The sequence below is a fragment of the Andrena cerasifolii genome, chromosome 12, assembly GCF_050908995.1.
Source record: "Andrena cerasifolii isolate SP2316 chromosome 12, iyAndCera1_principal, whole genome shotgun sequence".
Taxonomy (NCBI): Eukaryota; Metazoa; Arthropoda; class Insecta; order Hymenoptera; family Andrenidae; genus Andrena; species Andrena cerasifolii.
The window spans coordinates 10,753,351-10,805,513 of record NC_135129.1 but is presented as its reverse complement, the minus strand read 5'-3'; the positions used below and the strand labels follow the sequence as shown (position 1 = coordinate 10,805,513).

Below are 52,163 nucleotides of genomic sequence, written 5' to 3'. Positions count from 1 at the left end.
GTAATCTACATACATATAACAGTGGCGCGCTCAGGATTTAATCGTGCGGGAGAGTCGAGTTGAAGGGATAACAATAATCACAGCCGTCGAGTGTAATAAAAATGCACCTGTCCTACACCTAAACAACATCCTTTCGAAATATGCAGCTACTGTATCAGGGCCCCAGAGAAAGTACCGAGAGAGTGAGAGTTGCCGTCCAAGTAGTTTGTTGCAAGAATTAGAAATAACACGAGCAACTGGACCACGAGCCATTATCTTCCTCGCACCACGAGCGCATACCTCCGCGAGCACATCGGTGTACTTAAACGCCAGATCTATCGCACAGTCGGCCGTACGGCGGTGTATTTATTAGATTAATAGAACGTGTCGGTTGGAGGGACAAACTGGGTCTCGAGGTCTCGGTTTCGCACATAATCGACCGATGCATGCTGGGAGCCCCGACGTCACCGGAGAACGCGATTGCACCGGGTGAAAGTCTCCCAGCCCGCGGAAAACGCGCGTGTTGCGCGAGACCCGTCGCCCAGACCGTAGGGGGAGAGCTCGAAAAATCGGGCACACCTGTCCCGCGCCACCTAGACGGCTGGATCAGCGACGGGGAATGCGTTTTCTTATCCCCCTTTCCCTTCGCCCGTCTAGAAACGTCGGAGGTTTGAAACGGTGCCTCCAACGCACGCGCTCCGACCCGTTCGGCATCATTCAATCCGCCATTCAAATCGAAATTCTCGAGGCGAGGCGGTTAACGGACACCTATCCAGGCTGCTGGCGTTCAGTTTCCACATTTAAGCAATCAGCTGGCTAATGTGGAGCGTGTCGATGGAAACTCGACGGCGCTATAATGATTTCGAAACGTCGCCGTCAGGCTCGGTACAGGTTCTCGTTTCTTAATCGCTGTGATCTAGTTCGATTCTTTGGGGCAGCGCGGAGTTTTAGTACGCGGCTACTCGGGGTGTTGCGTGACCTTAAAGCAAAGGAGAAATGAGGGGAACATATGATTCTCCTTTTTTTTATAATTTTTTAAGATTAGAGAATGGACGCAGAGAGATTTGGTAGAAACAGAACAATGTTTGATTATAGGATGATAGAAATACACGGTTCGATGATATCGATGGTATGATTTGCATGGATGATTCAGTAATACTACTTAGGTAGGTACTTAGTTCGGCTGATTTTAGGTTTTACTTTTATAAAGCCTGGCAAGTTCTAACGTACCAGAAGAACTCACCGCTACCGGCTACGACCGAAGCGCGAGGGCTGCGCCTCTCGATCGCGCACCCGCGGTTAATTAGTCTCGTTTGAAATTTCCTTTCGACAGTAATAATTACCTACGGGTTCTGCTCGTCTTAGGATCCGCATAATTCGTTTGCCGCGAGGCGGATATTTATGCAAGCTGCAACCGAAGCTTGCGCCGGGCGACTACTGCAAACGTGACGTTCGAGTCCGTGGAATTGCCAAAAAAATCGGCGTTCCTTGCACATTTCGCGTTTTGTTACCGGGCGCAGCGAGAGGCCTGGTAAGGTAAGACAACGGACGAGCGGCGTGCACGCACGTGCGACGGCCGAGTGCGATTTGCAATCGGGCTGAGAGTTTAGTAGGTGACTCTGTTTGCCTGCAATTACTTGCCTGCTGGCTTGGTCCGATCTGTTTAAAAGTCCTCTGCACTGGCATGGGCTAATTAGAGCCGCTCTATTCAGCGGGACGCCGGCGCCGGCGCCGTTTACTCGCCGCCGTCCCCGTGGACGTTTCGATCCTTGCGTCGATCCGCAGTCCGCTCACCGGCGGCCCCTTAATTAAAACCCCGGGTTACGTCACGCTCGCGCCCCGTCGCCCGCGAAAACCAGGCGGGCGATGTCTTCCTGGAAGCGAAATAAGGGGCATGAAAGATGGAGGAGAGCAAGGTGCGTCGATGGAGATTCGACGGCGACGAGGAAGCAGCGCGGAGGAAAATTCGTGGGAAACGATGAATTGTTCATGCAGGTCGCAGAGTTCGTAACGGCGGAGCAAAACGACGCGGCCGAGCGAGATGCGATTTAAAAAAAAGTGGAACGTGCGCGCGGATTAGATCGATCGAGCGCGCCGCGACGCGACGCTTTCTCCTTCGTTCCTGGATCGCGACCGACAATTCACTTCCTCTAGAAAGCTCGGTCCTCCTTGCTGCCGCAACGCTTTTTCCCTCCCCCGCCCCCGCGGCCGCGTGGTCGAACATCGCTCGCACCTCGTAGACGTCGAAGACGTGGCCCGGCCGTTACTTTCTCTTTCACTTCGGGATCGTGCACGGCGATGGATCGCCTTCCAAGTCGACGCTTTTACGCGCCACCCTCTAACTACACAGTTCCTCTGGCACGGAGAAGGGGACTGCCAGAGTTGGGCATCAGCTAAATAAAAATCGAGGAATGAAGTTAACTTTATTCGGCGCGTGACGAATAATTTCTTTTAACTCTTACTCGCTATTTGAATATGTTATTTAATTAAATGTACGCATGGAGATTCAAGGGTTGATAAAATAGGAGGCTTCGGAATTTAATTGCGAAGGCTTTCTCGGAGAATTTTCCAAACTTTTAAATCCAGTGGGGGATGCGAAGAGATCGAATATCCCATATTATTTATTCGTTTATAAACGGAAGAGTCCCATTAGTGTACGAAGAATTGAGTACCTAACAGTGGCAAAAGAAGTCGCTAATCTGTCTACCTATGATATAAAAACGGAAAACGGACGTTTACCTAGGCTTACCCACGAAAGTTTGATATCTGAAACGAGGGGAACGCTGGTCTTGGGATTTTTATCCGAGAAATCATTGGCCGGCTGTTGAGGGGAACCCCACTGTGACGGCTGGAAAAGTAAGCCATTTTTAAGAATTTTTTTCAGGAATAATATACAGTTTTCATAGAAAATTTTTATTACCTACCTTTAGTACGGTGTCTTAAGAGACTAAAAAAAAAATAGGAAAACATCCATAAATTTTAATATATTAATTAATCTCATATAAACTCATATAGTTTATAACAAAAAAATTAAATTTGATTTCGGACCTGCTGTTCCGTAGTTACACCTTCGATCAGCTCGCGTGGGGGTGTCTAGAAGATTAATGAATATATTAAAATTTATGGATATTTTTCTATGTTTTTTGTTTGTATCATCTCTTAAGACAGCGTACCAAAGGTACATGATACAATTTTTTTATGAAAACTGTAAATTATTCCTGAAAAAATTCTTAAAAATGGCTCACTTTTCCGGCCGTCACAGTGGTGTTCCCCCTTAAGGCCTGGGTTAACACACGGAGCGCTCGCCGCTAGACTCGACAAATTCCGTGGTTTTACATGCAACCCTGAACCAGTCAGGCATTTCTCGTGTGGCTACTCGGTCTACCGAATCGTCGATACGCATCGTACCTGTATGCTATTCCCGCAGAGGACAGGCGTGTGTAGGTGCAGAAGGAACGGGGGAGCAGCGAGCGCACGTTCACGGGCAGCACCTATGGCGCTCCAAGCACGTGGTTCAGGCGCACACGTGCTGCCTGTGGGCTCAACTTCGCGCTGATTCTAATTTAATGTACCGCCGTGAACAGGCGAGCCAGTCATCCCATGTGTCATCTTTCACCTGCCTCGTCCGCGAATTCGCGCAACGAAACTGCACGCGAGTCGGCGCGTTGCGCGTTTCAAGGGCCCCCGCTCTGTTTCGAGGCGGAAGCGATCCTATCGCCTCGGAGCGCGTCACCGCGATCGATCGGCCGATCGATCCACGGTTCGTCTTGTGGAATCTAGAATTCCAGATCCTTCCCCTTTGGGTTATTCACGAGGCTCACTGATTTCCTGGCTTCCGGGGTACTCGCGGCCTTTTCAACTTTTCAATGCGGCAGAGAACTTTGTGATTAATACAAACTGCAATTCAGTAGCGCATTTCAGGATTTACCTAGTCATGGGGAGAGCCGTGTTGCAGGAACAAAAATATTTTAATGCAAATGTAGTAAAATCCACTTTTCATATCTTGGAATAACAATGTGGTGCCTAAAAGTTTACCGAGGGGTGCTACTTGTTCGAATAGTTTAGAAACCGTTTGGAATGGAAAGGATCAAGTCCAAGCGAATTAATATTGTTGGATTAATTCAAGAATATCCAGAGCCGATTGTGCGTTATCGGGGATGAATATTCCTTGTCTCGTCCGCAAAAAGCACACCGTTACAGGTGCACCCTAAATTCTTCAGCAACTGTTAAGATCATTCGACACTTGATCGCCCCGAGTCTGTGCCTATCCAGCGCAGACTCCACAGACAATATTTCCGTGACCACTTGCGCGCTCGATGACTATGTCGCGCGTTCGCCAAAGTCGCATTTCAGCGTCCACGTACAGGGATTTCTAGGCCACCGGCGTAAGTTCGACGCGACGCGTTGTTTACGTTCGGATTTACCGAGGGGGCGCGTCAGAGCGCTCCAATTTTTCACGGGTTACGGTTTTTCAGTCGGCTCTCGGATTCGACGTAGGAGAAGAGAAAAAAGGCATTACTGATACAGACGCAGCCCCGAATGATAAGAATCACGGTGGCCTAAGAATAGCGGTACTTTCTTTTTCCTCCGCCGGCGTGGCCCGTGCGTACGCGCGGGATTTTGTTTTGACACCTCGGATCGGCCGGGGTTCGCGTCGTCTCGCCAAGGCTGCCTGGAGAAAAACACTCGGGGAGCCGACGACGGAAAGAAAACAGGAAAGTTCGCCAATATCCGAGTCCTTCCTTGAGGCGCGAAATAGCCTGGAATCCATTTGACTTTCAACCGCTCCGATTGGCCTCGAAGCAGAACGAAATTGTGAGTGATGTAATACGAACGCGGCGGCGATGAAAACACGAGACCTCCGACTATTCGCTGGGGTCAGTTTTCTAAGAGCGACTCTCCCCTTTGCGACTCCCAGGGAGATGTGTCTAGGATCGAGCCTTGCCAAATTTCAGGGAAGTATTTGAAGGCGCAGCCCTCAAAGGGTCTAGCCGGTTACTCGAGTTTAGAGAAAACGGCTGCAGCGCCAATTTTAGGATTTATGTGCACCGATATACCGATGCTCTTTGCCTAAAAAAACACTCAGAGAAATTTCAACCCTAAACTACTTAAGATACTTTTTACCTCTGCTACATATATTTTTTTTTTTAAATTGCAGGTCGATCATTAAGGGTGGCAAAATAAAGGAATTCATTTTTTTATACGTAGTCGGTACACATAAATACTAAAATTAGTGCTGGGGCCGTTTTCCCTATGCTTACCCGGCCAGGCTCTTTTCAGATACTACCTGATTTGCTACTTTAATAACAGGAGAGAAATGATTATTATTTCCCTGATTTTTAAGCTGCAGAGTGCAGAGAATGATACGGTTCCTGGAGTCGGAGCAAGCAGAGCAAGGAATCTACTACTTGTTGTTAGGCAGGGAGGGCTCGAAACACGCCCAGCGACTACTTAGTCTTTGAATCCGACGAAATAAGGGTTCGCTCGCAAAAAGCAGTCGGCCTTACTCGGCGCACAGGTGTACCTACCTCGAAACCTCCTCGAATTGTAGCTAATGTCGATATGAATATGGAATGTCCAAGGCCGCGGTCCCGAAGGCAGGCTCGAGGAGAAGAGCCCGGCGGGGCTCTCCCGCGGCTCGCAGCGATCATCGAAACTGGTTTCCCAAATTCAATCAGACCGTTGCTTGATCCAAGCTCGGCCCTTGGTCCAAGCCCGTCCAGTTTCATCTAGCGATCCAACGTCTGGTAAGAATAACTCCCGATTCGGGCGATTCAAGCTTGACACAAGTGCGAGCACAAACATTCGGGGAGCTCGGGGAATCGGTCGCCCTTTGGAGTGGAAATTGAAAAGGGAGGAAAGGGAGGGATTAATCGAGCCTATCGAGTGGAAATTGAAAAGGGAGGAAAGGGAGGGATTAATCGAGCCTATCGAGTGGAAATTGAAAAGGGAGGAAAGGGAGGGATTAAGTTGCTCCTGAAATTGGGTAGCAGAACGTTTCGTAGCGTAGAAATATTTGGCAGGTACCTACTGCAGAGAGAAGACACAGGGGGTAACGAAAGTTTGCGCCCAGCTTCGCAAGACACGCTACTACGCAGAATTCGAGTAAAAGGAAGAGATAACGGGAAATCTCGGCGGCGATGACGGATCGTGGAGGCCGAAAGTTTAGGAAAAAACCCAGCAGTCCAGCAGGCGAGTAGGATCCGTTCCGCGCGTAGGTATGCTAATCGTTTCCCGGCGAATCGTTGGATCGAGTTTGTTTTGGTGACCTGGTTCCGCGTGATCTGGCTCGTGCCAGGACGAGGCTCTCTGGTTGTCCTGAAGACGACTAGCGACCGAAATCCTCGCGGCACGACCGTTGTGCGGCATCACGGATGTGTATCTGAATCACAATAATAAGGAGGAGTGAACGGTTCATTTAATTAAAGGGCAAGGGGGGAAACAGGGAATGTCGTAAACAGCTTCGTCCAAAAGATTAAATTTTTGTTTTTAACAGGTGGATTGGAGCGGACCGATTTTTTATTTGCGTCGCTCCTGCTCCGCTCCAGCTGCTTTTTTTTTAAATAAAAACTCTTTTAACACTTTCAAACAGTGATCTTTCAATTACAACAAACCCCATATTTCTAGCTTTTCTTTTTCAGATAGAAAAAAATTCATAAAGAATGCTTAATTTTCGGGCATGTACAATATTTCTTTGAATGATGAAAAACTGAGGATTGGTATTTATAGAAAACATTTCGTTCGTCTGCTCTTATAAAATGAAAGAAAATTGAAATAATAAAAAAAAAGTTTGGAGCAGCGAAACAGTAAAAATTTTCCGTGCTCCACTGCTCCGCGCTCCAGCTCCGAGCTCCGCTCCAACGCTCTGCTTTTTAACCAGAACTTTAACGTTATCTTACGGGAGCATTTGAAGTTTATAACCCTGTGTGATTCGACAGTTCGTTGTGGTCCCAGTTGCCACCAACGAAATCACGAAAACTGGACATCCCTCGTTTTTCCCCTTACCCTTCGACAAAACTGCCCTCTGTGTAATTATTACGGAACACGAGTAATCTTCACTGAGAGAAGCAAGCTTTGACGATGGAAGCTCGTACAGAAAGAAAAATAGCGTGCAGCAGATCCTATTTAGTAGAAGGGACATGGTCTGGGTTAGGTAGTGGGAACGGTGATGCACGTGTTCTCCTTTTAAACGCGACCATCCCTCAATCCTAAGCAGAAGTGGGGTGACATTTAAAGATCCAGTGGTCCACGTCGATTTTCGAAATCTGGTGCTAAAGACATGGTCCTAACCAAGACACTCGAAGCATTCCGGGAGTACTGAAACATCCTAGGAGGCTGGGGATTGGAACTAAGCACTCTGGACTAAAATCTCGAGGAGCCGTTCATTTGCTACTTAAGCAGTGGTAGCATTCTAGCAGTGATGGCGTAAATCACAATAGTAACAAATCACCTGGAACTGTTTAAACGAGCTCAAACCTCTGCGGAAGCGCGCAGGCGAGGAGGAAAGCCCAAACGGCGGGAAGAGAGCCTACTCGGAAGGGGCGAAACCGTAACGCGTATCGTCGGCGAAAGGTGATCCACGTGTTTTGCAGATTTTTCTCCGCGATCGACTTTCAAATCTGCCCCAGCCGATGCGCCGCAGAATTTCGTCAGGTCGATCGATTAGAATGCGGAACGGTAGTAGGTATGTGTCGGCGTACGATCGTTTGCGCGTGATTTCGGGCGAGCGCCCCGGGCACGACTTTCCAAAATCGTTCCCCAGGAACCTCGCGCGCAACGGCCGTGATTGCAGCGGCGCGTTGCACCTTCTCGCGTTCGACGGCGAGCAGCGTCACATCGCCCGCCGCGAATAACTCCGCGAGGAATCGCGCGCTTTCACGGCCGAATTAGGCCTTCGCTTCGAGAAAGACGACTGGCGGCGACACTTTGCTCAGCGAAACGTCGCACTTCAAACTTTCTCGTATTACTCGACAATCGCCTCGAAAATAATAGGACCCCGGGACACCGTTAGGAAGTCCATCCACGATGCATTCGATTGCAAAGAAAGACTTTCCCCTTGCGAGCTACTGTTCTGCGAAAGTGTAAAGGGATAAAGGGACTTTGTGGCTTCGAAACGCCACAGACTTTCGTTCGAATCGGTGCCGAGTTGCACGAAACTCCAATTATCCAGCTCACTTCGTTAGCGATCAATCTAATCAGCTCGGTGCACCCCCCACTGTGAGTGCATTTCGCCCGGGACAGAAACGGGAGCTCGCGGTCGACCCGTCTCACTCGTCGAATTAAAATGGGACAAAGGGTTCTAAGGGGGACAGCAGGCAGAGAGTCGCTAGGAATACTAGAAAGAAGAACGATAATGGTATGCCGATTCGGCTGAATAAAATGCAGAATCCTTGCTTCTAAGGGCGAGGTCACCGTGACGGGCTTTTATCGTTGCTCGCGTAGCCGTCTGCCGGGTCGGGTGGGGGGGTCCACGCGTACCGCAGGAAGTGAAAAGACATTGAAATTTATGGAAAACCCGCAGCCGATGCAATTTATGGTTGCCTATATCGCGGTGGAATCAGTGGAAATCTATAAGCAATAAATGAATCGGAAGTGACGGGGAGCGTGCTTAAACTTCGCCACCTCTTCGTTCTCTATCAATTATTTATGATTTTTCCGACCACGATAACGCTCATTCTCGTCAGAAAAGCATCACGCTGCACGCTTTTCCCACGTTGGGAGACTTCTCCCATTGTTTTCACTCTCCGTAAGCTGGCTCCGTTGCAAACACGCGACGAACCTCCTTTCTTCTCTCTGCTCGCTGAATTCCGGGTATGTATCTGGGTTCACGAAAGTGTCCGCGATGATCTTCGATGCGCGCGTTCAACGCCTTTGTAATTTACAGTGGACTGCTCGGTCTCCCCCGGTGCCGGCCTGCGCGTTTAAACCGTCCTTAGGAGAGAAGAACAAGAAATGTTCCGCATCCTTTATTCCTCATCCTGCCGACAGCATTACGCAACGCAACCACCGTGTGGCAACAGGCCGATTGCTTCTTTTTTTTTTAATTAGCTAACCGATCCACGCTTTTTTTCCTTTCACGCCCGTATCTGTTTTATATGGCCGGGTAACTTGGTTGCATTGCGTTAGAATGTCGCTGACTTGTTGTACGTGGAAACGGCTCCACCCGTAGACCATCGAGAGGATAAGTACCTGCACTTCCACGCCGCGCGTTACGGGCAGAGTAAAATCCTCCGTCCCTCCCCGTTGGCCAAGCGAGGCTGGAGAAAAATTTCGTTTGGGATGACAGGTCGTCTGATGGTTGATTATACTTGCTGATCGCCGCTGGCTCGTTCGCGACCCGTTCGTGGACGGTGTTTGATAATGATGCATACGAAATTCCGCCATGCCCTTAGAACGACGACAGGGCTGCATTGTCATAGGTCAGTCGACGGCTCTATTCTCTTCTTTTTTGTCACGCTCCTCCGGGATCACTCGGAGGCGCGACGGATCCTCGATACAGCTGTCAGTGGCAACACACCACGTGGGTAATGTACTTTCGAGCGTACAGTGGCTCGCATTAATGTTCGGACACTTTTTAAAATCGCTTAACTTTTTTAGAATTGGTCCAAACAACTTGAGTTTTTTTGAGGAGCTGGAAGGATTAGTTTGCTAAATGACGTATTTGGTCGTTTTGAAAAAAATGTATTTGGTTGGAATAGCGAAAAGAATAGTAAAGGTCGATTTTTAAACTTTTTTTGTGAGCTTGTAATGAAAATTAAAAAAAAACCGTTTGTAGATTACAGTAAGTTGTATACGTGCCTAAAATTTCATCAAAATCGGTTAACGTTGCTCCGAGCTACAAACGTTTAAAGATCGCAGAATAAGGTCGAGAATCGCGAAAATTCCCGAAATCAGCGAAAATTCCCGAAATCAGCGATCTTTAAACGTTTCTAGCTCGGAGCAACGTTAACCGATTTTGATGAAATTTTAGGCACGTATTCAACTTACTGTAATCTACAAACGGTTTTTTTTTTTAATTTCCATTACAAGCTCACAAAAAAAGTTTAAAAAGTCGACCTTTACTATTCTTTTCGCTATTCCAACCGAATACATTTTTTTTCAAAACGACGAAACGCGTCAGTTAGCAAACTAATCCTTCTAGCTTCTGAAAAAAACTCAAGTTGTTTGGACCAATTCTAAAAAAGTTATGCGATTTTAAAAACTGTCCGAATATTAACGCGAGCCACTGTACATACCTACGTTAGGTAGGTAAGTATCGATAGCAAGGGGAACCGCTCGTGAAACTTCGTTGCACAAGATCGTAGCGAAAGGGAACGGTTGGTTACTTCGTCCGAGCGATCTGGCACGGCAGCGAATTTGAAGTTGTTGCTTAATTTCATCGATTCTTGCGAAATGGGAGACCGGAGGTGGCACCGCGGATATTTAACGCACCATAAGTTGAAAATCCTGGGGAATAAGATTCGATGGGTTTCCATGCGAACTGGCGTGGATATTCCGATAGGTGCGTGGACCTGTTTCGAACTACCGATCCAAGCAACGAAGATTTTAAGCACCAGCGGGGGCAGCGAGAAGCTCCCTAAATTTCGCGAAGCGATCGGAGCGGCCATTAAAGTGGCAGGGGATTACACTTTGAGATGAAGTGAATCGTCTCCAGCGCGTGGCTCTTTAAATCGGCGAATTTCGTGCGCGGGGAACCCCCCGGTGACGGGCGATCATCGTTGATTCAAAGCGTATTCAAATACCATTCTGCCTGCTTCTTAATTCTCAAGGAGAAGAAGCTGGGCCACCCACCGCTGCTTTGCTATTCAAAGGCCCACGGCGAGGGTGTACGCGCGGGACAAGGGCAGCGCGAGGGGAAAGAGGAAGTTGTCAATTACATAATGCATTCGAATCGTGATCCATGCGAGAATGCCCGATCGAGGGGACGGACACGCTCGATCTCTGCGGGCTGCCGGTACACGAAGGGGTGGGGATCTTCGTATTGCTCGTGATGGGCGATCCTCGAGGTCACGGTCAGCAGGAGTCTCGCTGGCAGAACGAATTCAGTCGACGACGAAATTTTCGGCTGCTGCTCCCTTTCGTCGTTTCTCCTCTCTTTGTTTCTGCCTCTTTTCTCGCAACATTTTTATTAAGGGCATAGGTAGTTCGAGGAACTGTGCGAACCTAGTTCCAATTATTCTGGCTGTGGCAAGCAGGTTGGGGAATCAATTGTGTCAGAGATCCAATGAGATAACTATCGGCGAAGAATCTTTTCATTTAGTATTTAGCGTTAAGGTAAATTGTACTCGCCGCAGCTTTTCTGCTGCCGAAGCAGCTAATTAAATTTCCGAGAGCTGCCTCTAAATGAGTAGGTACACGATCCTGCTTCGGGCTGAACTCACTGAACAGCTGACTAAGTAATTTCGTTTATTTTACGTTTCTCTCTTTGCAACGATAAACGCTCGTACGTACCTACGAGCGACCGGGCAGCGAAGAAAATCGGCACAATCGATCCGAGATGGCCTAAGCATCCCGAAGGATGCTGGGCAGAAGCCGATCTTCGAAATCAAGGCCGCCAGATATCCATCGAGAAGTAAATTTAGCCGGGATGGAATATTTTTGTCGCATCACCTCTTGAAATTCTAATCTTTCCCTAGTCTTTTAATCGCCTTACTTCTCCCGTTCTCCCTATAGATATTTCAATAATTCAACGCACCGACTGCTCCGACGCCGAATCCATTTTCCGTTATACAATTCGCGACCTGTCTGCTGGCGGGGTCGGTACCGCGAAGGAGACGTTTCCCACGGGGTGAGGTTCCACCGCCGCGGGGAGGCTCGATTTTTGCCGATGCTGGCGCGTCTGCACCCGTTTCCTTCCTTCTTTTTTTTTCGTCGCCGGCGGGCTGACAAGACATCAGAAAGAAGTGATCGAAAGCTAGGTGAGCACCGACGTCTTACAATAGAGGTACGGGGCACGAGATCGTCGAGGTCATGGTCACGACGCCAGCTCATGAAAACCAACAGAGCAGCGATTCGAAATTGTTTTCCAGCCATTGAATCGCTTTACCGTAACAAGAACCCTTATCCCAGCGCGATATGTGTTACCATTTCATCTGCGATTCCGTCCCGAGCGCCGTGCCAGGCTTTGTTGGAATTGCTGCGCCTGCCGCGCCACCGGAAAACATCATCTTCAAATTAATTAGTGGCGTTTCGGGTAATTCCAGATTTCGCCATGCAATCAATTTCGCAGTTACGTTCGAAATTAATTACCCGACGATCAACGTATCGAAATCCTTTTCTTTTTTAAACAAACCCAAGGCTTCCTAAGGTTCGCCGAAAGGAGACCCGTGACAATCTCGTGACCTGCGGTTCGAACGGACGAAAAATTCGATCAGGCTTTCCAGAAACCCTCGGCTCGCCAGTCGAGCGAATGAGAGTCGTCGCAAGCGGAGCCAGGCTTCTTCAATTACCAAAAGAAGTGCCGTTGCGCAATACCTATATATCGGTGCGCCAAAAAGGACACGCCGATATCACTCACGTTGCTATCGCCGGAACCGAAAGTGTCCTATTACGCGGCGTCAAGTATACGTGTAACTTCCTTGTAATCTTCTCTTACATGCTCCCCGCGTCAGCAGACCCGAAGCGTTCCAGAAATATTATCTGCAAATAAGCGCGCGCACACGGCCAACGGCGATCCGAATTTAGTCACGCGTGCCCGCGGCTTTTCGGCGCGGGATTTACAGTAACACGATCGTCGATTTCTAAATAAATATCGAACGTTCGGTTGTCCACCTTCTGGCGAAATGTCCAGCAAACGTTCGCCGACCTCCCCGGTGGATGTGTCTTGTGGCACTCCGCACAGCCCCTTTACTCGCGGGTCTCGCGCTCTGTCCTTGCCTGTGCGTTTTCAGTCAGCTGGATGAAAATTCGAAATCCGTAGACGGCGATTTTAAATCGCGCGATCTGCCTCTTCTCGTAACGGTCGGAAATCGGCGCTCGGAATTCGAAATCGGGGTCGTGGCGGTCGCGAGAGGGACAGTTAGTTCTCGAGCGTCGATTAAGCTCAGAAATTCAGGGGGTTTTTTTATTTGCTGCGCGATTAGGAGGGCAGAATGGATTTTAGAGAAGCTCGTTGGTTTTCCAGAGAGCTTTTCTCAAATGCATGTCACTGGTTCGATCGCTTGCAATCTGTAGAGGGGGGGAGGGATCTAATTTCCACATTGTTGGAGATAACAATGGAGATGGCGAAGAAAACTGCGCAGGACGACGCGTCTGAGAAGAAGAAGAAGAAGAATAAGAAGAGGAGGAAGTGGAAAAAAAAAGGCAGGAATGGAGGTGCGACGCCTCGAATATGGAGCTGTGGTGCAATTTCCCGTTTCCGTCGACCCTGTGGCGAGCTATCTACTTGCCTCCGCAAGAACGAAATCACGTATGCGGTAATACGGTCGTAATCTATTTTAATTCCGGCCACCTGATATTTTGCATCGACTTCCGATGAATAAAACAGCAGGACGCGAACGGAGAGAGACGGGCGAGATTAATTTTCACTTTTTGCTTGCTTTTGCGCGGGCTCTCCACCCGACGCTCACCGCGGAACCTTGGCTTGATTATCTCGACACGGTAACACAGAAAATTCCTGCGTCGAAACCGAGGGTGCGGAGAATTAAGGGGCTGAATAAGTCGCGCGGCCAGCGCGATAGATTGCTCGATCAAGGGGGCATGAAACAAGAGGGGCGTGTGGTCCTGAACGACATCCTGGTGGTCTAAGAATTCTGGGGGAGCGTTGTAGTTCTCTCGCGGAGAAAGGAGTTACTCTTTTACGAGCTACATAATCCTATTACCCAACGCGGTGGATTATGGAGGCCACGTTTCTTCCTGTGACGGAAGCCTTGCACCACAAAATGGTAATCTAAGGACAAAAGACAGAGGTGGCTGCGAGACGTCAGAGCCACTATTGTCTCAGCAGTGGTCGAGCCGGTGGTCAGCCACCAAGTGTCCCCCTTTAAGCGGGGATTATCGCCCAACAGCCCCAAAAGTAACTGATGTTTAAGGATTTTTTTTTTAAAAAAACTCTGTTGCTCGTATTGGATTAAACTCTATTGGAATACAACGGGGCATGTTTCAATTTGCGGAAATATTTTTTTTATGTCGATCCTTATTATTTATTAATTATTGTGGAATTTTGTCCACCCCTTTGACGATGTAACTCCTGTTGGCCGGAATATGTGGCATCTATCACAGTCATCTGATTGCAAACAAAAAAATGGAAGTTTCTTAAAGTTAGATAGTTTACCCTGGGATTGGTCCACTTTAAAGAAAAAGAAACAGGAAATTCAAAGAGTTATATAGCGTTTGAAAGAAAAAGTAAGTTCTTTCCTTCGGCAAATTTTTCGTATTATTCTTTATATCGACGAAAAAAGTATTATAAATAAAAATTAGAATTTTTGGTCCAGTCTCAGTGTAAATCATTTAACTTTGAGAAAATTCTCTTCTTTTTGCGATCAGATTCGACTGTGACAGGTGCTACACCTGGCGCCAACATCGTCGAAGAGGTTAACACGATTCCACAATAATTATTAAATAATAAGAAGGATCGACATAAAAAAAATATTTTTTGCAAGTTTAAAGATGCCTTCTTATATCCCAAAAGAGTTTAATGCATTATTAACGATAGTTTTTCCCCAAAAAAATCAGTCAAACCCCTTAAGAAATAGGCGATCTTCACGAATTTTTTACAAAAAGAGGTCTTAACACTCGTTAGAGTGCAAAAAAAAATTGTTTGTTTCATGTTCTCGGTCTTGATGCATTTTCTATGTTTCGCTTAGTGCAACCTTTAGTGCCAGAAAGAGATGGCAACTACATACGTAAAATAGAATTACAAACATGAAGAGTGTAGAAACTATGTCGGGTGTCTAGTAAAAGAAAGTACACGTGACCAAATAAGTACAGCGCTGCGTCAAGTAGCAAAGGGCACATTGGAGGCTTCTACGTGGCTCTATGGCATCCGTTTAGTCACTATTTCTCAGGAGAGGACTATAGCAACCGTTCGAACTCGAAAATCTATCGCGCGCCTGGTCCAGCCTCGGACAAGGAATGCAGGAAGCCGCAGAAGCGACTACTTAGGAGGAACGTGACAGCTCGAGGCGCGAACTCCCCGTCTGTAATGAACGGGGTGGAAAGATGGTGGCCGGGGCGAGGGGAAGGCCAGCTGCGCAGAAAGACGCGTCTATCTATGTGAGTAGACGACCGGGGATCGCCTTGAGGGAAAAAGGAGGATGCGGGTTCGACTTTTGCTGAAAAGAATCCACGGCAGAGGCGATTTCCCGTTTCTATCGATCCCCGATTCGTCGCGACGCCTGCGAATCGCCGCTGTAACCTTTTCCATTGAATTATGTTGATAGCATTCATTCACGAACATCATCGGCCGCCTCGCCGCGAGTGGGAAAAACAAATGCCCGTCCGCGGGGTGGGGGGAGGGGGCATTCAGACGGGCAAACGAAAGCAAAGCGAGGTGTCCCGTGGATGGAATACTAGATACCGGACGATATACCCTATAAACAAAATAACACAGTGATGGGCCCTCCCTGTAACCAGCCGTCCCTCCAACGCCCCTGTCCATAAAACAAGGGAGGGGGCTGTCCAGCGGCCGCTGTGCCCCCTGACCAGGCAGCGCTGGGAGGATCGTGTGCCCCGTCGTTAAATTTCACCTGCCACGGGGCGAAATGGGGTGGTACGTTTCAGGCATTTATTTCGTACTAATGGGGGTGGTACTTGATCGTTCTGGAAAGATTTCGTTATTTCTTCGTCGCGTGTGTTCTTCCCGAGGGCTTATTGAGAGGACGATGGTACATCGCAGTGGACCTACTATACGTATTTTCAGTTAGAATTACCGCTTGGCGCCTAGCCTTGTCTCTCGACTATTGTCTAGCGTTTAACTTGTTGCATTTTGTATAAAGCCCCTCGATAGTTTTGTCAAGCATACGGGTCTATAGTGCTTTATCTCCTTATCTGCTGGTTCGGCGTGGTACCTTGTGCCGTGGACATTTGCAATTTCAACGGGAGGAACGGTATCGAACAAACGAAAGCTATACGACTCACGTTGCTATGACGAGCTTCTCGTGTTTTCAACTAGCGGCCGTGACCAACGGAGTTCACGTGGATTTCGAATAAATCAGGGATTTCCGGAGGCCTCGACATACCCATACTGTGCAATTAATCGCCGAGGAGCGCGTGTTCTCGATAAGATGCAAGAGGACTGCGACTTCCAGTCCATCATGGAGGAGAAGCCGCCGAATGAAGCCAGCCTCGACGTTCCGGCCATTGCTGAGTCTTCGCCTGAAACGGAGACAAATAAATCGGTTAGAATGCGTCGAAACTAAATATCCTAGAAAGAACCTAGGTGAGGTTACTGCTCACAAGTCTGACATACTTCTTTCGCCCCTTGCAAAAGCAACGAATACCATTAATAATGGACCCAAAGTGGAGAGTCTAATAATAATAATAATTATAATAAAAGAACAGTAGTTTTTCCAAGATATTCCTAAAAATTTAAACCCAAGCATCCACAATTTAAAGTCCAATACTCGAGCTTCTCGTGTATCACTTCGGAAGAATGAAATTTCCAATCAATTCCCCAAGGTGCCGAAGGACTCAACGGTGGACTTCCAAGTGCTGGCGGCGGCGTCGTCGTCGGAGGTTTTCACGCGGATGGAGCTGGAGCTGCGAATGAACGAGTACGCGCCCGAGCGGCAAGTATCGGCCAGCAAGTCTCTGCCGGAGTCCTGCACCGAGGAGAGCCCCAGCAGGTTGTCGTACTCGGACTGCGACGCGATTCTGGACGTGACCTACGAGAATTTGTCCTATTACAACTCGACGAAAGCAGAGAAGGACAGCGACAGCGACTTCGACGACACGCTGATCTTCGAGGACGCCGAGGAATGCGGAGCCTCGGGTCGCAACGAGAACGTTGCGGAAAGCTGCTGCAGGAGCTCGTGCTGCGAGCGATCCATGGATGAAGCGTTCGAGAGGAGGCTCGACGACTTCGATCGAACGTCCGAGGACGGTTTCACCGCTGCTGCGGCGTCTGCGATTAAAATCGAAGATGACGGTGGTGTGGACGCTGGAGACGAGGCTCTGACTGTCGAGCTTCAAGGCGACAGCGAGGACGCTTTGCACGATGAGGACATCGATGATAAGAGCAGAGAAGTAGACGAGGTTGATGATGATGATGATAAGAGGGTGAGAGTACTGCGAGATACGGACATCTTCGTCTTCCTCAGCGACTCGGAGGAAGATATGGAGAAGAAGCTGATTTACTCTTCGCCCAACGTGGCTACCTCTTATTTGGAATTCAGGGAGAGCATAAGAGATCGGAAATTTGAAGCAACTTTCGATCAGCCTGGTGTAGGAATCGCTGTAGATGACGGGGCGATGGGATCAGCCACGTTGGAGGAGATAGAAGCTACTGAAACTGATGAAACGTCGACGACGGGTCGAATGAAAGACGATGAGGACGCAACGGATATTGAGGAGAATGGAGACATTCCAGTCGAAGACAGTCAAGTAATAGCGCAGCAAGAGAGTAGGCCAGTGAATTCAAGCTCCCCGCAAGATTACCTGGAGAAGCTGGCAGAGATCACGGAGTCGGGTTGTCCTAGAACGGAGGAAGAGGTTCGGCGGACGTTGAAGAGGATCGCCGAGGGAAAGGCAGAAATAGAGAGCAGGAAGAGCGAGGCATTGAAGGATCTCTCGGTGGAGTTCAATGAATTCGAGAGGCTTGTCGCTGAGCAGAGAGCTTTCGAGGAGAAGTGTCCTGCAACTGACGCGAAGTTCGGCGAGTCTGAGGAGAGCCTGGATTTAACGGGACGACGAACCGACGCGATTGAGATGCCTCTGACGAAGGATCGGGTGGCGGAGAGTTTCAAAATCAAAACTATGCGGAAGGGTGTCGCGGACGACGAGGAGAGACGGCGCGCGGAATTGCTGCAGGAATGTTTGCAAGTTATCCCCCGGAAAGAGGAGGCAGAGGAGGAGGGTGTAGATTCCATTGGAAGTCAAGTAACAATGAAGCCGGAGGTGAAGCTCGAAGAGGAGAAGGACAACGTTGCTCGAATTTTTGCCGCGATCTCCACGGAAATGGCCGAGGAGAAAGCAGAGTCTTCGGCGGAAACTTCGAAAGAGGCTGCGAGACCGGCGACGAAGTTGCCCAGCAGCATCGTGAAGGACATTATCAGCGACACGGAGGACTCCCTTTTCTGGGAGATGTCCAAGGAACCGGAGAGGACGTACATCAAGGGGAAAGTGTACGACTTTGATAAGAAGAAGCATGGTGTCAGGTACAATTGACAATTGCAACGACGTTCACGCGTAACGTGACAGCTGTATGGTTGGTGAAGTAAACGGTGCGTGAGATTTCAGGATGACAGAGGGCTTCCTGAAGAAACACTGCAAGGTGAACAAGCTCTACCAGACTCCGTGCCTCAACGACGTGCTGTATCTTCATTACAAAGGTTCGTTTCGAACATAAAGATTCATCACAAGTGATACCTATACTACGGTGACTGTGCACGAGTTCACGAATCCGCCCCCATCTTCCTTGACAAAGTTAACAGAGCTTCGGGAACCTGTAAATTCAATTTAAGTTCATATTTGTTTATTTTCACTTTTGCATGATTGTTTTGTTGCCCCTATTTTATTTTAGTTTTGTAGTTCGCGATTAGGCTTGCCATCAATGCCACCACTCTAGTAAATCAGGTGCTCTCTTTTCCATTAGAGTAATAAAGACGATTAATAATAATAATAATAGAAAATTCTCCTTTACTCCAATTACTAGCATCTCTCTTCCTTCTGTATTACATCATTCAATCGAGGAATAAAAGCGTAATAATAATAATATTAATAACAGCAATTGTAATAATAATCTAAAGCACCGAGCTGAGTTCGTGAAACTTCACAGAATATTACTACTAATAATAATAATAAACAAAATACGCGACAAGTTTTTAAGTCAGGTGCTTACCTTATCGTCTAAAATTCTGACCCTTTTCAAGCAGTAGCGCTGAGAAATTTAAATGGGTCCTGTATATGCCAGTTTAAGTGCTAAGACACTTGGCGTTGCAGGCTTCTCGTTCATCGAGAACCTCGAGAGGTACACGGGCCTGAAGTGTTTGTGGCTGGAGAACAACGGGATCCGCGAGATCGCGAATCTGGAGAACCAGAGCGAGCTGAGGTGCCTGTACCTCCAGAACAACCTGGTCAACAGAATCGAGAACCTCGAGCAACTGACCAAGCTGGACACCCTCAACCTATCTCACAACTCCATACGGAGGATCGAGAATCTCGGTGACTCGCGGGAGTCGACTAGCCGGCTGTCACTACTCCCCGGTGACCTTGACCTTGACGCGCCTTCTGCTTTCAGATTGCCTCAAGTTCCTGAATACTCTAAACCTGTCGCACAACTACCTGCGAGGGACCGGTGACATCGAGCACCTACGGTCGCTGGACAGCCTCTCGGTGCTGGACGTCTCTTACAACAGGATAGACACCGAGCAACTGGTCGATGTGAGTCCGTTATGTGTTCCCCCAATCGCGTATGCATCGTTGCCATCGGCTGTTTTCGGGCCCGTGATGTAACCAGCAGCTTTGCGCAAGCGGGACGTCGGCTCGCGTAACGTCCCTCGCCCCGCGCTCCCAGCGATTGGGAGTGCGGCTAGAAAAATGGCCAAGGAGTTGCGCGCCCTTGGGCCGGCCGTTAAACAGTTTAACGCGCCTTCTACGAGGATTACCGGGAGTACAGAAACTGGATTTGCCTTGCCCGGGTATAATTCAGTCAGAAGCTAAACCCTGCTGCTGAGATGTCAGCCGATGCGGGGTTTCGCCGAGTCTCTGATAAATCATCAGCAGCGCTATTGACGCGTCCGCTAAGAGCGCGGTTATTACGTTACAGATCCTGGGCGACATGAAAGAATTGCGCGTGGCGTGCCTGATGGGTAACCCGGTGGTGAAGACGATCAGGCTGTACCGGAAGACGATGATACTGAAGTGCAAGAGTCTCAAATACCTGGACGACAGGCCAGTGTTCCCTAGGGATCGCGCTTGCGCCGAAGCTTGGTAAATCACGGTTGATCTCGGACGGTCTCGGACGGTGCCACCCCGTCCGACACGCGAATCGCAAAACGTCCATGGTAGAATGATTGATATTAAACGCTAACGAAACTGTCACCAAGACAGGATGCGCGGGGGACCAGACGAGGAGGCAGCGGAGCGGAGGCGATGGATCCAGGCGGAGCAGAAGAAGATCAACGATAGCGTGGAAGGTGAGTGACTATCGACCGCACAGAATCAATTCTGTCTATCCGACGATCCAAAGAGCTTTCCGCGAGAACCATTGGCACGGTCCGATCGGTTTCTCGAGCATCCCCCGGGGTAGCCTAGAACACGATAAAGCAAGCTAATCGACCCTATCCGTTCGATCGGTCTCTGTTTACACGTGGGCCGCCCTCGAAAGCCCTGATAAACAAAAGGAAGCTGCGCAAACCGGTCGGGACGTCCGAAAAGGAGGCGGAGGATACGAAGAAGCAGACGAAGGAGGACGAAGAAGCAGTGTGCACCAGCAACGAGCTGGTAAGAACTAGTTTCGCCAAGGTCTGTTACAGAATTCGTGCTTCGAATAATACCTAACCACCGACCGCCCCGCGTCCGCTATTTGATCATTCACCGCGCGAATGAACCTTCTTCAAGCTCCATCTAGAGAAGAGCGAGAAAACGTCCGGCGTCTCGTCCTCCTCCAGCTCCTCCGTGTCCTCGTCGTCGGACGAAGAGGCGGAGAACGGCCGGGAGGATGGGACCGGGCAAAAACGAGCCGAGAAAAGTGACGGAAGGAGCCCAATGGCGGAGGAAGAAAAGAAAGCCTGCGGCGGGATCGGCGACGAGCTTTTGCTGCCCCGCGCGACACAGGTATTCTCGCGTTTACCCCTATGCGCCGCGTCCGATCGTTTCGCTACACAGCCGGAGCGGAAACATTCGTATTACGATATTTCGCAAGCCTGAGAGGATAAACCCCAAAGCTCGACGATCGAATCAGTTTTCCTTTTTCCCAGACGGCAAGGAGGCTGAAGACACCGCCGAGATTGATAGAGGAGATAACAGAGACGAAGGAGGAGTACGTGGCTGGCGATGGTGAACGGAAGAGGCTCGCCCAGGAAATTTTGGACGCGCGATGGAGCGGCGACGATCCACCAGGTGGCTGCGACCTGACCAGAGAACTGGCCCATTACGAGAAACTCGTCCCGGAGACGACCAACGAAACCGAAACTACACCTGGATCTTGCGCGGCCGAGCAGAGGAACGATAGGGAATTCGATCGCCGAGGCAAGAAACAGAGTTCGTCGTTGGACTCGCGAAACGCTTCCGACGATAAACGGCTGGCAGCGACCGCTGACAGCATTTCTCCATTTTCAGAGGGCGATCCAAGGAAATCGTCCGTGGTCAATTCCTCCGTTTCTTGCGACATTATGAAGTCGGGCGGTAGCTCGAGAAAGAAGGGGGGAGCAGCAGGGATTACGACGAATGTGGGCGAGGAAAGCTTGTGCAGGGATGTTTTGGAGGATTATAGGAGAAGGGATGATCGATGCGTGTTGAGCAGCCAGCTGAACAGCATTCGCGAGGATATGAAACAGTTCTGCGCTGGCGTGGACAAGTTCGTCGAGGATAATAATATTGTTTTCAAGAACGGCGATGTTAAAGGGTTCTGGGGTGATGGACTGGAGGCAAGTCCTCCTGGGTCTGCTGAAGGGGATGATGTGGGTAAGGAGAAGGAACGTCCGATGTCCGGCGAGAAGGAGGACAATTTTAAATGGTGGAGCACGAAGGAGAGGAAGCTGAGGATGAAGGAGATCATGATGAGAAGGGATGAAGAGGCGAAGGGGCGGATGGAGAAGGAGAATGGGGAGTTCGGGAGAGGAAATTTGGGGAAAATTGAAATCGTTGAAGAAGACACGTCGGAGAAAGTTTCAGAGCAAAACAGTACGCAGGAAGAAAAGACCGAGGGAGTCTACGATTTGTTAAACCTGAAGACCTATTCCAAGCTTCTCCTGCAAGATGTGAAAACCCACGCGGAAGACGAAGGTAACTCGACACATTCCGCGCCCACCGAGCCAGAACAAGCAGAAGCTTCCGCAGGCGTGTTTTCTTCACTGTTCAACGAGTTAGAATGCAATAGTCGAAGGAACGCGAAGCTTGAGACGTCAAAGTCCCTCGGCTATCACGAGTTATTAACCATAGAGGAGATCGAGGAGGTTGGCGAAGATTCGCCGGGATATCATCCCTCTGTCATCGAGGAACCCCCATCGACTAGTGATACTCCAATATTGGAGAGCAGCGAGGAGAAGCTTGAACAAGAATCAGTTCGAATAGAAATCGTGGAAGTGACTTCCGACGTCACGCCTGTCAATTCCACCGACGATGAATCCGATAGCGAATCTGTGGAGACTGTGATCAATCTTCAGGAGAAACCGGTGGCAATCCACGAGGAAGCAAAGTGTTCTGATCGGAAAGCAGAAGCCGATAAGGAAACCACGAACGCGCAAGAAGAGAACAGGCCCGAGTGCTGCCCCATCGGGGCTGCGGAGAGCGTCCAAGTGCAAATGTTTCATAAAGAATACGAGAGTCCTGAGACTCGGACTTGGAACGCGGTGGCGATGGCGTCGCAAGCTGGGAAATCGAATCACTCCGCGAAATCGTGTAAAAGGACGTGCGACTGCGAGTGCCTGGGCGTTGCCAGGAAAAAGTCGCACATGATCGAGGAAATGGAACCTGAAGAGAGCAATGACACGAAGGCAATCAGCGAAGCGTCCGCAAGGTGCAGGGAGCATTTAACGAAAGAGGTGAAGAGGTTCGCGAGGAAGGAGTCGCCTCTGATCGACAGGTGTATAGAGAACTTGATAAATAACCAAGGAACTGCAGGTGGGAATTGGATGTCGAACTGCAATTTCAACGAATTCGTCGCCTGCACAGCCGCGACTGTCGGCTCTGCCAAGCCGCCTCCACCTGCTCCTTTCTGCGGAAGCTTGGCGAACTCCTTGGCGAGACCGGCTTCGTCGCGGGAACGTCCGCGCGGAGGAGAATCTGCTTCGGACGTCCAAGGTAAACATAATAAAATAAGCCTTTCCCTTCGAGCTTCGAGAACTGTGCTATGCTTTGAGTTGTTGATTTCGCTTCAGACGTCCAGTCGTCGATCGTGCAGCTCTTCAAGGGATCCGAAGCTACTGAGAAATTTGATTCGCCGATGGGAAAGGTCATAGATATGTGCGAACAGTTCTGCCATCAATTGGACCGAACGAACGAAAGAAAGAAGCTGCTGATCGAACCAGATTTCGTGAAAGGCGGCAGAACAGACGCCGCGGGAAAGAGGCGCGACGCTCTATCGCCAAGGGAGACGAAACAGTCGACGAAGAAACAAACCGGCCCGTTGATCGAGGTGATCGCAAAGAATCCGGCAAACGTGGACGGTACAGAGGGGGAGCCTGAAGAGCCGCCGCCAGTCGACCCTGAGGACCCGACGATGAACGCTGCGTTGAAAGATAGGATACTGAAGAGCATAAACGCGCCGAAAAGCGAGGAGCAGATGGAGAGGGCTAAGAAATCGGCGGACAAGCTGATGAAGTTTTCCAGGGAAGCCATGGCCAAGGGGAAACCGCTGCTCGATCGACCATCCACCACCTGCAATCAGCAACTGGTTAGTTGTGGAAAGCACACCGTTGGACTTTCAATCTGTACTTCCTTTGTATTCGTTTCTGTTTTCTTTTTCATTACTACGATTTCATTGACGTTGAACGTCTGCTTTTTAGCAACTCACCGACAGCAGAAGATTCTTCATGGAGCTGATGAAGGAGGAGGACTCTGCGCAGGAAGTGGAGGCTGTCGATAAGGGTGAATTGGGGGCAGGGGCTGGGAATTTGGTTACACGAGTCTCGGAGGGTGGCGACGCGAAAGCAGACGCAACTGCGAAAATAGAACGGGCTGCGGAGGGCCGTATCACCGGTGGCGATGGAAGCCAAAGGGGTCATTCAGACGCAGAAGCGGATAATGCGGGGAAAGCGAGGAAAAGTTTGGAGATGCAGGTGGTTCAAGAAAACTGAATGGTACTTGGTTAATTAATTCGAGTATGTTCAAATCGATGAGAGAGTTGAAGATCGTCGATTTCGCGTGTGCCTGTTAAAAGATGATTTCATTGCAGATAAGGTATCGTAGGTTACGTAAGTTGCGACGCGCGGAGCTCTGTATTCCCTTCGCTACTATTGAAATAAACGCGTTGTCATGTAATTTCTCCAGTGCACGAGAAAGTTCATCGTCAGTTCAATTGCAAGCTAAAGGCGCCAAGCTTCCTCCCGCAGAGATGGTGATGTTCGTTCTCCGCAAGCTTGGACACCTCCGACGTTTCAGGGTGCATCGAGCGCGGGACTGCCGCGAAGCTCTTATACATATAATCGCCAGCAAAGCTGAAACAGAAACGCACGCGGGAGGATTAACGTGAACGGAGTGGAAGTATAGTAAACGTCGCTACTATGAAGTTCTGCTACGTACACTTTATTTTGTTCAATTTGTTGTTGTTGTTGTTGTCCACACTCACATCAATTATATAATAATAATAATAATAATAACAACGATGATGGCGGATGATCCGGTGAATCGTAATTAATATGTAAGAATAATTAAACCGTAATCATGTACAATGGCGATCGGTTGCGTTGCGAAACGAAACAATAGTCTTTGACGTTCTTACACATTTCCGTCGTTTAAACCGCGGGGACACCGGAACTCCGCGGCCGTCCCCGCGGCGAAAGCTTGGCAAAAAGCTCGTGACACTTTATTACGTTTATATAGGATGACACCGGGGACGAAGGAGTGCTACCTTGCGCCCCATCGAGCTCGATCTTTCCCCCCCCCCCCTCTTCTTTCGCAATCCTCTCTCAATCATTTGCACCGATTCATTGTTCTCTCCACAATCCGCTCGTCCACTCCCCTTTACCGCTTAATGCCATTCACGGTACGCGTCGCGCGCGATGGCTCGCCCTGCTCGTTCATCCGCGTGCTCTTAAGAACTATGTGTACCTTTACTGCTGCTCTCTGGCACGCCGCAGGAAGTAAAGAAACGTACAGATACATTATGCCCCGCTGCTCTGCCCTCCGTAATCGTTACAGCGATAGATTTATAAATACCCATTTTTTCCGTCGCACGCACACGTACACAACAGATTCATTCTCCATCTGGCATGGAACAGGCAGAACGTCCACTCTCGCTCGCAGAACTACTCGGTCGCAGCGGTTTCGCTTTTTGTACACGCACGCATTCGCTTGCTCCCTAATTGTAAGTTATTTTCCTCTGGACCGTACTGGGTGCCTCGAGGAGCATTGCGATCGACCACAGGTGGATTGGGGATATCTCGGCACTGCCCCGGTTACTCGAGCCGCGTGATCGAAGACTTCCCCAGCCACCGTGAGTGCCATCCCCTTCGGGTTCGCCCTCGCTTATTATCATATTGTTATAGCGCGTGGTCGGCCACCGTTCTTAATTGATTAATCGATGCGCGACAGCCTTTACATAGTTACAGAAAGAGAAAGAAAGAGAGAGAGAGAGAGAGAGAGAGAGAGTGAGAGAGAGAGAGAGAGTGTACCTTAACTCCTACCATTTGTTAGTATTAAAGAGTTCCGTGTGACACATTCGTCGATTAGCTGAAAAAAGTTTTTGCAAATTCACTGCTCCGAGCTCCACCCCCCTTCGTCGGGGGCTAGTAGATGGGGGAGTACGGGAATCTTCGATTCCTCTCGCGAACCGGAAGCTTGGCTGCGACCTCGTGGGAGATCTCGCATCGCGACTCGCCTCGAAACAGCCCGTGGCGAACGGAAAGGCGTTAAGCTCTGACGGGGAGCCGCGCGGGATCCCTTCGAATTTGCAATCACGCAAGGGAGCTGTGGGTCCGAGGGGTTCGGGGCCGAATCGGAGGGAAAAGAACCGGGGTTGCTGGGGCGAGACTCCTTGCGAAAGTTTCGAGCTCCGCTCCTCGTTCGAGCGCTTGTCAGTCTTCTTTGTTCCAGTCCGAGAAAAATAACGTCTCGTTGATTCTTCGCGTACTTCTTGTTCCCTATTTTGTAGACGAGCGTTCGGCGCGTGCGGCTCGCGCGTCGATCCGCTTTTATTGTGCAACGATAGTGCAAGCGGCTCGTGCACCAGTTCCTCTCGCGTCGCCCGACGCAAGTGCAACGAGCCTCTCACGGTCCCCGCGAATGTCGCCTTTGCATTATGCTACGATCATTTTATATCACTTTTTTGTTGTTTTTTTTTTTTTGGAGGGGGGTCCGTTTCTTTTTCTCCTTCGGTGTGCGTCTCTTCTTCGATGGAGGATTGTCTTCGCGCGTTGACACGCGTCTGCGTGCGCAAGGTTCAACGAAATGTCCCGGAAACGATGCGGCGAAACGCGTAATGCAATGTAAATGCGTCCCAAAGATATGTGCGCAGCGCGCTGTCGGGCCGCCACTCCGTGGCCGCGAATCAATGGGGAGAACTCGAAACAGCGACGTTTCTTGAGAAACTTCTCGCGCGATCTGTAATGCAGCTTAGAATTGAAGAGATCAAGGTTCACAGGGTAGCAGAAGCTTGCGAATGGTGCTTAGCGCGTTTCGAAATGAGGTACCGAGGAAGGGATGAAAATCCGGGGTGCAGAAAATTGATGGTACCGAATGTGACAGGCTAAAACAAAGATGTCAATGGACTTGACACAGTCGGCATGATTGCAAATTCGATGACTGGGGAAATTAAAAGTACGCGGTGCTACCGTGTAGTACCTGCAATACCGCGGACGCGTTGAAGTGTCTCTCCTCTTCGCGGGCGAAACTCACGAACGTTCCTCTCGTCGAACGCCGCGATTATCTGGGTGCGATCGGAACAACCTGTATCGTCGCTGATTGGTTGCCGGCTTTTTTGGCGAAAGCGGAAGTAGACAGAGAAAGAAACTGTGAAAAATAAAGAGACAGAAATGCTGCGGTTATATCGCGATCACTCCCTGGAGCATAGACATATATAGACGGAGCGTAAGCTGAGGGGGTTGCAAGGTTCGCGATACAGGTAAATCGGGTAACTCGGTGGTTCGACATGCCGAATGCATCCGAAGCTGACCCGACGTGCCTGTATCTGAACCTCAGCCTTTTCCCCTCGCCGATAGTCCCAGCTTCTGCTCCGTCTATATGTATCTATGCCCTGGAGGCTTCACTAGATTTCGCGAAGCACGTGAAATGTTTCGAGTGAAAGGAACGCGTCGACGCAGTCCCGACGAAACGTCGGGATTTTCAAAAGGTGTCGCGCGTTTGAGCACGAATCAGTGATCGCTTGGCAGCGAGGAGGGTTCGAAGAAGAATGCGCTAAAGATTCGCGTTCCCTACTCCATCGGCCCTTCCCTTCCCATTCCTTTCGAGGATCTCTCGAAGACAGACGTCGAACGAAATCGTTGCACAATGTGCTCTCGACCCTCGTACGAGGACGATCGTCGCGAAAAACGTTATCTGGTGAACAGCGTTAAAATCTTAAGATAAACAATGAATGTGTGGCTAAATGGATCTGTCTATACCTAATCTGCCCTCCTTAGTTAAACCGTCGTATCCAGCACTTTTTTCATTTTTTAAGATATGCTGAAATATTTCAAGTTCCGCGCGTCCTTTACCTTTTAAGTAAAGTTAGGAAACTCTATGCGCTTCGTAAAGAATTATAAACAGTCTAACGTATGTAACTTCTTTCCAAATGGTTATAATATCCTATCTAAAACAATTAATTAATTGGTACGTTAATTATACATCACCCACAGGTACATATATTACAAAAAATTATATTAGGCTGTTACGAAATAATGACATGTTTCAATTTGAATGAAGGAAAATAAGAGACGGTACAAAGTAAGTAATAAAACTTCAGTTTTCTCGGTTCTTTCAAACTGTTAGAGAGGACATTTTAACTAAAGAGGGCAGTAATCTGGACAAAATCGACTGGTTCCTCGTGGCCAGCGAGACGTCAGATCCTCTCCGCTTCATCCCTTGATTCATTCAAGGCTCTTTTATAATAATAATAATAGTACGTCTTTATTACACTATCAGCTTGTGTTAGATTAATACATGGTTGTTGTTTCTTTCTGTTTGTAGCGTAATGGGCGAGATTCAGCAAAATACGGTTTTAAAATTTCTTTCCCCATCCACCGCGTCCCGGGGGCAGAAAACATGATCCCGCAGAGGACCGCACCCTCGAGGAGGCAATTGATTTTGTTCAGTCAGTAATAGGATGCATAACACGCGCATTAACCCGTCGATGTTTCACCATCACCTTCAAATTTAATATCTCGCGCGTGATTAATTAACGGGGTCGCAGAAGAATCGATTGGGGTCGAATATCATGAATTCGACGATCGGGCGCGATAATTCCAAGACTCCTCTTCCCTGTGGCGTTTTGCGCGCGCGGGATTTGCTTCCCTCGTGCGTCGATGAGAAGAATACAGCGTGTACGTGTGTCAGCGTGTGCGTTCTTCGTGACAAACCGAGGGGTGTTTGGTACGCTCTAGCAAGGAGGTGGAAAAAGAGGAACGCAATGAAGAACAGAACGATCTCCAGCGACTTTTCTCCCGAATGAAAAATCTGCTCGCGATTCTCCTGGGTGAGATGGTACACAGGATATGGCGATGCCTACTTAGGTGTTCGCGCGACGCATTCGTCGATCGATATCCTTGATCAGGATCCCTCGAATACACTCCCGCTGCCTCCAGGATGCCCCATCTTCGAGGAATCGTTCGGAGACCACGGTCTGTTCGGTGCCTCTTCCTCTTGTCTTGTTCTCCCACTGTCTTCGCACCTCCCCCCCTCCCACGAGATGGTTTCTTCGACATCCTTAGTGATTCTTATTAAATTCACGATCCTCTGCCGCGTTGCGTCCTCCGAGCGGTAACGACGAGGGGGCGATCCACGGGGCTCGAAACGCGTCGCAAGGACAAAGAATCACCGTCGAGCCCTTTGAGATATCCGTGGCGCTCTTCGACGGGAGAACACGGGCTACGCGATCTACGTTCAGGAGGGCGATAAAAACGCGGGAGCTTGCGGACACTGGTTGCTGCGCCAGAGCAACGGTCCACGAAGGATGATTACTCGAGACGAGCTATAGTCTAACCGTCGATAACAATTTATCGTTATTATTGTTGTCATCTATACATATACATATATGCTTTTATATATAAAAAAGTGATGAAATTCTCGTAACTATCTATCGTTTAACAGCGAAGACGTGTCCATCTGCGTCTTCGGGTTTTGTTTCTTGTAGGTTTTTTTCTTCGGGCGGGGGGGTCATGGGTTTCGCCCTTCGGTTACATCCTCCTCCGGTTCTCGACTCTCTCCGTCGTCGCTCGTGTCACGTTCGTTATTCAAATGTCCCATTATGTATAATAATACACACGTGCTATATGTATATTGTGTATATCGTATATGTTAATAGTTGCTCGTTACTCGAAAGAGGCAGTATTCCTGATGGCTCCTCGCCGTCCATCGTAAAAGGAGTTACCAAAATTAGTACGTCTCGCCGTGTCCCGTTCAGTTTCGTCCCCTTAGCTGACGCGACCCGTCGATCACCGCGTTGAAATAGGACCCAAGAAGAGACCGCAACCCCCTTCTCTCCGCGATCGAACGGGGGAAAAGATCGAGAAAGCGCTGGGCGGCCGGTGAGAATCGGCGAAGCGGTAAAAAAATAACGAAAACGCCACGTATCGTGTGCCTTTGTTTTTCCAAGTACTTTTATTCACCTTATACTCGTACGATTTCCAAACGAAAGAAAACAAAACGCCGATATATCCCTTTCTCTTGTTTCTCTCGCCGTCATCTCTCTTGTCGATGCGTCGCAATCGATTCGGTAATGTCGTGTGTTTCGAAAAAGGGAAACAGCCGTCGGTTTCTTGTCCCTCGAGGGGCAAGGGAAATGCTCGAAAACGAAAAGAAAAAGAACGAAGATGAAAATTGGAGAGAGAGAGAAAAAAGGATAAAGAAACAAAGCTCGCTGTTCCGCGTGTGCCCTTCCCTTTTCCCATTTTGGTTGCTCTTCTCTCGCGCGCGCCTTACTGTGACTAGAGGCTTGACGAATCGTTAATTTCACTTTTGCGTTACTACTCGTCGACGGTATATATATATATATATATATATATATTTTTTAACATTCGTACAAAGAATAAGAAATCATATTGCTTCGGTGGCTCGAGGCTTCGAAATACAAAAACGAGAAGCCCCCTATCGAGGGAGGCCACAGAATCGCGGAAATACAAAAAGCACAGATCTGTTTCCATATATATATATATATATATTTTTCTCTCTTTTCTCTAAGCATCCTTCTTCCTTCGTCTTTGAACACTGTTTCGATTACACCGTGAAAAAGGGGGAGGGATGAAGCGCGCGGCTGTTTAGTTCTTTCTTTTAAAAAAGAAAAATCGAAGGAAGAAGGCTCTGGAGGGAGGTGTGGATTTGCTAGCGCGGTGAAAAGATCGTTCTTCTTTCCATTTCTGCCTAATTGGTCGCTGGATGATACGAGGGCGTGTTGTTTCTGACGATAAGCGAGATTAGTTCGAAAAAGAGTTATTTATCAAAAAACCGATTATAAACGACGTTGCCGTTCGAGAATGTGTTCTCCCGTCATCTCGTTTACCACGACGTAGAATTAACATCTTTGGAAACTCATCAGAGATTCCTTGGCTCTCCCCTTAACCAGAGTCCTCTCGGCCAGATTATGCGCTCGTTCGGTTAGGGAGAGTGACTGTGTTGCTTTTCTCGCGTTCCGGAAGCCACGCTTCTCCTTTCCTCACCGACCAGCCCCCTCCCAATATACCCGAAATGAATAAATTAAATCCGCATCAGAGTACTCGAGACCGTAACGAACGGCAACAACGGAGGTTTCGCGACTAAAAGGAGGCAAGGAGATGCAAACAGAATGCGACAGGCTAGTGCGGCGGGAAGAAAGAAAGCAGAAGAGGAGGATGAAGAACGCTGTCGGAAAACTGAAGAGGTGCTTCGGTGAAGAAGACCCGATATGGCAGCGTGGTCGCCGGAAAGCGATGTTGGACCGTAATCCTGCGGTACTGAACAAGTGGATCCACCGTTATCTCCTTAGATACTTATATATTAAATATTAATAATTATAAATTACAATCATCATTAATAGTAATATTAAACATTATCATTAATATTATTACTTTAAATGCATACACAGTTTAAACACCTATTTCATTTTTTTTCCGACGAAAAAGAGGATAGATTCAATGAGGTGAATAGTGGTGGGTGTGAGGGGCAATGATAGGAACCAGAAAGTGAGGAGGATGCAGACGAGATGGACCGGGGGGAGGGGGACGTAAAAAACACGATCAAACACGAAACAGTCGGTGTTGAGAAATAAAAATCCCGGGAGACGTGGGAGAAGCTGAGGAGACAGAAATGATGTGGGGCGAAAGAACGACGGAAGATGAGAGAGAGAGTTTGGTCTCGCGATCCGGTTAGCTTCGCGATCCGTGATTCTTTGGGTCCTATTTCAAAGGAACTTCTAGGGCGATATATATGTATATATATGTATATATATATACATATATGTATATATATACCGATCTTTCATCGAGAACGCGTTCGTCCCTTCCTCGCGCGTCCGAGGGCTTCTTCAGTGCTGGACCGACATACACTAGAGTTAGGAGGAACTCTTCTCGGTCTCGCTGCTTCTATCTAGAGGAATCGGGGAGTAGAGGCTACAAACTAAACGATTACACGTTACATTAAATATTCCCGTCACTTCGTACTTTTATGCTGGTCCCCCGCGTGCGTGCATAGACCCGCGGCGAGGCGAAATACACAGAATTTAGCGTTTATCCGTTTCCCTCTTTCTATTTCTGTCCATTTCCTTTCCTCGACTCGTTATTCTCTCTTTCCTTGGCTTTTCTCTCTCTCAACGATGTCATTTCACGATCCGAATTCCGGCGGAAGCTGCGTAACGATCGGCCGAAAGAACAGCTCAGGAGTATCGTCGCCGTTATTACTCTTTCTTTCCTCTCGCCCCGTTTGTTCCCGTACGGGTCTCTTACTTCCGATCGGATTGACCGCGGCCTCGAGGTCTTTCGATAATTCTTGCGCGCCCGAGAACTCGCTCGCTCTCCGACAATCTCATATTTGACCCGAACGAACATTCACTCAACTTCTCGAGAAACAAGAACGTGTAAGAGGTGTTCTATGTATCAGAGGTCTATACAAAATAAATAACGATACATCTATGTATATGTGTATATATATAAAAGGACTAATCGAAAATTGTTAATGCAATCACGGCGGATATCAGTCACAAGCAAACGATCTTTCCCCCTCCCCCTCCGCCTGTTTGACTGAACCGGCCGGTAAGAGGATAAAATTTACCAAAAAAAAAAAGAAAAGAGAACCGATCAGAAGAATCGAATATTCAAAGAAAGAAATATATATATAAATATACATATTTCTTTCTATATATATATATACAAAGAAACGGAAGAAATTAATACGATCAGAGATACAAATGATTTATATGTCGGGGGCTCATGGATGACCCGTCGGTACGTGCTCAATGGCGGACGCCTCCCGTTTGTTCTTACGCGTATTCCGCGTTCGTGTGCAGATGTATTTATGTAATTCTCTATGTACGTATTAATACACGTGCGTACGGTGTGCGTGTAGGTTTGAATGCAATATGAGAGATTATCGTAACCTTGGCTGCTGCTCGTCGACATTACGTATTACATATACATGTATATATAGTTTCCAGGATCGTGCGTTGCTTCCCGTGGCCGGGGCTACGTGTTCGTTCGATCTTTCTCCCCGCTCTTTTCTCGCGTCTCGCCATGGCTGTTGCCTGCTGCCGCCTCGTGCATGCCGATAAAAAAAAAAGAGCACGACCGTTAATGTGAACCGCCGTCAGCAGCTGGCCGCGGGTGTGTTGGCGGCTACACCGGCAGTGGAACGCTCCTGGAGCCTTGCTCGTTCAGAATGAAAGCACCTACGACGACCGGCAACACCGAGGCCTCCGCGATGGAGCAGCGGCGGTGGGGTCTCGCGCGATCGATTTCCTGGGTGCCAGCCATCGAGGTGGGAAGATCTTCGTGGAGAAGCTATTCGGGGGTGGTGCGCGACACGCGGCACGCGCCTTTCGGAGGCTCAGCCGCCGAGCGTGAGAGCGCTCCTCGAGAGAGCACGGAGGAGAAAAAAAGGAAGTGCGCGCACACGGCACCGGAGAGCTTTGGCGGCCAAGGGCCTTGGTGCTCCTCTCCGTTCTGCCGTTCCCTTCCTTCCCGCCCACGCTTCGCCCTCGACCGATTCCCCCTTTTTTTTCCACGTTCGAGAGTCGAACGGGCGATACGTACGTGTCGTGTATCATACTAGAAGCGCTGGTATTCGCGTGTGATTTTATCGCCGACCTTGCCGCCGCGTCGCCAGGTCATATCGACGACTCGCCTCCGGTAGTCTTTTTTACCACCACAACCCAAAACGTTCTTAAATTCACTGCTGTTGCCGCTGCTCTTGCTCTTGCTGCTGCCGCCGCCGCCGCTGCTGTTGATGATGTTCTCGTCTAACGGTTGCCCAAACTTCCTGATCAACGTCAACTCCGGTGAACCTGGCGAGTAGTTCGCCTCCATAGAGGATACGGACACGCCGGCATCGGTGGTCAAGTGGTGGTACTTAATGCTTATACTGTACGCTGGTTGGCTGCAGTTGGTTCTTTGGAGGAACGTCTTGGGGTGGACCCCAAGTTAGTTCCAAATACGCAGGAACGAGTCCCAGGAGCCTGTCGCTACCGCCATGCCGTCCTCCGTCACGCCCAAGCAGGACACGCGATTATCGTGGCCGGCGAGGATCCCTGGAAAATAAATGTCGAACACCTCGAGAACGCCCGTATTTCACCCCCTTGACTGGATCTCGGGGATAGCATGCCTGGAAGTCAAGTCTCTCAAGGCGCCGCGAGCGAATTAGCAGAAACGTAGGGGAAGATGGTTAAAGCAGGTTTCGATTTTCAAGCGAAAGGGTCACGTGCAAATTTCAAAGAAGCGAAGGAAGCAAAGTAAGATCATCCTTGAACAGTACGGTTTTAAGACCAAAACAAGGGCGATGGTAGCGTGCACAGAGGTCCAGAAGGGATCAGAGGGTAGAGAGAAGGGCTTGGTGGAGAATTTCTCTTCTCTCTTGAAAAAGAGGGTGGCTAAGCAGAGCGACAACGCACCAGCTCGCTCGGCCTTCATGGAATCCCAGACGTTGCAGTTGAAGTCGTCGTAGCCGGCCAGCAGTAATCTGCCGCTCTTGCTGAACGCCACGCTCGTGATGCCGCAGATAATATTGTCGTGGCTGTACATCGCCAGCTCCTGATCCGCCCTGATGTCGAAGAGTCTGCAAGTCGCGTCGTCCGAGCCCGTCGCGAAAGCGAATCCATTCGGGAAGAACTGTGCATGACGAAAACGAGAACCGTCTCATATACTGCGCTCTGTCAAACTTCGCGGATCCCCTGTCCGACACAAGTGGTCCTCCAGCCTCCTTCGTCGAGCAGCGAGAGATAATGGCCAACTCATAAGTCGATTGAAAACCACTTAAATTCAATGAAAGTCAAAGAAACTACACCTAATCGGAAATATACTACTCATCGATCCAAATTCGAAGCATATAGGTTTACAAACTGCTCCTCCGTGTTATGACCTGAGAGTTACCCTTACACAACTCGAGTTGCAGCTAGCAGAGGATTCTAAACGGAAATTCTCTCCGTGTAAAACAATACCTTGACCTCTTTATCAGTAGTGCAGCTTCATCAGAAGGTTGAAGACACTCTGATAATCGCACAAGCCTTACGGTTGACCATTGATCTCGATTCCTAATTGATTAGTCGAAGAATCAAAACACTGTATTGATATCTCAGGCCCAGAGCTCTGAAATGGTAACTAGAATCCTCGTTGATATCATCAATAATCAGCCTCTAACGGAAGAGCGTGCCGTTCATCAGTCAGAAATAAGAAGCGAATAAAAACGGCTCTTACCGTGACGGCGTTTATGTCACTCTCGTGGCCCGGGAAGGTCTGCTTGCAAGATCCCTCGCGGATGTCCCAGAGTTTCGCGCTCGCGTCACACGCACCGGATACGAAGGTGCGCATGTCTGGCGACAAGGATAAGGACATCACGTCGCCTGTGTGCCCGATGAAGGATGTGCACTGTTGGCCAGTTTCTATGTCCCACAGGGCACTGGTCGGGAAAGAAACACAGCACCACATTGCGACGTGACTCGTATATACATACTCTTTATACACAGACGATATAGTTACCAGCAGGAGGGCGAACACCACGAGGAATCAGGGGACAGGGTGGGAACTTGGGGTGCACTTTTATTATACATTCACATTAGGCTTCGTTACTGTGCCTACAGGGTACCAGAGCCACAAGGGAATCATTCTCACTGCTCTCGGGTTCTATTGGAGGGTAATTGGATATAGAACTGCAGCGAAGCCTCCACTACCTGAACGTACTGGCAACCGAAACGGGAGAGGACGTTACTTTTCTTATCACGATAGTTCTGCGTAACTTTTGTTGTAGTCGTGACCTCGGAGAGAATTCGCACGAATCCAGCGCGGATAATGGAGGCTCTGCCATGGCAGCTACGTTCGGCGGAGAGTTATCGCGGTTACGATGGGAATCGAGTGCTTCTTACCAAGTCATGTCACCGGAACTGGTGACGATCTGGTTGTCGTTATAGAATCGACAGCACGACAGGTATCCAGTGTGGCCTGGTAGCTCTCTGCTGACTCTCACGTTCCCTTCCCTGGTTTTAAGGCTATAGATGGAGCAAATGTTATCCAGCCCACCGCAGGCCACGTAACTGCCTGACGGCGCGTACGCACAGGTCATCACCCACGAGGAGCGCAACGGGATCGCGTGAACTTTGTTGGTGGTGTAACTGTCCCACACGATCAGCTTCCCATCCTGCGACGCCGATACTAGGTTCCTGTTGGCCAAACGGAACAAGAGGTTCATAATTTCCTGCGACGCCGGGGACGGCTATCGAGGACCCATGCGACCGGCTACCTTGAGTCACTGCCCCAGTGCATCGCGTAAATCTTGGCTAAGTGACCGCGGAGGGTGCGTCTCGTGCGCATCTGTATTCGACCGATGGGTTCCATGCCCGACGTGGCCTGGACCAGCGTCGTGTCGCACGCTGCTTTCCTGGCATCCTGGAAAACAGAGAATCAGAAAAACATTCGTTGGAGAACACTTGCGAACATCCGTCACCGAGTTTCTCGACCTCCTCTATAAATCGTTGGATTTAAAAGATCCCGCTGCTCGTGCCAAAGAAGCATTTCAAAGGTCGATACTTTCACATCAGCCGTTCCACCGAAGTATCATTTTCGAAATGTTCATGCACCCCAGTCGATCAATGCGCTTCGCGTAAAAATTTCGCTCGAGCCGCGCGTGCACGAGCCTGGAAAGGTCGGATGAAATAAAGGAAACGTCGAGAATTCCGTAACATTACAGGGGGCCCAGAAGAGAAACTCCGCGATCTGCAAATCCGATTGTCGAGGGTTGCTGAGCTCTCTGGGATTGACCTTTCGAAAGCAACCCCGGACGGTTCGTTCGCATTCTCAAAGGATGCATTTCTAATTCGCGGAAAGATGATAAACGGAGTAATTAACGTCTCCGGAGAGGCACTTGTGAACTCTCTGGAGCTCGCACACAAGCACCTCGAATTTTAGGGTCGAACGCGGAGGGAGAGCGGCGAATTAAAAAATTTCGCGTCCCATTATCGCGCGACTCATCGTGGGCACACGGCGATGCGTCTAATTTCACGCACGTTGCAAGAAGGGGGAAAGACAGAAAACACGCGGATAGAGGAACAAGACAGAGAGAGAGAGAGAGAGAGAGAGAGAGAGAGAGAGAGAGAGAGAGAGCGACGGTGGCGTATTGATCAGAGAGAAGCGACGGTTATGCCGCGCCCTACCACCACCACCACCACCACCACCACCACCACACGCAACACCACACTTCTACCACCTCTGGCTTCCACCGTTCCTCCACCATATACAGAGGGAACACTGCCCATTACCCTCGACGAGGATTTTTCCAACAAACAGCCGCGTCTAATTCCCTCTGACTTCTGATTCCATCCAGTGATCAGCCAGCGATCAACCAGACGGCGGAATGAGCACTTCGATAAAACGAATTTAATCGAAAATCCGTCGAATTTAGGGTTTTATTCACCGTTATAAGGGTGAGAAAGTTGGTGCGCGAATCACACTTTGGTGGTTCGATTCTACGGCCAGGAACGGGCGGGCGAATTTTAAGAAGATTCGTAGCAGATAGCGCGGCCGATCTCGTGATACTATTTATAGGGAGGGCTTCTAGCGCGATATCGAATATTGATCGATGAATGAAACGAACATTCGTTGTGGTAAGGAGGTTTTACGGGAGGCACGGGGAGGAATTTTCGGTGTAATGTTTCCGTGCTTGTCTCCAACCCCTGCTTCTCCCTTTTGGGGTCGAGCGCGAGAAAAACAAAAAAAATCGCTGACTCGTTAGGGGGTAGAATGGAGCGCGTTTGTTTAATGCCAAGTGCACTTCGAACCGAAGCACGGACTGCGTGCTTGTTTCTTTTAAGACAATGCGCACCCGCTGTTGCACGTAGAACTGTTGCTTTGTCCCCGATGCTTCCAGAGATCGTGGGCAAACGAGAGCGCGCAATGGTGTTCTAGAGTCCTAGCGATGACCTGGTCCGCGTAGCCGAGGATACATCGGCCAAATTACTGGGGAAATCTATAGGGATCCAGGATCGCGCGAAATGGTGGAGTAACATCGAACGAGTCACCGCCCACTGCTATCGGAAGACGCTATCGTTTACGGTTTCGAGATAATTCGTTAACAGGAAACTCTAGACCGATATGATATTCCGCGTAGGTTGATGAAACGCGGGCGAATCATGCTTAACGCAATTTATACTGCGTATTCTGAAACATTCAGTTACTCCAAATACCTGAATAGAGAATTGCCTAATCGAGTGATTTTATTGGACAAGTAAACTGACTATTTTTCGGACTTCGTTGTGCTAATCGAAGTATTCTGAGTGAATCGTGTAAGTCTGAAAAGATTGACACGTTTTCTGAGGCTTCTGTATTATCTTAATATATAAAACAGAAAGTGTTTGTGCGTTTGTCTGTCACCTAAAAACTTTCGAACGGTAAACTCTGCGGTCATCAATACATGCGCCCCAGCTCATTATGCCTAGCTAATCCAGATAAATGTGACTATTTTCGCAAGAAAAAAAATATATAAAATCAGAATCTAAATTTCGGGCAAAGCCCAGTAATAAAAGCTAGTATTCGATAATACTTGCGGCTCTTGAACTCATGTTACCCCTAAATTCTTGTAACCCTGATTTCTAAACCACTCCATACATGGCCAGTGCCAGCACGCGTTTCACCAAATCTACTAAAATTCCCATCCGAGCAGCTTTAACATCGCTACGCATCTAGGAACGAATGGTCTATATCCAACTTACTCGAATGGCATTCTTCAGCGCATCCGCCTCCTGGCGAAGGGTTTCGAGCTCGCTCATGGTGCCTGCCTAGCTGATACGCCGATCGCACGAGCACCCGTCGAGGGTGGATACGGGTGCCTGGTGGTGTGTAGGGGCGATGGGGAGGTGATGCAGCCTCTGGCGAATCTTAGAACGTCCGAGGGATGAGGTCGGTCCTGTCGAGGGTAGTGGTCGGGGCCCAGTGTCACGCCGTCGATGCTTCTTTCGGTGGCCAACGGGGCTCCTCCTCGAGCTTTCCACCACCGGGAACAGGAACAAGAGGAGGAAGAAGAACGAGAAGAAGAAGAAGATCGAGTCCCCTCCTCCAGAAGGTTCCACCGGCTTCTCCCAGCCCTTCTCGCTGATCTGCTGTTGTCACGGCTTCCGTTTCCGTCGTTACCACCGGAACCAGAGCCAGGCCACCGCTGACTCTCCCGCCCCTCGCGCCAGCTTCGACAGCTCCTAGCGAGACCGTTGCCACCCCTGCAACAGATTCACAAATCACATTTTTCTCAGGCTGTACAGTTTGGTTAATTATCATAGTAAAATGAATCTCAAGGGGGGGGGGGCACATTGTGGAGTGATTTGAAATTCAAATTATCTAAATCGACAGGGTGTTTATTCGTTGGGACCTAGGAAGGAGTTTAGGTGTAATCAAGAACGTGGGATGTGCGGTAGGGGTCAGGTTTTAATTATGGCGCCGAGTTATGAGGACACGTACGGAATTGTGGGTGAAAGATCTGCTTCGAGTCGCGCTGATAAAGGACGAGGGTTTAAATTCGAAAGAAACTTTTCAGTTGATCATGCACTATGGGATACACTGCGACGGAATTATGATGGATGCAAGAGGTTTATAGTATTATTAGAGACTTTGAGACTTTGGCAGGAATGCCTATTTATGATTCACGCCGTTTACTTTATAGAGATGATTTTTCAATAATTCCTGGTGGATCATTAACTAGAGTTCGTCACACCTTATTCGATAATCCCCTAGAGGTTTAATTAATACTTCCATTAGAAGTGTGTTTGGAGATAAGATGTTAAAAAAAGTAGCCAATAATCTTAGCAACTCGGTGTACGTGTTACACGAGCCGCAGTGCACTATTACGTTTTTATTGTTCTATTTTCATCCGACTGGACACATTGGTGTCATGGACAGCGTATTTTTTTTCGTTTTCGCATTAACAGAGCGTCATTAATCTTCCACCGTACAGTTCCCACGGAAATCGACTCCCTAAATACAATTCTCTAGCCTTGGCTAACTCCAGCAGACAGAAGACGCTCCTCGAATCACGCCTACGCACCTGAATCCCAGAGTGTTCTACCCAATCTTCGGAAAACTTTACCGCACCAAACCCGCGATCTTTCTTTGCTACCGAGCTTTATTTCTGATTGCTACCTGTGTGGCCTACGGGAACGTTGCACATACGTAGCCGACCGTTTCTCTACACGGTGGATTTTTCAGCTCGCATCGGAATTCGGTGGCAACGAGCGTCCTTCACCTCCAAAAGGTCTCACAACCCGGGAAATCCGAGGGTTGTCGATCTGACGGAAGATGTTCTCATTTTCCGGAACCGACACAAGATCATTCGGCGCATGAGCGACCACGAAACCGTGTACGATACCGGGTGTCTCGCCAGAAACGATCGCCTGACCATCGCAAACAGATACACCACCCATGAAATTCTCCGGCCACAGCGCCGTTAACTGGGCCAGCCCTCGACGAAAAACACTCTCTACTCGCGAAGATATTCTCACCTCTGAAACCACCGCGCCGGTAACAGTACTTAAAACCACTCCGCTTCTTCAGACCTCTGTCTAGTAGCTGAATGTGACCACAGGTAGTACCCGTAGACACTCGAATGGCGAGCCGAAAGTCCTCCTACAGCGTCCTCGAGGTGCGAGTGCCCGAGAACTGCACGGAATGACCCGGAGCTCTTTCCATCACTTCGCGTACCTTAAACTCCCACGACCATCCGTTTCCCCCACAGGTTAACCGTGCTGCGACACAACTTGCCCTCGGCACTACGGTACGTACGAGCTCGCGCGACGCTCGCGAGGGAATCCATCGAAGCAGGGGAGGATCGAAGGAGGGTAGCGTCCGCCACTTACGCGCTCCGTCCGTCTTCCACTCTTGTCAAAGCGTCATGGATCTCGAAGGAACATAACCTCCCTGCGTGGATGCTTGTCGAACCCCTATGAGGCAGTGCTCCAGCGCCAGGTGGTTTCTCGTGCGGGATCCGTGCAGCCTGTGCGACGCTCCCAGGTGGAAATCGCGAAGGAGCAGCGCTCTAGCAGGGAAGAGGCGCGGGCACGCACACGCAGGACCGGCGAAACGCGGCCATCGGCGAGCGTTCTCTGTTCATGCCGCGTTCACAGAGAGAACCGTCGAAGCAAAGAATCGATGAACAGTCGGTGGTGGTGGCGGCTCGCCCCACTCGTGTCCGTCTCTCTCTCCCCCCCTCTCTCTCTCTCTCTGACGCTCGTGCTTACTACCCCCTGTCGGCGGTGCTGCCACCCCACCCTCTCACTCTCTTTCGTTCCATTCGTCTGTTGCTCGCTACTAGGGTGTACACACGCGACCGAGTCCACGGCGTCGCCGTAATTTCGCCAACTACTACTTCACCCCCCCTCGCGCTGAACCCCGAGCGCGGCAAGGGGTGAGCCCGCGGAGCGCTACGGTGATAAAGTCAGGGAGGAGGCGGAATAGGTGAGCTCGAAAGTGGACACGAGCTCCGACACGGTCTCCAACCACACCCAGGACGTGGTTTGCCAGAGAACACCGCCTGGGCGGATGAAACGAGGAGAGAAGGGATGAGGCGACGCTGGCGCCGCGGCGCCCGCGTACCGGCTCGCTACCGGCGTCGGCGGAACGCCATTGGCGAGAGTGACAGGTTGCCGTGGATAGTAGCTGGGGTGTTACGATGGTACGGTAGTTTCCTCCGTCTCGACCCTTCCACGGAGAAGCTATGCGTGTAAGCCTGAAGGGATGATTCGCTTGAAAAGTGTTCGGCGGAAAGGCTGCTTTGATATCTGCACGCCAGCGTGCATTCGTCAACGTCCTTTCAAATATATCTCCACTCTCGTTTAGTTGAATTTGGGGTGGATTCAACTGCACCCCCTCGAGACCATCAGCTTTGAAGATGGAATTTTGAAGAATATAAGTGCATTACGCGGGTACACCTTGGTACTGACCAGTTACACGCACCCTCTTATCGATCAACGTGTACCGTAAAATAGGGTGGCTTTGATAAAAAAAAAACTAGATTTTAAAACAAATTCCTCTGGCACCTACTGTACGGCACGTATTATTATAAACTGAATCTTGAAGCGGGCAATTAAAGCTCTCCGAAGCACTTTGTTTCGAAATCTAGTTTCGTGGTGAAAGTCACCCCATTCGACGGTCTGGGTTAGCAGTGAAATTCAGCTTCCTAACCCTGTTCGTCGAGACAATAATCCTCTCGGGCCAAAGAAAACAAAACTGACAGGAATGCACGATTAAACGAAGTAGAACGCGGCTGGGAAATTCGTCGGGGGAAAAAGTCCGCCGTAACGCGTCCGACCTACATATTCCACTTATCGCTGTTATCAAGGAAGAAGCGGAGATGGCCGTCGGACCTATCTAACAGAGGACTCCTCTATCATCGGGATCCCTCTAGGCTAGGCCTTCCAACACGCGTTCTCCCGGATGCACGAATGGGAGCAACAGTTGAACCACGCGGGTCAACGTCCAATACGATCTCTCTCTCTCTCTCTCTCCTCTCTCTCTCCCCCCTCCCTGTGCTCTCTTCCCCATCTGCCTCGAGCCGGCTGTGTACAACCGCGGGGCTGCCAAGTACCTCACACCAAGTGTGCACTTCGACCAAGTCCCTGGCACGGCCCAACGGTCTTTCACAGCGGCGGGAAAGAATGGCAGAAGCCACGAAACGTCCGGCTGACCCGCACCGGCCAGGGTGAAAGTGCTGGTCACCGGCTTTCACGAATGACTATACACCTGGATTGGATCGGGAAATTCGCCGGGAGAATGTGTCACGAAGCGTCGCCTGATCAGAAGATTCGAGGGTAATTCGCGAAGAGACGTGAAAGCATTTCGTAGCGTTGGATTGTTGAGGTTTTGCGCAATTAGAGGGCGCAGAGTTGCCTCTGGGGATGGAGCGATTACTCCACTTGCTTTGGGTAGAATTTAAATGATTTTTTTTGCAGAGAAACTGTGGGCTCGCGGTAAGGAGTGCTTTTAGAATTGTTTACCCTTTTGGTGGGAAGAGTTTGGGAGGATGAAGAAGGAACCGAGGCTCCAAGTTTCTGATCAAGATGAATTTTCTAGGAGAATTCTTATATAATTCTCCACCGTTCTGAAACCACGGTCATTATCATTCCTACACCCCGTATAACGAGTGGACGGTTGGTGCACGCCGGCCGACAGTTGCAACTGCACCTGCCAACAGTTCGGTTCCAGCGAGTGCGATCAGGCTGTATCGTCGCTTCCAACGCGAGTCTGAGTTTACCTATCCATCCTGTTCCAATTACGTAAATTTCCCTTCCAAAGAGGAGGCGGCCAGGTGCTACGGAAACGTTTAACGCTTAAGAATAAGTTAATGTTTCATGATTTACCGCTTCTAATTCTAGAAATTCAATCCTATTCAATGCAGAGCCTGCCCCGCGGCGGAAGATTAGTGCAAAACGGGATCAAGCTACCGCCAATGATATTAATTACTGCTCCCAGATAGAGCGACTTCATTAGCCCGTACTGATTCTGTCCAAAGAATGATATAGCGGTGTTACAGCTGATGACTGTAATTCACATTAGCACGACCCACTTTTCGAGCGCGTGGAATCGCAGTGGATCAGCTTGCAGCGCCGATACCGAGTGCTTGCGCTATCAGTGACTTTACTAACGAACAGTCGTCTTATCGATGCGGACTGTAGCGAGAAAGTAAAGGATCGCGCCTGCTAAGAAATCTCACGCTCCGATGTTGACAAGTGGACTCGGGCAACGTGGGAAACACTTTTCCACGCGGGCCCTCAGCTTTTGGCACGGAGTCTTGAAATAGTAGGCGCATAAAGAACACGGTGCGGTTAAAATAAGCCGTGACGCAAGCCGATCGATCTATCAATCAATCTGCAAACTGCACCGCAAAGAGAAACACTTGTTCGTTTTGTTCGACGCCTTTTCCCTCTGAAAGCATCGATCGTAAAGACAGACGTAAATTGCGCTTGCGACCGCGGAACGTCCCTGCCTACAACGCAATCCTATGTACGGGGTGTGAGCAGAGGTATCGAGCGGGGGTTTCAATGAATTTGCTCGGTTGGATCGATGGGAACTGGCAGAACGGTGTTCGTGTGGGCCATGGAGATTCAAATATTGTCAGGGTTCTTTCAGAGAAATTATCTTTGGAAATTTATTAAAAGCAAACTACCCAATGAATTTTTTTTAAACTTTCAGGACTTGTTATTGGATATCTAAGTTTTGCGAATATCTTTTTTTAAATTTATTTAAAGCAAATTTACAAGCTGCGCAGGACCAGTAGGTAACTCTGCGCTGCAAACCGACGAAACGGTGCTTCCTAAATCAACAAACCCAAATGTTTTAAAAACTACATACTGATATGCCTGCCATAGTTGCAGTCGAGAATATAGTTTATAAAACTTTTTGGTTTTTTGTCAGCGGGAATTTCTTGAAGCCCTAAGTTACTGGTCCAGTACAGTTTGTAAATATGCTTTAAATAAATTTAAAAAAAGATATTCGTAAAACTTAAATATCCAATAAAAAGTCCTGGAAGTTTAAAAAAAAAGATTCATTACGTAGTTTGCTCCCCCCTTAAGTTGTGGCTAATTAGGTCAGGCAAAATGCATCTAAGAAATGTTCTGCCTTCAGAGAAATTCTGTACTGTAATTTTTTTCTGGTTCGTCTTTGAATCCACACTTTTCCTTTTGCACACCCTGTGCAATCGCCACCTACATGCGGCATTCCAGGAACCGGCATTGTCGCTAGTGCAAGGGAAAACAGAAAATCATTCGACTCCTCATAGAAGCCTGATTAAGAATTTAAAGTCGACGCTGCAAGTGCAGTTCAATCCTGAATCCCCCTTACTCATGGAAATCGTGTGTTCTTTCCCACACTGCGCGAATCTAGGGCTATCAGAATCGGAGTGCAAGGCGCATAGTGACTGTAGTGAAAGGAACCAGCGTAGAAAGCAGAAGTTCGCCCCTAGGATATCCTAAGTGCCAGGGTGGGCAGCGGAGGAGGGGCTACAAGCTTCCATCGATCCCTTCTCTCGAAGAACGCATTATCCCAAACTCCAAATCAGGGCTTGAAACCGTTATTATAACGATTTCGGTTCTTGAAAGATTTATGAAGAACCTTTATTCGGAAGAACCGTTATAAAGAACCTAAGTATCAGACTATACAAGTATAAGTTACTGTTCCTATATAGCTGTATAACTTTTATTTTTTAGGTTCTATAACTTTTATTTTTTAGGTTCTAAATAAGTTACAGAGCGGTTATAGAACCGATTCTTGTAACGATTGTACAGAATTTTACAGTAAATGAGATCACAACATATTACAACTATAGATTACTCTGTGTAACCAAATTGTTTAAAAACCTAAAGAATAAAAGTTATAGAACCCAAAAAATAAAAGTTATAGAACCCAAAAAATTAAAAGTTATAGAGCTATATAGGAACCATAACTTATACTTATATAGTCTGATATTTAGGTTCTTTATAGCGGTTATTCCGAATAAAAGTTCTTCATAACTCTTTCAGTCAGAATCTTTATATAACAGTTTGAAACAGTTATTTTCGAAACCTACTCAAGCCCTGCTCCAAATCCCATAGATCTTCTACACACCAAAATAGTTGCGTACCTACGAGCGGAGAGATCAAGTCGATCAAAAACCCTTGGGTCGAAAATACCACACCGAGTACCTAGTCAACCTAAAATTCGTGACGTTTGCCCTTATCAGACGGTTCTATCGATTCAACAATTCCTTTGATACCAGCAAAGATACTCGAGAAGTCACTCGAACAAAATAACAACCACTGCTTCTACCGAAAATACTAAAATTCTTATTGCACTCCACAAACCCCCAAATATTTGTTTCACCACTGTATTTCTTGTAGCCCAAGATAAATACATTTATATAAGAACTCATAAAATTTGATGCGAGAAATTTGAAATCAACGAGAGTCAATTAAAATCTGACTTCCTACGTTGCAGATGCTTCTTTGCTAGCTCCTAATACACTGTACAGTGGTTAGATACTATATAGGATACTAGGCTGAGGTAAAAAGGGGCTGTGTAGCGCGGGTAAAAGGTTGACGAAACCCAAGCGGGACGATATAGAACGGACGGTGCGTTGCGGAGAGGTGACGGCAGGTGAATGACGTCAGAGGGCGTACGTTGACGTCAGTAAGTAACCTGAATGTGGGATGGGACTCCCGACGCCAGGATTTCCATCCCATGATCCGCGACTTTACGAGATCTTCGTTCCATTCGAGAATCCACCTCTTGCACCAGATTCACAATAATTAATTCCGCCGAAAACATTCTTCCAAACTGTTTAACATCCCTCGGTCTTTACTCGGTTAAGCAATCTTACACTACCGCTGTGATAAATTTAACGACGACTAAATGGCCCTCCGCGGTCATTTCGCAACGGTAGAAAGATTGAGATTTCGGTGATTCCAATGGTGTTTAGAGGGTGCAAGGCCGCGTTAAGGAATTAAACCGCAAATAGACCGTTTCGCTATTTTTACGAATCGCAGTGACGTCAGAGGAAGGGAGCGTGGCGGGCACTCGGGTGTTTGGATTATCCCGGAATCCAGAAGGCTCGTGGAGCCAGCTCGGAAGAAATTAGTACCGTTGTTCGATCACCCCTAATCCGGAGATTGTCGCCGCGTTATCTCCTCCGCTCCTCTCAATCGCGCTTCTGAAAAAACTTTGCGCCCATCGATCATCAGGCTTCCATTGACGGCCCCTAAACATCCGCTTCTTCCCTCGCGAACTCGACGATTTAAATCCTTCTAAAAAAACCGACCAACTAAAGTCACCCATAGGTGTTCGTCTTGAACCCAAACAGTCGACCCTACACACCTGAGCTTGGAAATATCAACAACCCCTCATCTGTCGGCTGGCTTTCCCTCCGCCCGTGCCAGCAGCGAGCGAGAGGAGGGACGAACGATGCCGAGCGAGGGGAACGCGTAACAGGACGTGACCCCGCGCCGCCGAGGAGGGGTTGGAGGGTGCCAGGAAGGAAGGGAACAGGGGGTTTCGCTACATGGGGATAACATCATTGGCATTGCTTTCGCGCTGGTTAAGTGCTCGGCGACCTACTAACCGTCCTGCGAAACGCGAACTCGTCGCTGCCGCCCGATCCCGTGCTCTCCCATAGGTGGAGGGCACGTTCCGCGACATGTGCTCTTATCACCTGGTATTTTGACTGAGTCAAACCGCGAGATAAGGGTTATTTACACACGCCCGTTGGAATCTAGATTGCCGGGGCACTATCGCGATCGCGAGGCGGGTCCCAGCCGGCGGAACGCTGGGGAATATTACCGGAAACGCGTCGACGTTCGGCTGGTCAGTGCTCGCTTTCGTTCCCCATCGAATTGTTTACGTATCATCGCCGCGGATCCCCGTTTATCCGCGGCGATCGATGAGTCACCCGTCGATCGATGGCGAGTCGAATTTCGCGGGACTGATAACCGGCCGTTATCACCGACCCGTCTTCGCGGCGGAATGCTGTCAATTGGGAAGACACCACTTGTCTTCGAGACCGCGGCGACTTTATATTTCGAACCAATTAAAGACGATTAAGACAGCTGCCGCGGCAATTGGCCGGCCAATGGCGGCGCTCCGCGCGCCGCTCTGGCTAACGTTCTTTACGCGCTAACGCGATGCCGCATCGTTCGTTTTAGACGAAAAGTGGCCAGCTCCTCGGCCAGCCGATCTCTTAAGGGGTTTCTTGCAAGCAAGCTTTCGATTCCAAACAGATTTCCAGCCCAATGAGGCAGCTCCTTGGAACGGAAATATTGCGAAACTGTTGGACAACCGTTCAAGGTCGTTTATTCGGCCATTCAGCGTTCCCTTTGTCGTTCATTTTCGCCGCGTGATTCACTGACCACGCAAATAACGTAGCCGCAAAAGTCCACGGTGAAAAGCACCGGGACGATAACGAAAGCAGCCGCACCGCGTGCGATTTATTCTCCTCGTTCGCGTCTCCTTGAAAACGACTTCTAACGCGGGTTCGTTACTATGTACCTGAACACCTTCGTTCGAACGCAGGGTGGCCGTAGTTGAAAGGCTCCTTAAGGTTCAGTGGTTTATTCAATAAATTCAAGAGTATCGAAAGCTCGAAGGTGTCGCTTTAATTATGTCAAGCCTCTCCGAGCGATCGCCGAGAAAGTTTCGTACACCGCGTGGAAAGCGAGTCTTCGCCCGGTTTGTTTTCAAAATAAACATTCGGCGACTCTTGGACAATTATTGCCACGCTTTCCAGAGAACATGACCGTGAGAACGCGCCGATTCACGCGAGCTGCTACGGCGAATGTCCCAATTTCTGCTCATGTCCCCATTTCTGATCATTTCGTATTTTTCTTATTATTATATGCGTTACGTTTGTACTATAGTTGCAAGAAAATAATTCTAAATTATTTAAACTATTATGAGAGTGTTGCACGAGCGTGGAGCAATATATATACGGACATTTAGAGCATTATATATTTAATTACAAATTACTAATAATTAAACATCTTGAAATATTTTTCTTGAATAGTTTTTGAATTGGTTGATTTATTATTAAAGAATTAATCAATTACTCTGCAAATTTTCATCGCAAACAAATTTTGTACACCTTCTTTATGACGAGTTACCTCTTAAGTGAGCAGAAATTGGGACATTCACCTTAGGTTGATGGAGTCCTTCGCGAGTCGTACCGTAAGCGACGAACACGAAAGTACCGATATGCATTTAAATGTACCTATGTGTAATCGTTCTTTAAAGACTGGACGGCCGTGCGATGTTTAGCCTCGAGTAATAATTATGAAATCGGTGGCCGATGACGAAAGTGTCATATTTTTAGAGAGCACGTGTACTCGGCGCACAAAGCGGCGTGCTGGTATATTTTTATCCGGCGATTTCACGTTTTTGCGAAAGTGGAAACGACGGTCATGATACCGGGGGGCAGAACGACGCGATTGTTTATGCGCGAATATTCGAGCTCGCTCATTACGCAAGCCTTTTGTACGGATGTGCGCAATGTTTTGATGGACAATACCGCGCTCTTTGTTGCTCATTCGCTGCAGGTGGAGCGAGATCAAGTGGGCATTTGTAGGTACTTTTGCCGGTTGTGAAAATGTGTTGCTTTTTTGCTAGATTGCCCCTTCGTGGGTTTTCAAAGTGAAGGACGAAGTGACGGTGTAGGAAGGCTCCAGTGGCCACCTGATTTTATTCAGGCTGTAGCTCGCTATATATATGTATATGGTGACTTCAATAGCGTAATTATTAGTCGAGAACTTTCAAGTACCCTTTTTTCGTATTTTAATTATTCCCGAGTGTGTAATTACAGGCACGACGACTGATGTAAGATGTTTATCAGGGAAACTGATTAGACTAACAAAATAATTGTTTCTCGGAGCAAGGTTCCCTCAACTGTGACAACTCTATTCCAGTGCGCAAATAATTTTACTTTCTGGAGAATTTAAAATGATCAATATCTGTGACTTGTGCACAGTAGATTCGTAGCGCAAATGTTGCTAAGAAAAAGACAAAACGTCTCAGTTGCACCAAGTCAATAGGAAAACAAAGAAACATGTTTACACACTTTGCCATTTGTAGAAGTCAGATAACAGTACAGAATGAAATATTCTTCGATTTTTAAAGAAAAGTTCTTAGGCACAAATGACATCACTGTGCTGTTTACATCACAGCTTCACTGGAATACAGTCCTCAGGTTAAATACACATAGGGCTGCCATCCGTCTGGGTTTCCCCGAATTTGTCTGCATTTGATGTTTGATTTTCTGCAGTGATCCGGGTTTTTCAACGCTGCTCGCTCAAAAAGTACTTTACCTTTATTTCTTGATTGCGGTTACAGTCTATAATTTACAAAAAAATTTAAAAAAATAATTAAAAGTGTCCGGGGTTTTAATGCTCTCTGTTCTGAATTAATAATTTTACAGATGGCAGCCCTAAATACACATCAACTCACTGTGTTACTCTGTTACCTAAAACTACCTGTGACAATGAGCAATTAGAATACAATAACAGAGAGCTACGCGAGACCTCAATTATCACCTGCTACAAAGTGAATTTCACTTTCAATCTGAACTCAAAATGCACGCAGCATAGCTAGACATTATTCCAAATACTTTCCTGAGTCTCTCCCACCGAAACCCTCCCCAGGCATAACCTATAAAGAATCGCACAGACAGAAACATAAAAACGGCAGGGGGATGTACTCCAAATTGAGCATAGCAATGAAAATCAACGGAGCATCCTCATTATCCACATTACACACCCCCTCCCCCCACTCCGCTCCACGAGCACGGTACACAAAAACCGTCCACGGAATGCCATCCAGGCGAACGTAGTAGTAATGCGCGCAAGCGAGATTCGTGGCCCGGCGAAACCGACGTTTCCCATGCATCGAGCCATAATGAATATGGGACGCAGGCGTGCATCAACAAATAATGAAACGTCGACGTGCCGTCGAAATAACGGTTATTGATCCCCTATGTAAATTTACAGTAATCTCGGGTGTCGCGCAGGTGACGGAAAATGGGGGAGAACGTAGAAAAGTGCGAACCTACGCGTGTTAATTCGCCGAGCCACCGTTCTCGGTTGTCGCGAAAAATTTCTTGAACGAGGAAAGTTCAGCTTAAGCAGGAAGAATCCCATTATCGCGGTTAGCCGGCGGCTCTGACTCACAGGGTCGTGGAAGTCGATAACTCGGCGATCGTTGGAAAAATCACTTTAGCCAGCGCGATGGGCGAAAATACATTTGGAGCCGGGACGCGCGGCGTCGAATATTAACGTCGGACAGACGACCGAAAGGAAGACGGTTCTGGTGTTAAAATAACCACGATGACGGAACAGGGAGATTTGACAGCGTAGCCTAGGCGGCCGCCATGTTGGCTGTCTCGTATCGAATCGAAGGGCCGGCCAGGGCGGTTTTCAGCCTCTGAGACGCGCTTCTGCGTAGCGAGGGCACGCGATCGCAAGCTAATTAAGAATATATAATAGCGTTGAATGGTACCTGGAGCTCCCTGACGGAGCTACGCACGTCCGAATTCCCGGCTCGACGTATCGGCCCTCTCTGTCCCGCGTACGGCTCCTTGTCTCTCTCTCTCTCTCTCTCCCCCTCTCTTTCTCTCTCTCTCTTTCTCTCTCTAACTCCTGGTGCGGCGGGCCTTCTTCCTAGCCTTCGACCTCCTCACATCGATGACTGTGCACTTTCCTTTTCACACCTCGCTGTCTCGCAACATCCCGTGCCGACGAGCAGAGAGAAAAAACGCACCCGGACGTGGACACTTTGGCGTGTCCCTTTCTGCCCCCGCCGCGGTTACTGTCTCGCGACACCCACCGATACGACCGCCACTTCTTTTTAAGGTTAACCTACGGTACCCCACTGGCGCTGGTTTACTCGGTAGGGACGATTGCGACACGAGGGGCCACGTCGTGTTATCCCGCGATGCTCATCGACCAGTCGAGGCGGCCACTACGTTCAGGCGATCGTTCTCATGAATAAAAACCACTGGGACACGAAGCGAGCGGAGCTGCTGTTGCTGCTACTGCTGCTGCTGCTTCACGGCTATGGCGGGCGGCAGGGCGGGGCTCCGTGCGTACAGTCCCGTGGACCCCGTGCACACCCCGTACGAAGCCGCCGGCACACGAACATGCCCGAGCACCGAAGCGCCACCGTCGCCAACAACCGCGCGCCACCATTTTCGAAACGTACAGCACCGCGAACCGTCCGCCGGCCTACGTTTGGCGCCCTTCGGACCGCGACCGCGTAAGTTGCTCGTAAATAGTGAAACAGTGATGCGATGCCCCCATCGATTTTCTCAATGGACTGCCGCGAAAGCCTGCTGCTCGGCTTCTCCGCTGCTCGTGGCACGTTTAATCGATCCGAAAATTGATAGGAAGCGCCTTGGATGATGGACCGTTGGCGAGGATCGGGGGAGGATGCTCGATCGCCGGATCAGTTGGTGCGTACTATCTTTCCTGATCTTGGATTGTTGATTTACCTTCTTCTTCAATTTGAAACTATCCGCAGAGAATATTATTGTATTCCTTGGACGCAATTGTGCGTTGTTCGTACATTGTGTCAAGGTGTTTTTAAGGATATTGTAGAGATAAGATCGATGGGGGAGGGGAGGAGTTTCGGTGATGGGAATGCCCCGCTTTGAACGAAACGCCAACACTCGACGAGTTTATTCTGTAAGCATTATTTTATATTCATTGGACGTTTACGTTTCGTTTGTTCGTTTATCATGACTGCTCGGGGGCGCCTTGTTCTGAACAAATCCGTACATGGAAAGTCTCGTTCAGGGCTTGGAACCGTTATTATAAAGATTTCGGTTCTTGAAAGAGT

The 52,163-nt window shown here is 48.9% G+C and overlaps 3 protein-coding genes across 5 annotated transcripts; 2 read left to right on the top strand and 1 right to left on the bottom strand.

Annotated features, from left to right (window-relative positions):
* The first annotated feature begins 15,867 nt into the window (after positions 1 to 15,867).
* Positions 15,868 to 17,167, top strand: LOC143375367 (uncharacterized). Its single transcript, XM_076824371.1, has 3 exons — positions 15,868 to 16,316; positions 16,597 to 17,110; positions 17,160 to 17,167. Exons 1-3 carry the CDS (start codon positions 16,203 to 16,205, stop codon positions 17,165 to 17,167), a joined length of 636 nt encoding a protein of 211 aa, XP_076680486.1. The 5' UTR covers positions 15,868 to 16,202.
* Positions 17,168 to 17,221: 54 nt separating this feature from the next.
* Positions 17,222 to 24,403, top strand: LOC143375366 (uncharacterized). The gene is made up of 11 exons (XM_076824370.1): positions 17,222 to 18,293; positions 18,376 to 18,467; positions 19,078 to 19,299; positions 19,376 to 19,518; positions 19,904 to 20,067; positions 20,188 to 20,273; positions 20,465 to 20,580; positions 20,698 to 20,913; positions 21,057 to 23,100; positions 23,178 to 23,692; positions 23,805 to 24,403. Exons 1-11 carry the CDS (start codon positions 17,254 to 17,256, stop codon positions 24,093 to 24,095), a joined length of 4,929 nt encoding a protein of 1,642 aa, XP_076680485.1. The 5' UTR covers positions 17,222 to 17,253; the 3' UTR covers positions 24,096 to 24,403.
* A 121-nt stretch (positions 24,404 to 24,524) lies between these two features.
* Gbeta13f (guanine nucleotide-binding protein subunit beta-1) lies at positions 24,525 to 51,423 on the bottom strand. Of its 3 annotated transcripts, XR_013086941.1 has the most exons (8): positions 50,826 to 51,423; positions 38,549 to 39,049; positions 36,085 to 36,230; positions 35,711 to 36,004; positions 35,046 to 35,247; positions 34,244 to 34,460; positions 32,088 to 33,883; positions 24,525 to 32,054 (listed from the first exon to the last, which is right to left on the bottom strand). XR_013086941.1 is itself a non-coding variant. In XM_076824907.1 (7 exons), the coding sequence occupies exons 2-7, from the start codon at positions 38,603 to 38,605 to the stop codon at positions 33,777 to 33,779; spliced, it is 1,023 nt and encodes a 340-aa protein (XP_076681022.1). In that variant the 5' UTR covers positions 38,606 to 39,049; positions 50,826 to 51,423; the 3' UTR covers positions 24,525 to 33,776. The 3 variants fall into 3 exon arrangements, 2 of the variants coding, with proteins under 2 accessions (XP_076681022.1, XP_076681023.1); XM_076824907.1 differs by having other exon boundaries at positions 24,525 to 33,883; XM_076824908.1 differs by lacking the exon at positions 50,826 to 51,423 and adding an exon at positions 40,679 to 40,703 and having other exon boundaries at positions 24,525 to 33,883.
* Between the last annotated feature and the right edge of the window lie 740 nt (positions 51,424 to 52,163).

Bases quoted from the DNA above. Each gene is read 5' to 3' on its own strand.
- LOC143375367 (XM_076824371.1), top strand. From the start codon at position 16,203: ATGCAAGAGGACTGCGACTTCCAGTCCATCATGGAGGAGAAGCCGCCG. The intron at 16,317-16,596 runs GTTAGAATGCGT...CAATTCCCCAAG, and splicing joins AAACGGAGACAAATAAATCG to GTGCCGAAGGACTCAACGGT.
- LOC143375366 (XM_076824370.1), top strand. From the start codon at position 17,254: ATGGAGAAGAAGCTGATTTACTCTTCGCCCAACGTGGCTACCTCTTAT. The intron at 19,519-19,903 runs GTGAGTCCGTTA...ATTACGTTACAG, and splicing joins ACACCGAGCAACTGGTCGAT to ATCCTGGGCGACATGAAAGA. The intron at 23,693-23,804 runs GTTAGTTGTGGA...TCTGCTTTTTAG, and splicing joins CCACCTGCAATCAGCAACTG to CAACTCACCGACAGCAGAAG.
- Gbeta13f (XM_076824907.1), bottom strand. From the start codon at position 38,605: ATGAGCGAGCTCGAAACCCTTCGCCAGGAGGCGGATGCGCTGAAGAAT. The intron at 35,248-35,710 runs GTAAGAAGCACT...TTTCCCGACCAG, and splicing joins AGTTCCGGTGACATGACTTG to TGCCCTGTGGGACATAGAAA. The intron at 33,884-34,243 runs GTGCGTTGTCGC...TTTATTTTCCAG, and splicing joins CATGAAGGCCGAGCGAGCTG to GGATCCTCGCCGGCCACGAT.